Source organism: Lissotriton helveticus, chromosome 6, assembly GCF_964261635.1.
Source record: "Lissotriton helveticus chromosome 6, aLisHel1.1, whole genome shotgun sequence".
NCBI lineage: Eukaryota > Metazoa > Chordata > Amphibia > Caudata > Salamandridae > Lissotriton > Lissotriton helveticus.
The window spans coordinates 1,329,929,830-1,330,001,918 of record NC_136067.1 but is presented as its reverse complement, the minus strand read 5'-3'; positions in this window follow the sequence as shown (position 1 = coordinate 1,330,001,918).

Below are 72,089 nucleotides of genomic sequence, written 5' to 3'. Positions count from 1 at the left end.
GCGTTCGGTGAAAATGAAATTCAGAGTATACTGTCGGAAAATCCGAGTATGCTAGACTTGATACCTACCACTCAAGCCAATAGTGATGAAGGGTGGGCTAAGATACTAGTGCTTAAGAAGAACCAAGCGAGAGTTTGTGTGCATGAAATGGTCATGGCAGAATACCTACGAGGCAATTGTGCCCCTAGTGGCCTCATTGTAGGCAATTTTCCATGTTTATTTCTAGATGATAAGGATTTCCTAAGCGATTGGTCGCTTATAGCGTGGAAGTGTACACGCGATTGGTTGGTGCTTATTATTAAAACCGCCAAGAAAACAGCAGACAGAATATTAGTGGAAATCCAAGTACTGGAAGGCCAGATCAGAACCACCATCTCGTCCAGCAAGGTATTCTAAAAACATCAAGAGGATGGAAATAAATCTAGTAAAGAATTCAGAGATTCGATTTTGTTCACAAAACTCAAAAATTTTAAAAAAGATCTGGCTAAATTCGCAATGGACAAGGTCTACCCATACACCAGTGATGATTTTACACCCACAGTGTACACCAAGAACGGGCAGAAAGGAGGTTCCAATTATGGGACCTCTAGCTCAGATGGCAGTTCAAGTGACTCAGATGCCTCCAATACAACCAATTCATTGTACAAACAGAGAGGAAGAGGAAACAACAAAAGGGGCTGGAGAGGATTTAATCAAGGTTTTGCCCAACCCCAATGCCCGCCCTGGTGGCAACCTACCCCATGGGGGCCCCCTCCCTATCCACCAATGATGAACCCATATGGCGCACCACAATTCTATGGAGACTACAACCAGCAGTCTTTTTTAGGATCGGGCAGGAGAGGCCGGGGTCGTCAACGGACACCCCGCCAAGGACAGGTCCGTTGGAATTTACCTCCACAGACCATGGACTTGAGGAGTGGGAAGAAGATTGTCCAAGACCAAGTGGGGACATCAGCAGGACTAGTTTAGTTATAAACCTGAGTTCCCACCCACTCACTGACACCCAGGAACAAGTTTTAAATAAAGGGCTAGGCTTCGTCTCTACAAACACGACAGACCCTTTCCTAGCCCAAATTGAAATGGGCAAATTCTATCGGAAGATTAGACTCCACTATCTGTTTGCTGACAAGAACAAAGGAACAGAGATTAACAACGGTAATGAGAACACAGGCTTAAAAAGGCCCTCTACCTTTAATCCCACTGTGATAGGTCTACCACCAAAAGTACTCACTTTTGAGGAGGCGGTAGACCATGACTTAAAAGATCTGTTTAGAAATAAACAAAGAACTTTCAACAACCTGTCAAAACGAGAACAAGAAGCAATGAAAGAACTGGCTAATAATCCACTTGTTGTGGTTAAACCCGCAGACAAGGGGGGTGCAGTGGTACTCCTAGATGTGGATACTTACCGAGCTGAGTGTCTACGACAACTTAATGACACAAGAGCGTATCGCAAACTTGCATTGGACCCGACTGAAAGACTAACTACTGAAATTGGGCATATTGTTGAGGAGGCACTCACAGAAGGGTGGATTACCATCAAGGAAGGACAATATCTCCGTACACCTAATCCTAAGACACCCTATTTTTATCAACTACCTTAAGTCCATAAAACTCAGCGCCCTCCCCCCGGACGTCCCATAATATCTGGGATAGGGTCTCTCCTAGAGCCCCTGTCGACGTTTGTCGATTATTTTCTAAAGCCTATGGTAAAGGAAATGCCAACTTTCTTAATGGACACCAAAGATGTTCTTAGGCTATTGCCTGATATTGAATTTAATAAACAAACTGACATCTTGGTATCATTCGATGTTGAAAGTTTATATACATCGATACCACAAACGGAGACCCTTGAGGTCGTTGAGGGACTATTAGCAACTAGAGAGTTGAACTCAATAACACCAGTCAGACTGATTATGACACTTGCTGCTCTGGCGATGACGAAGAATTTCTTCCGCTTCGAGGATTCTCTGTATTTGCAGATTAGCGGGACTAGCATGGGCAGCGTTTTTGCCCCTAGTCTCCCTAACCTGTACGTGCACAACTTCGAGCAGGAGCACGTGTTCGCAGACACCAACCCCCATCTTGGGTGTCTGCGAACATGGAAACGCTACATAGACGATATCTTCGTCGTGTGGCGGGGCACAGAGAATCAGTTGAAAGAGTTTCACGAATGGCTCAATCAGAGGAATGAATTCCTCAAGTTCACCATGGAATACAATGTCCATAGATTGGCATTCCTGGACTTGCTAATCTCGAGTACATCAACTGGTCTTGCCTCGGAACTATATCGCAAGCCAAAGGCGCGGAATTCCTTGCTCAATTACAATAGCTGTCACCCCAAGTCATTGCGTGACAACTTGCCCTATGGGCAATTTTTACGTATACAAAGAAATTGCTCGACAAAAACAACTTTTGAAATTCATGCAAAAAGTTTGGCACAAGATCTGGTTGCTAAAGAATACCCTAAAAGGCTGATTCAGCAATCAAAGAAGAGAGCCGCTAACAATAATAGAGCCAGTCTATTAGAAGTCTTGCCTTCGAAACCTAAAACAAATCGCATTACCTGTGTCAGTACCTTCAGTATGCAGTCCAATCAAATCAAAAAGATTGTAAAGAGACACTGGGGTATTTTGAACACAGGCAAGGACACTTTGCCCTTCCCACTTTTTGCCTTCAAGAGGGGACAAAATTTAAAGGACAAGTTGGTCCACACAAGACCAAAGAGTGAGATTCCGCGAGCTGTAGGCACCCTTTGGGATATGCCCGCAGTTACGGGTCATCACCCATGTGGCCACTGTGCTGCTTGCCCCCAAACATCAAGGTCTGTGACCATCGACATCGGCACAGACCAACCATGGCAGCAGCGCAGGTTCACAAACTGTAATAGCATGAATCTGATCTATCTGATCAGTTGTCCATGTAACAAAAAATACGTGGGGATGACGACTCGAAAAATCAAGCTACGGATATCGGAACATAAGAGCTCGATACGTTGCTGTAGGCAAGCTACCAGACTCACCAACCATTTCATCCAAGCACACCATCTACCAACAGATTTACACTAGACTGTATTGGAACAGCCAATGATTTCACCCCACATCCAAGACATCAGTACATTTCTTTTCAAACGAGAACAGAGATGGGTTTATAAATTACAGACGGACAAGACGGGATTAAACGATGACATCCCGTGGATGTCGCTATGACATCCAATTATGCTACCACGTAGACAATGTGATGTCATAGAAAAAACTGTATTCCACCGTCATTTTTTGGGGTTCTAAAAATGATAACATTATGTCACTCGTAAAATTATTACTCGAAAACCATAATTGTCATATTACCTTGAAAGAGACAGAGGCCATACATTGGCCTATCAACATCTATAATCACTGATGGATGGAGTAACAAACGTCCATATAGAAGGGAACTATCTACTCTTCTCACTTAATCAGACGTCCATCTAAATGTGACCATGTAAACAAAACTATGTTATTTGCCCACACTACATTAGATTGCAATGGGAGTAGTGTGTTCCGCTTTTTCCATTACTTGCGTTTTTTCCATTACTTGCATTTTTATTTTCAGTTACTCCAACTGAAATTATTAACTTTTGTAGCAGTTATGTTCCATCATAGTATACACGTACGCATGATTAGAGCTCCCAGTGTGGTGACCGGCATAGAAATATCACGAACTCGCGGCTCTAGCGAGCATTGGGACTACAAACTACAACTCCCAGATACATCTGACGTTTTTACGCATGATCACGTGCCATGGGATCCACGCGATGGTAGATACTAATGGCGGCTTCCTGTCCAGTCAGGTACCTCCCTACAAGACAGCCTAGACAGATGTCCGGAGTACCGACGGACAGGTAAGCGCCGATTTTGCATCTTGCTACTTCAGGCGGGAACCGAGTACCTTACTTCATAAGACGCAGCCCTAGTTAAAAATACCCGGCTCACAGTCCTTGTGGCTTGTTACTTTGTTCCGCGAAACAACACGCGGAAATTGCCCGATTATCTCTTCGCGCTTAGCTCGTTAACATTTGGACGTTAAGCTCTTTAAGCGAAGAACATGAGACGGACCCACGTTTTTTGCAGGACGCTGTTTACACCTAAGTGTTTTGTTTGTACGCTCGGCCCTCTGACGTTTATGCCTAATGCACTTTAAAAGAGCAACAAGAAACAGCGGAATTAAGAGCAAAGGGCGATCCGTGGTTCACCTGGTGTGTAATCATACACACCAAATGGATACGAGAGGAGCCATAAAAAAGACATATTACACCATAATACAAACCGAGTACTTATAAAATATAACATGACTCTGACCAATTGATTCTCAGTTAATGTACACTATGCAGCTTTTAGTCCTTCCCTTATTTTACTTTCTTTTTCTTCCCTTCAATAGAGCGGTGCTCCGTTTTACCTGAGCTGTAGCCAGGTGAGGTGGGGCGTGCATTCCCTAAGAATTAGGTGAGTGGAAACCACAAACAAAATTTCTCTTGCCTAAACAGTAATATAGCATTTAGTAGGTTACTTTAATAGAATCTTTGACCAGAAAAATGAGTTGGCAAATGTAATATAATACATATGTTGTAGATGTATTGTTACTACCTAAATTCTCTGTGTATTTTTTTCATATATTCGTCTATTGACATCGGGTGACCTTTGGACCATCACAACAGGCGAATCTCAGGTGATATTGTTTATTTCTTCTCACCATTATTCACTTCAAGCAGTAGCAGAATCTAAGGTCCTGAGGAAGCAGTAGGAGACCAACAGGCTCCATATCCACTGCAGAAACATGTCGACCATAAACCAATTCTAGTAGTTATTTGTTTACACTACTATGCACTGTTTCTAGTTTTGAGAGTGGATAGGACTTTAATAAAATTGTTTTGCCATTTCCACTACCCAATTTTAAACATTTTTTGCACCTAGCACATATTACTTTCATCACATCTTGCACTGCTAGTCAGTTTACCCCCTGATGCCATAGCATACCACGCTCACATTTGAGACATCGTATTAGACTAGGCTACGACCTGCCTAATCTACTGTGGGTAAAACCACTTTCCTTCAGGGTGAAGGATCCCAAATGATGTAGGGCGGTACAGGTTGGTAATCTGATGGGAATAATTATTTCACCACGATATACTCTCAGTGGATTTCGCGGTTGTACCCTTTAGATACACAGATAGTTTTTAGATAGTTTTGCTTTTGACCCATTGTTATCCCAGTTGTTGGTATTCATAGTGGTAAGGGATGATAACAATGCAAGGTCTGTAAATATTCCCTTAGACCCCCCTTGTATTCTTTTTATAGATCTATCACATATACTCAACATACTAATATGCTGCTCAAAATGTTATTATTCTGTTTGGAAAACAATTTATTTTTGTTTAATGGCAAAATGTACCAGCAGACTCAGGGTGTTGCTATGGGGGCCAGCTTCTCCCCCAGTTATGCCTGTTTATTTGTGGTTTGGTGGGAGGAGCTGGTCCTCATGAAACAATATGAGCAGATATACAGGACAAATGTTGTAACTTGGTTGCGTTACATTGATGATTTATTCATAGAGTGGGACGGTGATGTGGAAAGTGCTACTGCTTTTATACATTCATTGATTAACAGCACAGTTAATTTACATTTTACATCTGACATTAGCAAAGACATGGTCTCGTTTTTAGATGTTAGGGTTCAAGTAGTCAACAATAAACTGTCTACTACTCTCTTCAGGAAACTGACAGATGGAAATACTCTCCTGCATACTTCAAGCTCTCATGCTCCCATCTCACTAAAAGCATTCCCTATGGGGAGATGTTGCGCATTAGGTGAATATGCAGTGACGAAGACGACTGTTACATCAAACAGAGGGAAAGTCACAATAGGTTTATAGCTAGAGGGTATATGACTGAGATAATTGATGCAGCTATTGCTAAGTCCAAAACATTAGCACAAGCTGATTTATTGAAGTACAGAGAGAGAAATAGCAATATAAATGTTACTGAGTAGCCCACTAGACTGGTTTTATCTTTCTCACGACAAGAAAAACAGATTAGGGCCATTGTAAGACACAATTGGCCTATCGTGAAGGACGATCCTGTGGTTGGCAAGCTATTTCCTTGTAATCCAGCTGTAACTTTTAGAAAGGCTAACAGCATGGGTATGTCACTCACAAGGAGTAATCTAGAAGATCAGGGCAAATGCACTTGGTTCTCTGCGAGAAAACGATTCTACAAGTGTTCTGTTTGCAAGGCCTGCCAAAATGACGTTAACACTACTACGTATACAACTGCATTTAATGACAGAGTTTACAATATAGGGCAACATCTCACTTGCAAATCAGAATACCGTGTATATGTTTTAACGTGTAGCTGCAATCGTAAATATATTGGTGGTATCACATTAGCAGCACACAAGAGAATCCTTCAACACATATATTTTATCAAAAATAATGATGAAAGTTATCCTGTGGCGAGGCATTTTAAGATCAGCCATAATAGCGATTCCAAACATCTTAAATATTTTTTCATAGAGGCCATAGCTCTGCAAAAAAGAGGAGGGGATAGAGAATCGAAATTAAGGCGGTTTGAAACAACTTACATTCTACAATTCGATTCCAAATACTCTAGGGCCTCATGTAGTGTAGTTCCTATATTCCCAATAGGCTCTGTGCATTGGAATAACATAAACGATAGTTTAGACGTAGGGCTGAGGTCGACTAGGTCTCTATTGAATATGTTAAACTTAATTGTGAATGCCAGCTAGCTCAGAGGTCACTAGAAACTTTCTCGAGTAAACAAGAAGGTGTTAACTTTCCTGAATAGACAAGAAGGGATTAGTTTCTGACAACCGCATAAACATGACAACTTTGCTCCCTCCAGAATAAGGAGTATATCTCCAGAGTCGCGGAAACAATAGATAACTATTTTACTCAGTCAATCGTGCATGCTTAGTTTTACCAGAAGCGCAGAGAAATAGAGAGACGGGCGTTTTCAATAAAAGTGGTTATTTATTGAACAGTCTTCTTTCTCATGCAAGAGAAGTGAGTTGCCACAATTGCAATACTTGTCATAAGTAAAGTGCGTATAGTAAAAGGAGTATTATGAAATAATACTGTAAAAGCATGGTATGGTTTCTAAGCCAAACAGTGTTTAAAATAGATAAAACATATACATATATAAAATCATGACTAAACGTACTCAACTGGTGCTTCTAAGATACGCCTACCCCGGTGTACCTAACCTAAGCCTAGTACGTGGGAAGGAGTAAATGAGCTGCAGTTTAAGTTAAGATAGTTTTTGCCAAGAATCTGAATCAAGAATTCTCTAAGGATCTAATCAGCTCCGTACCTTGGCTATAGAATGAAGGAGGTCTTGTATCTCTTTCTCAGGACTCGATCTCCCAGCAACCTGCAAGGGTGACTGGAAACACTGGAGCTGGATTTCTCGGCAGGAGAAAAGACAGCGTCTCTCTCAGTGCGTCAATGGGAGGGTCGGCTTCCTTCGGCATGTGCCACAGCAGGGCGTCGGGCAAGTAGATAGCTGATCTGCTCTAAACCACTGTGTGTTTTGCTAGGGTAGCTGTTGGTATATTTATACCTGGAAGGTGCCGAGTTTGACTTAAGGTTGGACATAAGACGTCACTAAGAACTCACAGTTCTTTTTAGGACTCCAGGAGTTCTAGGACAAATCAATACAGAAGCAGGGTAAATTCCCGGGCTGCAGGAGGCTTTGTTTGTTTAAGAACGCGTTGTGCTTTCTAGGAGTCTATGGGAGTAGCCTTGCTGTATTTGGACTGCATTGGCTATGACTAAATATGGATATGATTCTTATGCCTTTATAAGGATATGATTTGATATAACCGCATAAGGGCATAAATCGGGAATATTTAAATAGGGTCCTATATACGTTCACAACACCCACTCCACGTATAATGTCCATCATTACTAAATACTAAGCAGCATTAAACATATAACTATGCATGTGTTTTCCGGCCCACCCCAAAATACATAAAATGCATTTGAAATGGTATGTACATGAAAAATGAGTATTATACTGTACGTTTTCAAGCAGTGGTATCATTCAGATAATGAATATATAGTACGTTGAAATATTGGCTGAATGAATCACTAAAATTACATTTATGAAATGGCTCTTAATACAGAAGAGAAGGTTGAGACCATTTCATCACATATTTATACAAGATTGTACATGTGCTAGAGGCTAAGTCAAAATATTGTCTCTAGAGTTTCAAAAATAGAAATCTTGTTCTCTAAGAATAGTTCTACTTTAAGCAGAGTATCATGTGCCAGAAAAAAGGGTAAATATTTTGGGAACGGGGAAGAATAGTTTCGCTTTCAGGAAAAAAAAGTTCCACATTTTTGTAGAAGTTTTTGTTTTTCAAAATTAAAGGCCGAATTCAGAGTTCAGGGAATGCTGCGTGCTCATGTTTTGTTTTAAAAGTTATTCTCGAAGATGGCGACCGGGACGGACGTTGCTGAGTGAGGCTCCCGGCCTGAGTCCCCTGCCCTGACCGTCTAATAGCCTTTACCCCCTACAAGCATCCCACAAAACGTGAGCGCTTGATGCCTGGGACACCGACAGCCGAACCCCGCTGTTTCTTGGGTCGGCGTTGTCCCGCTGCCGCCCTGAGCGAGCCTTCCTTCGCGGCGAGGTCTGGCCCGCCATTTTGCTGGACGAACAGAGCAGTGGTCGCTGGAGGCGGCTGTGGGTCCTGTGAGCGGGGTGAGCAGGCCCCGGTGTGGCGGCTGATCGGAAGGCAACAGCGGGGCTGTGAGGAAAGGTCCAGCCTCTAGCGACTCTCCAGCCGCCGAGGAGGCGACCGCGAGTGAGACGCATCAACGCCGGCTCGCCCAACAAATCGAGCCCCCGGCTGTTGGGCCTAGACCCGGGACCCCGCTGTTTCTTGGGTCGGAGTGGTCCCGCAGCCGCCCTGAGCGAGCCTTTCTTAGCGGCGAGGTCCGGCCCGTCATTTTGCTGGACGAGCAGAACAGTGATCGCTGGAGGCGGCTGTGAGTCTTGTGTGCGGGGGTGAGCAGGCCCTGGTGTGACGGCTGGTCAGAGAGCGGCAACGGGGCTGTGAGGGAGGGTCCTACCTCCCGCGACTCTCCGGCCGCCGAGGGAGGTGACCACGAGTGGGACACATCAACGCCGGCTCACCGAGCAAATCAAACCCCCGGCTTTTGGGCCTATTCCCGGGTCCAGCTCCGAAGCGGCGACATCCCCTGAAGCGGGGGTACCCTGTCTACCTGTGTGGCACGGTGGCCCGAGCAGCGACGCAGAGTGAACAGCAGCGCCCGGTGAGTGAGAGCTGGTCTGGGCCGTGGGCCGCGCCGAGCTACCGCTGCGCGCCACCCGAGCCCCCGGCTTGCAGGCCCGGTGTTGCGGCCGCGGGGGGGCACGACAAAGACTCCACACACTCTGCTGTTGAGAATACAGCACTGGTGGCGCGATACTCCGGTGCCCCCTCCTAACAGCGACTGTTACCTGGAGATAGCACCCGGGAGCAAGCTTGGAGGAGCTACACTGCGACACGTGGCCCGGTGCGGACACTTGGTACCGGCGACACTCGAGGTGCTGCCCCGGGGAGAGGTGCTTGGGGGCACGAGGACTTGGGAGGAACCGGCTGAGCGTCCGGTGGGGCAGGTGTGGGGCACCACTTACCACTGCGCTGTGGACATTTGCACTGGGCACCAGTGCGGAGTGACGAGTAAAGCGGCCTACATCGACTCCAACATCTAGATCCGCGGGTTGGCCCGCCCCGGCGCTGCGGTGCGACATCTCGGTTCTGCTCCCCCAGCGGCGGGGAGGGATTTGTGACCCCCTGCGGACAACCTCCCTGGGCATCATGGCTACGGGGCAGCGCAGAGCGGGGCGCACGATTCCGGACATGTTAGGGAAGAGCGCCCTCAAGGGAGACAAAAGCCCATTGCCCTCGGTGCCACCGAAGATCACCACGGGACCGGACGACGAGGGCGCCCCAATCACCAGGTCCTTCCTGGAGACTCTCTTCAACACCCTGAGGGAAGACTTCCAGATGCTGAAGCAGAATATGGCTGGGGAATTCAGGGAGCTGCGCAGAGACGTGGATGGCCTAGGGGAGCGAGTGGCCGCGGTGGAGGAGGCCGACCTGTCCAGAGCTGAGGAGATAGAGCAACTGCAGCAGGAAGGGGTGCGCCTCAAGGAGCAGCAGGTAGATCTCCAGGCTCACGCGGAAGACCTGGAAAATCGGTCTCGAAGAAATAACATACAGGTCCGGGGTGTGCCACTCAAAACAGAAGGGACAGATGTCACTCTCTTCCTGCAGGGCCTCTCAGGGACATTTTGGACAAGGGAGAGGACTTTGACATGCGCATTGACAGGGCGCACAGAGTGGGCCTGGCGCGACGCGCGTCTGCCCCCCCCCACCGGACATCCTAGCATTCCTCCCAGACTTCCCGCTGAAGGAACGCATCTTGCTGGCGGCCCGTAAGAAACAACCCCTCCAGTACCGGGGCCACTCGGTAACGCTGTTTCAGGATCTTTCGGCCATAACTCTGCAGAAGAGGAAGACTTTCAAACCAGTCACCGCCTTCCTGCGGGACAAAGGGGTTCCGTACTCGTGGGGCCACCCATTTCGGATAATCTTTAAATGGAATGGGGCCTTACAGCAGCTCTGATCCCTACAGGACACATGTGCAATTTTGGGGATCACCCTTGACGACAACTCTAAGAGGGAGGGCGCCGGGAAGTGGTCCTCACCCAGGTCTCCATCACGAACTTCGGACGATGGCTGGCAGCGAGTAAAGAACCGAAGAGGGCCCAAGTGGTCCCTGAAACCGAATCCCCAACTGATGGCACAGGAGCAGGCGGCGGCCATCCAGGAAGTATCCAAGGACACAGCGACGGCGGAAAGATCCAGTAGGACACGAAAGGTGCCCCGGAGCACCGGTCTTAGCTACAACTGTATATGGGGGTTCATTTGCTTCAGGATGAGCAGGTCAGGGAGTGATGGGGGGGCTATGGGGTCGCCATCGCCACACACTCCGCACGGAGAAGACTCTGTGGGCCTGAACTACGTTTGGATAGGCCCAGGACTATGGTAAAGTTGGGGTTCCAGTTGATGTTGGGAATGGGGGAGGGGGAGGAGGGGGGTAATGGGGAAGGGGCCACAGTTGGGGCGAGGGGTTGGTCCTTGGGGCGGGGGTGAGGGTCGGGGGACACGGGGAGGTTTGTGAGGGGGCTGTTGGGGTGGGGGATGGGGGTGGGACAGGGGGAGGGACTCAGTGTGCCGGGGGGTTCTGTGGGACCGCAACGCTCCTTGATTCGATGTCAGCTCCAGGGGAATGTGCTTCTACTGCTTAGGGCAGGTTTGACTTTCTGGGATGGAGTCTAGCTTAAAGGTACTAACCTTTAATGTGAAGGGATTGAACATCCCGATTAAACGACGGGCTGTGATATCCTACCTGGAGAACTCAGGGGCGGACATATGTCTGTTGCAAGAAACCCATCTCTTACCTAAAGACTGGCATAGGATGCGCTCCCGCGCCTTCCCTCAGCAGTTTTTTTCCTCACTTCCAACGAAAAAGGCGGGGGTGGCTATTTTGGTCTCCAAGCGTTTCCGTGGCAGCGTAGGCGACAAGATGGGGGAGATTAAGGGTAGGCTGCTGGCACACGCCTTCCTAGTGGGGGGCCAACGCTTCACGATTGTCTCTCTTTACGCCCCGAACTCAGGGCAGGAAACCTTTTTAAACAACGCCATTTCCGAGTCACTTCAATCCCCTACCCTTCCTCATTGGGGGAGACCTCAGTTTAGTAATGGACACAAATGTAGACAGGTCGGGTCATAGATACGGGGACACGGGCGCCATGACTGCTGCCGGTAAAGATTGGTTACATGAGAGGGGCCTAGTGGATCTGTGGAGGGCCATTCATCCCAACACGTCACACTTCACATTTTATTCCCACGTCCACCGCACATATGCCAGGTTGGACATTACTTGGGCTCTTCTGAGTTGCTCGCCACTCTCGGAGATGTCAACATTGTCCCGGCGGCATTGTCCGATCATGACGCAGTGGAGTTGACAGTCCAGGTTCCCAAATCCACCCGCCCCCCGGGGTGTGGAGGCTGCGGGAGACCCTCTTACAGAGGCCAGAGGTCACCAAGCAACTCCACGCATGCCTCACTGACTATCTGGCTATTAATGATGTCCCCGGGACCTCGATGTCCGTCCTTTGGGGAGCCTTGAAAGCGGTGGCCCGCGGCAAACTTATCGCCATTGCGGTGGCTGAGGCCAAGGACCGCAAAGCGAAGAGGGATGACCTTACTGCTCGGGTCTCTGAACTAGAAAGGGTCCATAGCCGCACCGGAGCCCCACGGGTCTGGAGACAACTGAAAGCCGCCAGAGCCCAATTATCCAGCTCAGACACGGACCGCGCAGAGTTTGCTGCACTGCGCCTTCGTCACTCTTATTACACGGGGGGGGGGAATAAAACGGGCCGCTTACTCGCTAGCGCCCTGAAGGCGAAGACCCAACGCTCCAAAATAGCTGGCATTACAGACGACTATGGTTTGGAGGTCACCGGTGACGCCCAGGTCGCAGAGGCATTTAAGACATTCTATGCCACTTTATACAAGGCCGACTCGGTTCCCCCAGAGGATGTTCGTACTTATTTGGACTCGGCGGGGGTCACGGAGTTGTCTCGGGACAGTGCAGACGCCCAAGACGCCCCTATCCGCTTGGATGAAGTACTCGCCACTATCTCTCGCCTTCGTCCTCTTAAATCCCCGGGACCCGATGGCTTTTCAGCCGGGTTCTACAAAATTTTCAGCCAGCTGCTAGCTCCGGTTCTCACCCGGCTTTTCAATTCCTTTGAGGGTCCGAGTTCCATCCCCTCGGATATGTTAGCTGCTGAGATAGTAGTGCTACCCAAGCTGGGCAAAAAACCCACATGTTGTTCAGCGTTCGGCCTATCTCCCTACTTAACCTGGATTTTAAAATCTTCACGGGGGTCCTGGCGGCGCGCCTTGGTCCATGCTTGCCCAGAATTTTGGAACCCGACAAGTCGGGCTTCGTTCCGAATCGCCAATGCAGCGATAACACTAAACGACTGCTTCATCTGATTGACAAAGCCCACTTCCAAAACTCGGACCCTGTGCTACTAGCGGTCGACGCGGAGAAGGCGTTCGATCGGGTTGGCTGGACTTACCTTCAGCAGGTCCTACAGCGCTTCCGGATAAGGGGATCGCTTTCAGGCCTGGGTCGCGAGCTGCTACCATCGCCCCCACGCTCGGGTCCGCTTGGGCATTCTCCGCTCGGATCCTTTTGAGATTCAGCAAAGAACAAGGCAGGGATGCCCACTCTCGCCCCTCCTGTTTTCTCTATATATAGAACCTCTTGCGCAAAGAATCCGTGACAACCCCGCCATCCAAGGCATGACCTTCGGCGGGGAACCTCATGTGATTGGCCTATATGCCGACGACATCATAGCTGCCCTGGACCATCCAAACAGCTTGGTCCCCGCCTTCCTGACAGAGTTGGACTCATTTGGCGCTGTCTCCGGGTTCAAAATAAACAGAGGGAAATCCCTCATCCTGCCACTGGGCAGCAATGCCCAGACACGAGCATCTCCACCTGTTTACGGGGGAGGATTATCATCGACCTCACGCCTTCCATACTTGGGTGTTACACTTACCGCGTCCACGGAGTCTACATTGACTCTCAATTACGCGACCCTTTCCTCCCAGATCCGGTCCGATCTCGCACGCTGGTCCAAGCAACCCCTCTCCCTGCTCGGACGTGTCGCGGCGGTGAAAATGTCTGCCCTGCCTAAAATACTGTACATCTTCCAGACCCTTCCGGTGCTCCCGCCGGCTGGCACCATCGCGACACTACAGGCTGCTTTCCACCATTTCATCTGGGAGGGCAAACAAGCCCGCCTACACAAACGACTAGCTTATAGGAGCGCGGACGAAGGGGGCTATGGGGTCCCCAACCTCTTCCAATATTTTCAGGCTGCACAGCTTCGATATCTGGTGGAGTGGTTCAGGCCAGAGTCCGAGAAACGCTGGTTGTTCCAAGACAGGGCAATGGGCCGAACATCTCTCTGGAAAATTCCATACCTGCCCCGACAGCACAGGCCACGTTACCTCCTGCGGTCTCCCATTACTCGCACTGTTCTGCAAGTCTGGAACGCGGTGGCAGTCAAAAAAGGGCTCACCACCTTCCCCTCTCCGCTTACTCCTGTCCTGGACAATCCAGACTTCCCGCCGGGAAACGCCCCTCATGCATTCCCGCAATGGCGCGGCATCAGCCGCCTCTCCGCCGGCTACTTCTTTGACCTGCAGGGTTTCCTTACCCTACCGGATATCGTCCAGGGTTAAGACGTTGTCTCCCCCCACTTATTCCAGTACTTCCAGCTTAGACACTGGCTCACACATCCAGACGTTGTCACCCTGGTTGGCAGACCCATGACGACCTTTGAGAAGTGGCTTGTGACGAAGGAAACAGACAGACGTCTTATCACTGAGATTTACAAAATGCTTACGCCCCCCCACCCCTTCGGGCAAGACGGCCGGTCAAAAGCAATGAGAGACAGAACTAGGGAGGGCCCTATCACCCAAGGAATGGAGCTTAGTGTACTACAGAGCCTCGCACACCCCTCTCGAAACACCGCAGGTAGGGAGGCGGCGACGAAGTTAGCTATATACTGGCACCTTACCCCAGTCCGGCTCAATAAAAGTAATTCCACGCGTAGCGTGCTATGCTGGAGGGGCTGCGGAGAAAGAGGCACCTTAACTCACCTCCTCTGGGAGTGCCGAGGAGTCCAGGACTACTGGAAGGCAGTTTTAGATGATATTGATCTTACGTTTGATACTGAAATTCCTAGATTCCCAGCTTATACCATTTTAGGCTTACCTAACGCACTCACCTTCCCCCTAAAATCTCCCAGAGGCCGCCAGATCGCCATGCAAGCCGCAACACAACACATCCTGTCCCTCTGGGGTTCCAACACCAGGCCCACTCATACGGGTTGGTTGCATAAAATATGGTTCACCTTAGGCATGGAACATATCCACGCCATGCTCACGCACTCCACGGCTGCCTACCAGAAGGTTTGGCTCCCACTGCTTTCTCTTCTATCCAAAGAATTCAACGAGATCACATGCCCTAAATACCTTCGCATATTACGACTCACGGCAACCACACATGACCCCTAGAGCCCATTTGGGTAATTGCACTATCTGCTATATGAATGTAGCTGTGTTTGTCTCACTGGTATGGCACACTGAGTGGGGTGGGAGATGGGGGGGGGACTGGGTGGGAGTTTTTGTTCTGGTTTTCACTTATACAATTTCATCGCCTCGCTATAAGGGACATTTGTGACTCAGGCACCAAATCTTAGCCATGTCAAATACAATCGGCCATCTATTTGCTTTACGGACTCTGTGTACCTATCTGCTTTAGTGGCCTCTCTTGCCTGATGTGCCTCTTTCATGCTGTAATGTTTATCGCTACTTTTGAAAACAATAAAACAAATTTAAATATAAAAGTTATTCTCGTTGTTAGCGGAGAACATCAACTCAGATAGGCTGGCAAAGAATTTGTCTACAACAGTAGGTGAAAGTTGGACCAAGTCCGAAAAAGTAGAAATAGTGCATATATGAGAAGCATTGCCATCATCGGTGTCTAGATCAGCAATGGTCACAGAAGGTTGTACCTGTGTGCCGCTTACATCTCGTATCTCACCGCCACCTAATCGTAATGGTGAGGTCTCAACAAATGCCGTCATCAGAATAGGTAGCCGCTGGGGACAACACGTTGCATGAGCCGTTACCAAACCAAGCAAAGTATCGATATCCACTGCTGATGGTAGTTTGAGACAGACGTCCAACACGCATTCTTCTCCGCATAGCAGGCATCATAGAACAGGTAGGATGCAATCTTGCCAGATTGGTCTGAATGAAAGAAACCAAGTAGTATTCAGATCTCTTAGCCGAGCTAAGCAGAGTACCTTAGTTATTCTTTCTCGGTATCTCATCGCTAGGATCGTTTCTTCCATGGTTGCCTGAGTTTTGTTTGTGGCTGGATTTGCCATATTGGAGCAGAAGGAACAAAAATAAAATTCCTGCTACGAGTCCCAAGATGAGAGGCAGGCCGCCAAACACAAAGTGCACGAAATTCGGGAAGATGCTCAGGACTGCTTCAAAGGGTGCTAACAGTCCCGAAAAAATTGTCTTAAATACATGTGCGATGCCACTGGTAACAGACATGTTTAAGATTTGACTTAACATTTCTACGAAATGCACGGGGCAATTTGTTGATAATAATGCATGTATCTCTGCTGACGTCCTTGCGACTTGCAGATCATACGTTTCTTTAGTCGAGGTTAAAGGCACAGTTGTTTGTAAAAGAATAGACTTCATTCTTCTTAAAGTATCAATTCGAATAGAAGAGATATTCAGAGAAGGCCATATTGTTGCCTCCTAGTCTGGTTTGCTGTTTGGATACAATACTTGCATACAGCAAGTGACCCTGGATGTAACACTGACGAGAAAGGCCGTTCCTGGCACCATGCCACAACAGCTGCGGTCACTTAACATAACGTAACTGCCGTTGGAAAGTTGTCTGAAAAAAGGCTCTATTTGTGTAGCAGGGGTGCCGTGCAGGTGACATGAATGGTTATTTGATGAACCTTTGCAGGCTCCATGCAAGTTAATTCCTTGACACAGAAGTGTACCGCTCAGTGAATTTTTACAGTTGTTACCACTAAGAAATACTTCTTTTTTCTCCCCACTCCAACATCTATGTTTGTAAGGTAAATTCCAGGTTGACTTGATGTACCCTTTACCCAACTTTTCATACAGGCCCGCTGGTATGTGCTTTTGGAAATATTGAAACTGAAATCGAAATTGTAATGGTGCCATGTATTATCCATTCAATGACAGGTCTTTCGGAGATTGTCAATGGTAATCTTTTTAGTTTTTCAATGCTCAGCACCGTATAGTCTGCTCCTCTTTGTGCCAAAGAGATTTGTTTATCTGTAAGGTTAAAGACAGAAAACAATGACGTTGTGTTGATTAGACGCCATGGCACGTAGCCTGAATGCAGATTTTGTAACGTCCAGCCTAACTGTACTATAGAACATAATTGGGACTGGCCATGTTGTAACATTAGCATATCCTGTTCTATTATATCAATAGCAGATGATACAATGCTGTCCAGTGAATAAATTCTGGAGGACAGAGTCGTTAACCCATTGTCCACTACAGACAGTGATTTTTCCAAATGAATACGATAAATTTCTCGTATTTTTTCAGCAGTTTCAATTTGCATTACTTTCCACGCTTCGTTGTAAGCAGCGTATATACCGGCGTATATGAAACGTTTTTGACGCTGTTTGCGAGGTCCCAATATGAAATCTCGCAGGTCAGCACCTTCTTTAAGTAAAGTCAAGTTTCTGTAGCCATTCGAGGCATAGTTTCCCTACACTGTATGTTGTAATTATCCTTGGATGTTGTCTCTGGGAATAACTTGGGTCTGGCCTGTTCTGTTTGAACCCCTGTATTTTATTCAGGAATCTATCTTGACAGGTATTAGTGTCTGTGGGCGAGAACAACCATTTTCTCCAATCAGGATTAGTTCTGTTTTGTTTAAAAATATGGGATACGTCTATTTCCGCATCTGTAGAGCTAATACTATCAGGTATAGGCTTTGGAATAGACGGTTTATTTAAGTCTTTTATCTTGGCTAGGCCAAGACAGGTTGTTTGTTGAATGGTGTCATTCAGGAATATTATCTGTTCTGGGATCATGCAGGCTCTAAATAATGATTCTAGACCTTGTACCTGCCAATCTTTTGTACCCCAGACGGTTTTTGTCTCAATGTTGTTTTTCCAAAATTCAAAACCAAATGTAGTCATTTTTTCATAACATTTTGTAGAATATATCAATTTAGTATTTGTCAACATGTTTTTCATTCCTGTCCTATTTACAACTTTAAAATAAAACGTTTCTGGATTAGTGATGTTAAACCCTGAGAAGTATGGGAATTTCTCATAAAATGCTTTCGAGCTGCCTTTTGGCGGTGTTGTACAATGTTCCCATTGATTATAGGTAAAAACATTTCTAGGATTAGCAGATTTATGTAAATAGTGATGCCCATAATGGTTAAAGCAATACATTCCTTCATAGATTGATGAGCCTTCTAAATAATTATGTTCTGTACATTTTGCCGACATTTCTAAATCTGACATCATATTATTATTATTTTCAAAGTCCCAATCATCAGAGAAAGTACTAGGTGATAAAAAGTCACTTAATGAAACCTTGAACTGATGTGGATATCTCAAAAGTTCAACCGGGCCATAGATGTGATAATCAGTAGTGTCCCATGCTACACCACCAGGTATAGGAATGGCTGTGATGTTTACGGATGATAGTTCTCTTTTTTCTATGTGAGAAGATCTGTGAGGCTTTAGGGCCAAGTTGATGTTCTAACTTGCTGTGTCCATTGTACTATATTTTCCATCAATGAATTGTCCCAAGCTTAAAACCAAAATGAGCCAGAGTAGGAGGAAAAGTACACCCAACTCAGTCCAAAATTCAATCCATGGTGAAATCAGATATGTTTCTTTGAGTTGATGAAAGAGTTCAGTCATTTTTTCTTTGAAAGTTTTAGTTGCTGGCGTTTCTTCATGTTCACTTGGATCATCAGAAAAGTCATCGAAATTGATGAAGTAGCCAGATGCAGTTCTGTCATGTGTTGGAATTGCTTACGGATTTTCATTAATCTTTGCACTTGTGTAGTCAGTGGCTACATCATTGTAGATTGGTGTTTCTTGACGAACTGTTGCAATTTGGGTTTCAAGAGGCACAAGTTCCATGGCTTTGTTTCATAGTCCTTTTTTATTCATTGCAGGTTTATCAAATGTGATTAGTCTCTCAGTTTGAACCTCTTGAATTGTAGCAAGGTTTGGTCTTCTGCTACTTCTTGGGAGTCCACTGGGCCTACTACTTATTATTGGCCACATGATTGTGGTTTTACCAGGTCGATTGATATGACTCTGTTCTCCTTTTTACCAGCACGGGGCGGTAGTACTACTGATCTTGTTCCGCTGACAGCTAAGACAGGTACTGCTTTTCTGTAAGAAGGCCCAAATTCCTTCTTCACCGCGATATTTTCTCTGACCAGATCCCCAATCTTTGGAATCCAGACAGGTCTTGCTGGGACAGGTGGTTTTTCTTCAGTGGCCGTTGGCTTTAGCTTTATGTTACTTAGACTTCTTCTTGTTTCATTTAAGTCCTGTAAAACAGCCAAACGATCTTTGATATCAAAGGTTTTTTGTTCCACCACTGAAGTCTGACAATCGAGGTCTTCGATTATCATTCTAGTACCAAACAAAAGTTCATACGGAGTGATTCCCCCCAGAGAATTTCTTGGCAGATTATTAAGACTATGTTGGACACTTGTTAGATGTTTGACTCACTTGTCACCCGAACCTAATACCCTCGCTGTTATAGATTGCTTTATGTCATGGTTTTTTCTCTCCACTACCGCATTTCCCTCAGGATGGAATGGACTAGAGTACCGCAATGCAATGCCCAAGGTGGCCATGGCCTCTTTGTAAGCTCGAGAGCTAAACGCAGGACCCTGGTCAGAATGTAGCATGCCAATTGCGTATGTGCCGATAAAGACTCGCAAATCTTTTATAACAGTTCTGGCGTCAGCCAAGCGCTGGGGCCACATCTAAATGAATCTCGTCTTAATATTTATGGGATCGCATTTTTCCGTATGGATGTCTGCGTATAGATAGCCTAATGCTGTCTAATAGAGGTGTCTGGGCTGGTATCTGGTCCGGTTCACAACTTCGATCTCTGTTGCAGTCCTGACAATCCATTGCAAAGTTATAAATTTGCACGCTCATCCCTGGCCACCAGTATTGTGATTGCAATTCTATTAGAGATTTCAGGATCTCTTGGTGCCTCAGACCCATTCCTATGTGTGCTTCTTGAAACAAGTAAGCCCTCCGGTTCGTGTTTGGAATTACTGTGTCCCCCACTCCAGAGATTCGAGCAAACGGAACGGAGTTCGCATCAATTATGTATGTATTTCCGAGTGCATAATTTAGAGGTAACGCCGCATAGTTGCCTTCCATTGAGGCTTTTACTGCTAGTAGCGTTTTTACATCTATTTGTTTTGTAGAATGCTTTTTTGTAGCTACGGAAGCCGGTTTGACAGCTGCCGTTGTGGCTCTGTTAGCCAATGAATTCCCTGCAACGTGAACGCCATCACGTTGAAGTCTCTGCGTATGTATCACGTGAGTCTTTCGTAGTTCTTTTTGTAAAAGAACTTCTTGTTCCCAAAGTTTTTTATGCTTTATTGTGGCACCTGTCTCATCTTTGTAACCGTTCTTAATCCAGGTCTGCATGTAATTATTGTAAGACTGGACGCAGTAATGCAAATCGCACACTATTAGTGTGGGGAATTCGCGATCGGCATTTTCAAGCGCCATCTTTAAAGATCTTATTTCAGCTCGCTGAGCTGTACAGTTTCTGAGTGATTCAGTTTTAGTGACCATCAGTCTGAATTTACCTATGCGCCAGCGACCTTTAACAATCACGCATGCTGCATTGTAAACTTGTTTTTCCACAACATAGTGTTGTGCAAATCTGTCCGTGTATATTACACAGGTGTACTGTTCGAGAGGCAGAATTTCGATTGACAGAGGACATTCATATTCGTATTCCAGATCTTCTAGTTTTTTCATTTTTTGACGAAATGTGTGTTTCACGTCTGTTACAGCAAGAGAATTTTCCCATTGTATCCATTTTGGATCTAAAGCTTTAGCATTCGGAATGCTTGGTCTTGTTACTGCCTCAAGGGCTGATACTGCTGTTAAAACAGATATACTCCTCCCTTGGGCTAGGGATCACTCTTTTGCTACAGCAGTTTGAACCGCAGTCAGAATTTTTTCCGTAGAACTGAATTTTATTTCAGCTTGTGTGTACAATGTGATTTATAAGCTATTGGTACCGTTTCTCCCTCATTAGAGGTCAGGTACGTAAATCCGCACCTTCCTGGGATGACTCGGATACAAGGTTGCGTTCATTTGCGCGTGTTTGCAGTTTTGTTTTAGTTAACATATCTATTTGTATTGATCTTAAAATTTTTGTGTGTTTCTGAGTCCAATTGATTGGTTTGAAATCAGGTTTTATTAATTCGTAGAGGGGTTTAACCCTCTCTGCATAATTTAGAATGTAAGTTCTTCAGAAATTCAGGAAACCTAGAATTGATTGTAAGTTTTTCAGCGTCTTTGGAGCTTGTAGTACTGCACACTTCTCTAAGAAGTTGTCTGCTAGGCTTTTGCCTTCACTTGATAACTCATATCCCAAAAATAGGACAGTGAGGTGGGCAATTCGTGACTTCTTAAAGTTGGATTTGTACCCTTCAGCTGCGAACCCAAGTATAATGGTGTTCACTCTTTTCAAGTGTGTCTCCAGGTCATCGTCTGTAAGATAGATATCATCGACATAAGATAATGCCTCATCATCATACATTTGTAGTAATTCTGTTACCCTGGCTGAAAATAATCCTGGGCTGTTCTTGAATCCCTGAGGGAGACGACAAAATTGCTTTTGGGCCCCCATACAGGAGAAAGCGGTCAAATACCTGCTTTCTGGTGCAATGTTTTGACAGAAGAAACCATTCGAAATATCTAATGTCGTTTTATATTTTTTGCCCACGATGTTATTCATTAGTGCTGCACTGTGTGAGTTTTGTACTGCAAATGTTTTGCAGCAGGAGTTTAGGTGTCTGTAGTCCAAAACTAGACGATATGAATCACCTGGCTTGGAGACAGGAAACAAAGGATTGTTCATTTGTAAGGTGCATGTTTCAATCACCCCCTGATATTCAAGTTGATCTAAGATCTCCCTGACTTGTTTTTTTAGTTTCTTGCTTAACAGGATTCTGCCTCTGTGCAGTAGGATGATTTCTTAACTGAATTTTATGGTGAGGAGAATCTTCATCCCATCCTACATGATTTTTATATAATGCAGGGGCTTGGGCCACTGCCCATTTTCTAGCATATGTGTATTTTTTATGAATTGGAATGTGATTTGAGAAGGCAGGCATAATCATTTCTTCGCCATGTGGGCACTCCCTGACAAACTCTGGTGGCCAGTCTTTTTCTGCTAGCAGGATATCATAGCCTTTAGATAGGTTCTCCCAAAAGAGACCTCTCATTTTCCTAGTTTTGTCCCCCTCTATACGTAATGTTATTTCATATAATTTATGGGGCACACTAACTCTTGTGTCTGCAGTTTCTACCTGAATGTATTCATTCATGTCCACTGTCTCCAGAAGATTCATCAGGATCTTGTGAGCTATGGTCACTTCTGCTGCGCTGTCTAGCATTGTCTGGGCCCAATCCCCCGTTCCTCAGTTGTGTCCTCAGAATCCTCTGCATGTTTTATTTTAATACTGGCTACCTTGTTTTTTGGAAATTATAATTTTTTACTTTGATGAGCAGGTTCCTTGTCTTTGGACTTGATGTGCTCTTCTTTATGTTCTGACCGTTCTCTTCTTTCCGATTTCTGTGAGGAAGTCTGAAAAGATCGAGAGGGACGTGTATCATTATCTTGATATCAGTCAGGTTTTCTTAATTTATCCCTTTCTCTAAGGTTGTATCGTTTTTCAGAGGGCTCCCGTTGTGGAGACTTGCCCCCCCCGTTCTGGAGATCTATTTCTCCATTGGGGAGACCTTCCTCTGGACTGGAACTGTTTTTCTCGGGGAGTGGTTTGTTTATTACCCTCCCACTTCTTTTTTTGGTGTAATGAGATTATTTTTAATAAAGCTCTTTTCAGGATTTTCAGTTAGTTGTGGTTTTAGTGGTTTCCCACCCAAACTATCTCTACCTAATTCTTCATGGGATTTTTCAATTATTCTGGCAAGTTCAAAAGGTTGTTCTGCTATATCTGTTTCTTTCAATTTTTGGCGGCAGGTTGTACCGTCAAGTGTCAATTGAACTAATTGTCTATATGCTTTTGTTAATTCTTTTAGTTTAACTAAGAGTTCTCCGCTTGACATTTTTTCAATGTCAGGATGTGATGTGTAGCCGGCTAGAACTGGCCATGTGGCTCCTGGTCTACCTAGTGGACCGAGCTTGGTGAAGTGATTTTGATGTTTTAGGGCGCCATTAAACGAGAGTTGGTGTTCTTGGTATGTTAGTGGAATTTCAACTTCCTCGAAAGGAACGTATTCCATTGGAGATTCCCCTACTTTGTAGTAGTGGAAATCGTGTGTCACAGCATGTGCTGCTGGAAAATGTATCCAAGAATAGAATACCTCTGTCTGCCGATATTAATGGGCCTCTACCACAAATATGACTGGACCACCTCTTGGTGATACTCCATTTTTTATAAGTTTGTAAGTTACACTCTTCCTTACATTGAGTGGGATGATTATAGCCTCCGGGTCATCTTGCCGCAGACTTGTGTCTTCCGCTAATAGTTGAGCTGCTAAAGCATCTCTTTCTTTATCCTCTTCACCTTCTGACATTTTGCTGACAGAAAGTTTGCAGAGCGAGTTTCCAGGAAACAAAGATTAGGTGCACAATATTTTGGAACACTGTATCCTTCAACGTTGACTAAACCGAAAACTAATACATAGGAATCTCTTCCTACTCAGTTTTGGCGGATATTAACCTTTCACCCACTCCAGACGTCTATTGGAGTTTTTACAGGAAAAAGGGGTCTGTGTGAAAAGCACGACTGAGTTACTCTAGTATCTAGCGTTAAATTATTGCCTTACCAAACGTTGGGTGCCAAGTAGTGTAGTTCCTATGTTCCCAATAGGCTCTGCGCATTGGAATAACATAAACGATAGTTTAGAAGTAGGACTGAGGTCGACTAGGTCTCTATTGAATATGTTAAACTTAATTGTGAATGCCAGCTAGCTCAGAGGTCACTAGAAACTTTCTCGAGTAAACAAGAAGGTGTTAACTTTCCTGAATAAACAAGAAGGGATTAGTTTCTGACAACCGCATAAACATGACAACTTTGCTCCCTCCAGAATAAGGAGTATATCTCCAGAGTCGCGTAAACAATAGATAACTATTTTACTCAGTCAATCGTGCATGCTTAGTTTCACCAGAAGGGCAGAGAAATAGAGAGATGGGCGTTTTCAATAAAAGTGGTTATTTATTGAACAGTCTTCTTTCTCATGCAAGAGAAGTGAGTTGCCACAATTGCATTACTTGTCATGAAGTAAAGTGCGTACAGTAAAAGGAGTATTATGAAATAATACTGTAAAAGCATGGTATGGTTTCTAAGCCATACAGTGTTTAAAATAGATAAAACATATACATATATAAAATCATGACTAAACGTACTCAACTGGTGCTTCTAAGATACGCCTACCCCGGTGTACCTAACCTAAGCCTAGTACGTGGGAAGGAGTAAATGAGCTTCAGTTTAAGTTAAGATAGTTTTTGCCAAGAATCTGAATCAAGAATTCTCTAAGGATCTAATCAGCTCTGTACCTTGGTTATAGAATGAAGGAGGTCTTGTATCTCTTTCTCAGGACTCGATCTCCCAGCAACCCGCAAGGGTGACTGGAAACACAGGAGTTGGATTTCTCGGCAGGAGAAAAGACAGCGTCTCTCTCAGTGCGTTAATGGGAGGGTCGGCTCCCTTCGGCACTTGCCACAGCAGGGCGTCGGGCAAGTAGATAGCTGATCTGCTCCAAACCACTGTGTGTTTTGCTAGGGCAGCTGTTGGTATATTCATACCTGGAAGGTGTCGAGTTTGACGTAAGGTTGGACATAAGACGTCACTAAGAACTCGCAGTTCTTTTTAGGACTCCAGGAGTTCTAGGACAAATCAATACAGAAGCAGGGGGAATTCCCGGGCTGCTGGAGGCTTGGTTTGTTTAAGAACGCGTTGTGCTTTCTAGGAGTCTATGGGAGTAGCTTTGCCGTATTTGGACTGCATTGGCTATGACTAAATATGGATATGATTCTTATGCCTTTATAAGGATATGATTTGTTATAACCACATAAGGGCATGAATTGGGAATATTTAAATAGGGTCCTAGATACGTTCACAACACCCACTCCACGTATTAATGTCCATCATTACTAACTACTAAGCAATACTAAACATATAACGATGCATGTGTTTTCCAACCCACCCCAAAATACATAACGAGCATTTGAAATGTTATCTGGTGTATACACGAAAAATGAGTATTTGTACTGTATGTTTTTCAAGCAGTGGTATCATTCAGATAATGCATACATAAATATTGGCTGAATGAATTGTGAAAATTACATTTATGAAATGGCTCTTAATACAGAAGAGAAGGTCGAGACCATTTCATCACATATTTATACAAGACTGTACATGTGCTAGAGGCTGAATCAAAATATTGTCTCTAGAGTTTCAAAAATAGAAATCTTGTTCTCTAAGAATAGTTCTACTTTAAGCAGAGTACCATGTGCCAAAAAAAAAAGGTACATATTTTGGAAATGGAAAAATAATTTCGCTTTCAGGGGAAAAAATAGTTCAAATTGTTTTCAGTAGTGTTGTTTTAAAAGTTATTCTCGTTGTTAGGAGAGAACATCAAATCAGACAGGCAGGCGAAAAATTGATCTACAACAGTAGGTGAAAGTTCGATTAAGTTTGAAAAAGCTGAAATAGTGCATATGTGAGAATGATTGCCATCATCGGTGTCTGGATCAGCAATGCTCACAGAAGGTTGTACCTGTGTGGTGCTGCTTTCATCTCGTACTTCACCGCCACCTAATCGTAATGGTGAAGTCTCAACGAATTCCGTCATCAGAATAGGTAGCCGCTGGGGACAGCACGTTGCATGAGCCGTTACCGAACCAAGCAAAGTATCGATATCCATAGGTACTGCTGATGGTAGTGTAAGACAAACGTCCAACACGCATTCTTCTCCGCACAGCAGGCATTGAAGCACAGGTAAGATGCAATCTTGCCAGATTGGTCTGAATGAAAGAAACCAGATAGTATTCAGATCTCTTAGCCGAGCCAATCCGAGGACCTTAGTAATCCGTTCTCGGTATCGTATTGCTAGAATCGTTTCTTCCATTGTTGCCTGGGTTTTGTCTGTGACTTGACCTGCCATATCGCAGCAGAAGGAACAAAAATAAAATTCCTGCTACGAGTTCCAAAAGAAGAGGCAGGCCGCCGAACACAGAGTGCACGAAATTCGGGAAGATGTTCAGGACTGCTTCAAAGGGTGCTAATAGTCCCGAAAAAATTGTCTTAAATACATGTGCGATGCCACTGGTATCAGACATGTTTAAGATTTGACCTAACATTTCTACGAAATGCACGGGGCAATTTGTCGACAGTAGTGTATGTATCTCTGCCGCTGTCCTTGCAACTTCCAGATCATACGTCTCTTTGGACGAGGTTAAAGGCACAGTTGTCTGTAAAAGAATAGACTTCATTCTGCTTAAAGTATCAATTCGAATAAAAGAGATATTCAGAGAAGGCCATATTGCTGCCTCCATGTCTGGTTTGCTGTTTGGATACAATACTTGCATACAGCAAATGACCCTGGAAGTAACGCTCACGAGATAGGCTATTCCTGGCACCATGCCACAACAGCTGTGGTCACTTATTAGAACGTAGCTGCCGTTGGAAAGCTGTCTGAAAAAAGGCTCTATCTGTGTTGCAGGGGTGCCGTGCAGATGACATGAAAGGTTGTTTGATGAACCTTCGCAGGCTCCATGCAAGTTAATACCTTGACACAGAAGCGTACCGCTTAGTGAATTTTTACAGTTGTTACAACTTAGAAATACCTCTTTTTTTCCCTTCACTATAACATCTATGTGTGTAAGGTAATTTCCAGGTTGACTTGATGTATCCTTTACCCAACCTTTCATGCAGGCCTGCTGGTATATACTTTTGGCAATATTGAAACTGAAAAGTCGTTATCGGAATTGTGATTGTACCATGTATTATCCATTCAATGACAGGTCGTTCCGACATTGTCAATGGTGACTTTTCAAGTTTTTCAATGCTCAGTATCGTATAGTCTGCTCCTTTTTGTGCTAAAGAGATTTGTTTATCTGTAAGGTTAAAGATAGAAAATAATGACGTTTTGTTGATTAGACGCAATGGCACGTAGCCTGAACGCAGATTTTGTAACGTCCAGCCTAGCTGTACAATAGAACGTAATTGGGACTGGTCATGTTGTAACATTAGCATATCCTGTTCTATTATCTCAATAGCAGATGATATAATGCTGTCCAGTGAATAAATTCTGGAGGACAGAGTCGTTAACCCATTGTCCACTACAGACAGTGATTTTTCCAAATGAATACGATCAATTTCTCGTATTTTTTCAGCAGTTTCAATTTGCATTACTTTCCAAGCCTCGTTGTAAGCTGCGTATATACCAGCGTATATGAAAAGTTTTTGTTTGCGAGGTCCCAATATGAAATCTCGCAAGTCAGCACCTTCTTTAAGTAAAGTCAAGTGTTGCTTAATTTCCTACAGTGTGGATCTCTGTAGCCATTCGAGGCATAGCTTTCCTACACTGTATGTTGTAACTATCCCTGGATGTTGTCTCTGGGAATATCTTGGGTCTTGCCTGGTCTGTTTGAACCCCTGTGTTTTGTTCAGGAATCTATCTTGACAGTTATTAGTGTCTGTGGGCCAGGTCAACCATTTCTTCCAATCAGGATTTGTTCTGTTTTGGTGTAAAATATGGGATACCTTGTACCTGCCAGTCTTTTGTACCCCAGAGGGTTTTTGTCTCAATGTTGTTTTTCCAAAATTCAAAACCAAATGTAGACATTTTTTCATAATATTTTTCAGAATAAATCAATTAAGTATTTGTCAACATGTTTTTCATTCCTGTCTTGTTTAACATTTTGTAATAAAACATTTCTGGATCAGTGTTGTTAAACACTGAGAAGTATAGGAATTTCTCATAAAAAGTTTTTGAGCTGCCTTTTGGCGGTGTTGGGCAATGTTCCCATTGATTATAAGTAAAAACATTTCTAGGATTCGCAGATTTATGCAAATAGTGATGACCATAATGATTATAACAATACATTTCTTCATAATTTGATGAGCCTTCTAAATAATCATGCTCTGTGAATTTTGCTGACATTTCTAAATCTGACATCATATTATTAATATTTTCAAAGTCCCAATCATCAGAGAAAGTACTTGGTGTCACAAAGTCACTTAATGAAACCTTGAACTGATGTGGATATTTCAAGAGTTCAACGGGGCCATAGATTTCGTAATCAGTAGCGTCCCATGCTACACCACCAGGTATAGGAATGGCTGTGATGTTCACTGATGATAGTTCTCTTTTTTTCAATGTGAGAAGATCTGTGAGGCTTTAGGACCAAGTTGATGTTCTGACTTGCTGTGTCCATTGTACTATGTTTTCCATCAATACATTTACCTAAACTTAAAATCAAGATGGGCCACAGAAGGAGGAAAAGTACACCTAACACAATCCATAATTCAATCCATGGTGAAATCAGATATGTTTCTTTGAGTTGATGAAAGAGTTCAGTCATTTTTTGTTTAAAAGTTTTTGTTGCTGGCGTTTCTTCATGTATACTTGGATCATCAGAAAAGTCATAGAAATTGATGAAGTAGCCAGATGCAGTTCTGTCAATTGTTGGAATTGCTTCCGGATTTTCATTAATCTTTGGATATGTATGTTCAGAGGCTACATCATTGTAGACTGGTGTTTCTTGACGAACTGTTGCAATTTGGGTTTCAAGAGGTACAAGTTCCATGGCTTTGTTGCATAGTCCTTTTTAATTCATTGCAGGTTTATCAAATGTGATTAGTCTCTCAGTTTGAACTTCTTGAATTGTAGCAAGGTTTGGTCTTCGCTACTTCTTGGGAGTCCACTGGGCCTACTACTTATTATTGGCCACATGATTGTGGTTTTACCAGGTCGATTGATACAACTCTGTTCTCCTTTTTACCAGCAAGGGACGGTAGTACTACTGATCTTGTTCCGCTGACAGCTAAGACAGGTACTGCTTTTCTGTAAGAAGGCCCAAATTCCTTCTTCACCGCAATCTTTTCTCTGACCAGATCCCTAATCTTTGGAATCCAGACAGGTCTTACTGGGACAGGTGGTTTTTCTTCAGTGGCCGTTGGCTTTAGCTTTATGTTACTTAGACTTCTTCTTGTTTCATTTAAGTCCTGTAAAACAGCCAAACGATCTTTGATATCAAAGGTTTTTTGTTTCACCACTGAAGTCTGACGATCAAGGTCATGAATGATCATTCTGGTACCAAACAAAAGTTCGTATGGAGTGATACCTCCTAGAGAATTTCTTGGCAGATTATTAAGACTACGTTGGACACTTGTTAGATGTTTGACCCACCCGTCACCCGAACCTAATACCCTCGCTGTAATAGATTGCTTTATGTCACATTTTTTTCTCTCCACTACCGCATTTCCCTCGGGATGGAATGGACTAGAGTACCGCAATGCAATGCCCATGCTGGTCAAGGCCTCCTTGTAAGCGATTCCTTTCCGATTTCTGTGAGGAAGTCTGAAAAGATCGAGAGGGACATGTATCATTATCTTGATATCTGTCAGGTTTTCTTATTTCATCCCTATCTCTAAGGTTGTATCTTTTCTCAGAGGGCTCCCTGTGGGGAGACTTACCTCCTCGTTCCGGAGATCTATCTCTCCGTTGAGGAGACCTTCCTCTGGACTGAAACTGTTTTTCTCTGGGAGTAGTTTGTTCGTTACCCTCCCACTTTTTTTTGTAGTATTGAGATTATTCTTGATAAATGTTTTTTCAGGATTTTCAGTTAGTTGGGGCTTTAGTGGTTTCCCACCCAAACTATCTCTACCTGATTCTTCATAGGATTTTTCTATGATTCTGGCAAGTTCAAAAGGTTGTTCTGCTATATCTGTTTCTTTCAATTTCTGGCGGATCACCACAGATACTGCATCTCCTTTTATGTTGGCTAGTAATATAGCTGAGACCTGCTTAAAGTGTTTTAGTAATTTCATACCTAGAGTTAAAGCAGGTTCTGGACCGTATTCATTTTGAATCTGTCTTAGTACGTCTGGTATAACCACCATGGACGGAACACCATGTGTTTTTGTGTAAATCGAAGCAAAGACTGTGCCCCAAGTGTCACAGTCCTCCACATGTGGTGCAATCCCCATTGGGAGACAGATAGTCAGAATTCTGTGTTTCTCATTAGGAGTAGTATCAGGAAATACTGCCTCTATTTGAGTGATTTTTTGAGCTAACCAGAATGGATTTTGTTTCCGTTTTGCGGGTATTTTGCCAATGACTGATTGTATAGTCTGTGGTGTGATTTTATTTGTATTCCCCTGGTGAGGGGTGTGTTGTGGAATTCTAATTGCTGGTTGGACTGTTGAAGTCCGCATGACATATTGGACCAATTGTCTATGTATTTTTATTAGGAGTTTTAGCTGAACTAAAAGTTCTCGATCTGACATTTTTTCAATGTCGGGATGTGGTGTGTAGCTGGCTAGAACCGGCCATGTGGCTCCTGGTCTACCTAGTGGACCGAGCCTGGTAATGAGATTTTGATGTTTTAGGGCGCCATTAAACCAGAGCAGGTGCTCTTGGTATGTTAGTGGAATTTCAACGTCCTCAAAAGGGGCGTATTCCGTTGGAGGTTCCTCTATTTTGTAATAGTGGAAATCTTGTGTCACAGCATGTGCTGCCGGAAAATGTATCCATGAATAGAATACCTCTGTCTGCCGATATTCATGGGCCTCTACCACAAAAATGACTGTACCACCTCTTGATGATAGTCCATTTTCTATAAGTTTGAGAGTTATAGTTCTTTTTAGGTTTACCGGAATGATTATAACATTTGGGTCTTCATTTTGGAGACTTGTGTCATCCGCTAAAAGTTGAGCTGCCATTCTAGCTCTCTCCCTTTCATAGTCACTTTCCACCATTTTACTGACAGAAAGTTTTTGTTGCAGAGCAAGTTTCAAGGAAACAAAGATTAGGTGCACAATATTTTGGAACACTGTATCCTTCAACGTTGACTAAACCAAAAACTAATACATAGAATCTCTTCCTACTAAGTTCTGGCGGATATTAACTTTTACCCACTCCAGACGTCTATTGGAATTTTTATGGGAAAAAGGGGTCTGTGTGAAAAGCACGACTGAGTTACTCTAGTATCTAGCATTAGATTATCGCCTTACCAAACATTGGGCGCCATGTTGTGTAGTTCCTATATTCCCAATAGGCTCTGCGCATTGGAATAACATAAACGATAGTTTAGACGTAGGACTGAGGTCGACTGGGTCTCTATTGAATATGTTAGACTTAATTAGGTATGCCAGCTAGCTCAGAGGTCACTAGAAACTTTCTTGAGTGAACAGGAAGGAGTTAAGGTTCCTGAATAGACAAGAAGGGATTAGTTTCTGACAACCGCATAAACATGACAACTTTGCTCCCCCAGAATAAGGAGTATATCTCCAGAGTCGTGGAAAACAATAGACAGCTATTTCACTCAGTCAATTGTGCATGCTTAGTTTCACCAGGAGTGCAGAGAAATAGAGAGGCGGGCGTTTTCAATAAAAGTTGTTATTTATTGAGCAGTCCTCTTTCTCGTGCAAGAGAAGTGAATTGCCACAATTGCAATACTTGTCATAAAGTAAAGTGCGTACAGTAAAAGGAGTATTATGAAATAATACTGTAAAAGCATGGTACAGTTTCTAATCCATACCGTGTTTAAAATAGATAAAATATATACATACATAAAATCATTGACTAAACGTACTCAACTGGTGCTTCAAAGATACGCCTACCCCGGTGTACCTAACCTAAGCCTAGTACGTGGGAAGGACTAAGTGAGCTGCAGTTTAAGTTAAGTTAGTTTTTGCCAAGAATCTGAATCAAGAATTCTCTGAGGATCTAATCAGCTCCGTACCTTGGTTATAGAATGAAGGAGGTCTTGTATCTCGTTCTCAGGACTCGATCTCCCAGTAACCCGCAAGGGTGACTGGAAACACTGGGGCTGGATATCTCGGCAGGAGAAAAGACAGTGTCTCTCTCAGTGCGTCAATGGGAGGGTCGGCTTCCTTCGGCTCTCGTTACAGCTGGGCTTCGGGTAAGTAGATAGCCGATCTGCTCCAAACCACCGTGTGTTTGCTTAAGGCAAACTATGGTATATTTATACCTGGAAGGTGCCGAGTTTGACGTAAGGTTGGACATAAGACGTCACTAAGAACTTACAGTTCTTTCAGGACTTCAGGAGTTCTTGGACACATCAAAACAAAAGCAGGGGGGATTTCCCGGGCTGCTGGAGGCTTGGTTTGTTTAAAGAACGCGTTGTACTTTCTAGGAGTCTATGGGAGTAGCCTTGCCGTATTTGGACTGCATTGGCTATGACTAAATATGGATCTGATTCTTATGCCTTTATAAGGATATGATTTGTTATAACCACATAAGGGCATGAATCGGGAATATTTAAATAGGGTCCTAGATACGTTCACAACAGAATAAATGGGTAAATATGTGTCTAAATGTTTTTTTTGTAAAATTGGTTGTATAACTGACTTATTAAGTTTATCTTAGTGAATACATGTATTAGCGAGCAATGTTTAAATATGTAAACATCTGTATCAGTGTCTCAATTTGTGTATAAGTGGTGGCATGGGTTAGTGAGTAGCCACATGAGTGTCTATATGGGTTATTAGTTGGATTTTTGAGTATCAGAATGAGTGTCTGTATGGTTTGATGGGGTATTACTTAGCGCATAGATGCATGAATGACTGACTCACTGTTTGTATGTGTTTTGAAGACAGCATGTGTGCAGAACTGTATGGGTGGAAGAGTGTGTGTATGGGTGTGTTAGTGAGTGAATGACTGCCTCAATAGTGTCTTTATGAGTAAGTACATATGTTTTAAACTAGTATATGTGAGTATTGATGTATATAAGTAAGGATATATGACAGTGACAGATTGGAATAGTTCCTGTATAAATAAGTATCTGTTTCTATAACTAATTGTTTAAGAGAGTAAGTATGTGTACGTTTCTGTAGAAATAAGTGTAGTGGTGTGTGTAGAGCTGTATATGCAAGTAAATGGATGTTTGATAGTTTATTTGCATGTGTGAGTATATGAGTTTATAACTCCATGTATAAGTGTAGGTGTGTGACAGGATGTATAGGTGTATGAGTACATATGATGAGTGAGTACATGTATGAGTGACTATATAGAACTATTTGTGAATGAGTAGATGTGTATGTAGATTTTGGAATTACTGAATAGGTTGTTCTAACTGTTTTTGGTATCTCCAGTTTTTTGAAAATTTTAGGTTCTATTTTTGAATGTGTGTATCAAAGGTTATATTAGGGTGAGAGGAGGTCTGCCACTCTTTCACAAGGATGATGTCATCAGTGATGTCATCAGTGATGTCATTTGGGATGTCATGAGTGATGTCATGAGTGATGTCACTGACCATGTCATGAGTGATGTAATATGTGACGTCATCAGCAGTGCATTGCGGGAGTGCGAGTTATAGTTAGCTGAACTAACTACAATGGGGGAATTTCAATGGTTTTGTATGAGTGAAATGCCCAGCTAACTATAACATGTGTGAAACCTATGGTTTTTTCAGTGAATTTCTAAGGTTTTTTAAATGCTAATTCCTAACTATAACGTGGCTGAAACCTATGTTTTTTTCAGTGAATTTTAAAGGTTTTTTAAATGCGAATTCCTAACTATAACGTGGCTGAAACCTGTGGTTTTTTCAGTGAATTTCAAAAACAGTTTTTTAAAATATTGAAATTGTAATCTTTTTTTGTTTTATTTAATATTTTTTTAATGTATATATATTTTATATAGCAGGCAATGATATCCTATGGAAGGAAATTCAAGTTACTGGTAAGTACAGTTAAATTTATTTTTCAGGAATAGTAGTGAGCTGAAAGATGCAGCACTGAGGTATCTCCTGATAACAGGTGAGTAAATTGGAATTCGTAGTTCAACTGATTTTTGAGGAATTTTTTTAAGTTCCAAAACTCCACACTTAGAAGAATTTCCAAGTGAAACCAGTCAATGTTAGACTATGAAAGGAAATTCAAGTTACTGTAACTATGATTAGAATTACTTTTCATGATCAGTAGTGGGCAGAAAGATGCAGCACTGAGGTCTCTCCTGAAAACAGGTGAGTAAAACGGAATTTGTAGTTCCGCTGATTTTTGAGGACATTTTTAAATTTCCAAAACTCCACACTTAGAAGAATGTCCAAGTGAAACCAGTCAATGTTAGCCTATGGAAGGAAATTCAAGTTACTGTAAGTATGGTTAGAATTACTTTTCAGGATCAGTAGTGGGCTGAAAGATGCAGCACTGAGGTCTCTCCTGATAACAGGTGAGTAAATCGTAATTTGTAGTTCGGCTGATTTTTGAGGAATTTTTTAAAGTTCCAAAACTGCACACTTTGAAAAATTTCAAAGTGAAATCAGTCAATGTAAGCCTATGGAAGGAAATTCAAGATACTGTAACTACGATTAGAATTACTTTTCAGGATCAGTAGTGAGCTGAAAGATGCAACACTGATGTCTCTCCTGATAACAGGTGAGTAAATTGGAATTCGCAGTTTGGCTGATTTTTGAGGAATTTTTTAAAGTTCCAAAACTCCACACTTAGAAGAATTTCCAAGTGAAACCAGTCAATGTTAGCCTATAGAAGGAAATTCAAGTAACTGTAAGTATGGTTAGAATTACTTTTCAGGATCAGTAGTGGGCAGAAAGATGCAGCACTGAGGTCTCTCCTGATAACAGGTGCACACATCGGAATTCGTAGTTCGGCTAATTTTAGAGGAATTTTTTTAAGTTCCAAAACTCCACACTTAGAAGACTTTCCAAGTGAAACCAGTCAATGTTAGCATATGGAAGGAAATTCAAGTTACTGTAACTACGATTAAAATTACTTTTCAGGATCAGTAGTGGGCTGAAAGATGCAGCACTGAGGTCTCTCCTGATAACAGGTGAGTAAATCGGAATTCGTAGTTCGGCTGATTTTAGAGGAATATTTGTACGTTTCAAAAATAGACACTTAGAAACTTTTCTGGTGAAAACCACACAATAGATTTCTATGGAAGGAAATACAAGTTACTGGTAAGTACGCTTAGATTTACTTTTCAGGGTCCATACTGGGCTCAAAGATGCAGCTCTGACGTCTCTCGTGATAACAGGTGAGTAAATCGGAATTCGTAGTTCTGCTGATTTTTGAGGAATATTGTGCTCAATAGTGAAGGAAGGGGGCGGGGCCTGAGGTGACATGTGTGCAAACGCGCCCTGTGACGCGTTTTAGATTGGGGAATTAATTCCTCTTCAATCCTGAGGTCCCCTGTGAGCCAACTAGCCTACCAGGTACCTACAGTATGCGCCAGGGAGCTGTGTTGCAGAGAGGTGTTCAGAGGGCACACCCCCTTTTTACAACACGCTGCAATGCAGCTCCGTGGCGCTTAATGGAGGCACCTGTTGGACTAGTTGGCCCCTAGGGAACCTCTGGATTGAAGAGGAATTAATTCCCCAACTTAAAACGCGCCACAGGGCATGTTTGCACACATATCACCTCAAGCCCCGCCCCCTACCTTCACCACTGTGCAAACGCGTCCCATAGCGCGTTCTAAGTTGGGGGGTTAAGTTCCCTTGCATACTGGGGGTCCCTGGAGGCCAACTAGCCCACCAGGAACCTCCAGTATGCGCCAGGGGCTGCGTTCCAGAGAGGTGTAAAAAGGGGTGTGGCCTCATTACACCTCTCTGCAACCCAGCCCCCTAGCGCGTTTGCAGAGGGAGAACTAATTCCCCTTGCATACTGGGGGTCCCTGGGGGGCAACTAGCCCACCAGGGGGCTCCAGTATGCGCCAGGGGGCTGCGTTGCACAGAGGTGTAATGAGGCCCGCCCCTTTTTACACCTCTCTGCAATGCAACCCCCTGGCACGTTTACAGAGGGGGAACTAATTCTCCTAGCATATTGAGGGTCCCTGGGGGCCAACTAGCCCACCAGGAACCTCCAGTATGCACCAGGGAGCTGCATTGCAGAGAGGTGTAATGAGGCCATGCCCCTTTTTACAACACTCTGCAAAGCAGCTCTGTGGCGCTTACTGGAGGTACCTGGGGAGCTAGTTGGCCCCCAGGGACCCCCAGTATTCAAGGGAAATTACTTCCCCCTCTGCAAACACGCCAGGGGGCGTGTTTGCAGAGTCGTGCAGGGCTTGAGGTGACGGATTGCACCACTCTGCAAACGCGCCCCCTGGTGTGTTTGCAGAGGGGGAACTAATTCTCCTTGAATACTGGGGGTCCCTGGAGGCGAAATAGCCCACCAGGAACCTCCAGTATGCGCCAAGGGGCTGCGTTGCAGAGAGGTGTAAAAAGGGGGGTGGCCTCTTTACACGTCTCTGCAAGGCATCCCCCTAGCGCATACTGGAGGTTCCTGGTGGGCTACTTGGCCCCCAGGGACCCCCAGTATTCAAGGGGAATTATTTCCCCCTCTGCAAACGCGCCAGGGGGCGCATTTGCAGAGTGGTGCCTTAATTTTTTTGGGGGATGGGCAGGGTACTTGTACCTGCATGTATCCCAGGATTTCTTTTAAAACTTTTTAAAACCGGGGAGCGCTCTGGGCGTGCCACGCGACTTGCGCACGGAAAGCTGATTGGCTCTCGGGTGTCTGTAAACATTCGAAACAGTCCGCAGCGGCCGCCACCTCGTGTCTCGGTAGGATCGAGACTCAAGAGGTGGCAAAAAACAAAGGGGGAAATGACCAAAAGGGGGCAGGGTACACCCCCCTGACCCCCTAGGTTTGATGTGGGGGCCATAAAAGGGTCCCGCGGGACAAAACATTTTTTTATTTTTTTTCGATTTTCGCGGGGGGAGTGCCCGGTATGCGCACCCGGGAGCGTACCATGGGGAAAATAGTAAAAAAAATTATATAATCATAATAATAAATAATAAAATAATCATTTTGAGTGATCAGTGGTAGGGTAGCACTGAAAAGAGCTTTTGGGTTCTGTGGCTCTTTTAGGTACCTACAAGTACGTCCCACACACACCCACACGCACACAACCCCACCCCCCCACACCCACACACTCCCCACACACACCTCACACACGCACACCTCCACCCACACCCAAACACCCCACACCCCCACACTGACACCTTACACATCCACACCCACACCCACACATCCCACACACACACACTCACACACACACCTCACCCCCCCAAAACACATACACGCACACACAGATACCTCACAGACACACCTCACACATCCCACACACACACACCTCCCCTCCACACACACACACACGCACACCTCACAGACACACCCACACATCCCACACATACACACACATCCTACACACATACCCCCCTCACCCACACACACCCCACACACACCTCACACACCCACACCCCCACCTACACCCAAACACCCCACACACCCACACACACACCTTACACACCCACATCCCCACCCACACCCACATACCCCACACACCTACACACACCTATACACCTCATCCCCCCTCACACACACACACACACACACACCTCACAGACACACCCCACACATCCCCCACACACACCTCCCGCCCCACACATGGGGAGAACTCAGTGAAACACTAAAATAATAATTTAAAGTGCTTAGAGGTAGGGTAGCTCTGAATAGAGTTGTTGTGTTGTTTGGGTGTTTTAAGTACCAACATGTAGGTACCAATGCTGAGTCTTAAATTTAATGTACACCGTTTCCTCTGTAGATAATTTGCATGTTGTTACAGAAGTTATTGTGGTATATGGAATCCATATCATAGTCTGTCAGGAAAGCAGAAACAACATGGAGGCAGGAGATGGAAAAGAGATGTCAAATACACATTGGAGATAATATATTGGGAGAAAGGAAGTATCTATGAGCAAAATTACTATGTAACATAAAAAAGTTGCACAGTATACTATAAGTCTGACTTTACATTATAATCAATTTGGTACTAGTTTAAGAATTACATATAAAAATGAATAATGTCTCAAACAATTTTAGAATTAGTAAATATAAATTTATTTTTCAGATTCTTTTTCAAAATTTGATAGAACTTCTAATATTTGACTGTCAGAAATGTCCTCATTTTGAATCAGCAAATCTACTGATTCTACACATTGAAGTAGTTCATAGTCCCGTGATTCATCCATGAATTCCAAGTTATCATTGGGTACAATAATTTCTTCATTGTTGCTCTCCAGAACAATTTCAAAGGAAATGTTTTGCTCTCCTTCCATTTTCGTGCTGTAATTTGCATAAAAAATATAAATATATCAGTAGGGATAGGGCACTGTTGGGTTTAAGTTCAGACAGGTAGTTTGGATTTTTTAACAGTGAATTTATCTTTGGGCAGTGTATGGTATCAGACTGGAAGTAGAAATATAAAAAAGTGTATGTGATGAAGCCTAAGTAAATTCATAATTATACAAGACAAGCCTAACTCCATCCATAACTATAATAGAGAAGTCTATCTCAATCTATAACTATTACAGAGGGATAGTATATAACTATCAGAAAAAGTTTTCCAAATTAACTTAAAGTGCACAACATACTTCAGTTTTCAAAATAATAACTTACCTTTGAGAAAGCAGTTGAAGTTGTCAGTGAAAATGCTCTTGAAATGTACTTCAGGAAGTAGTAGTCAAAATGGCTGTGTTTCCCTCTCTTTCTTTATATATATTCAGGTACATAACCAATCAAATGTCATGAAATAATAGTAGAAAATAAAAGTAACATTTTAATTGGTTGTCAATTCTAACACTTCAGATGTGTTTTTGTGAAGTAATTTACCTCAGGATATTTAGAGAGGTCTACAGGCTAAATGGCTCAATGGAATTCCACCAAATTTGGGAAAATGGTAGGGATTGGTATGTAGTATGAGCTATTCTATATTTGGTTAAAGTGTCTCCAGTGGTTTTTATGTAAATTAACTTTTCACATTTTTTGGGAGCGCTTCCCGGTGCGGGCCCCGGTACGCGTACTGGTAAGCGCAACGGGAGTCCTCCATTTTGTGTTTCGGTAGATTTGAGACAGAAAATGGAGGACAAACAACGTTGGGAATGGGTATAAGGGGGCACGGTAGGCACTCCCTGACCCACTAGGTTTTCTGAGGGGGTGTTAGGAGGCCCATATAGACCAAAAAAATATATATATATTTTTAAATTTTCGCGGGGGGAGCGCTCGGTACGCGCACCGGGAAGCATACCGGGGAGCGTACTTTGGTGAAAAATAGTGAAAAAAGTTAGAAAAAGATAATGATTTGGAGTGATCAGAGGTAGGGTAGCTCTGAAAAGAGCTTTTGGGTTCTGTGGCTGATTTAGGTACCTACAAGTAGGTACCAATGCACAGTCTTAAATTCAGGAGGAATAATCTATTTCCCTCATCTGAAAAGTGCACACCATCTCCTCTGTAGATATCTTGCATGTTGTAACGCAAGTTGTTGTTGTATATTGAACCCATTCCATAGTCTCTCATGTAAGCAGAAACAGATTTATTCACATGTTTTCGTGCTTTCTCAAATTGTGGACAAAATTGGTTGGACCAGTTCCATTTCTGCCTTTGGCATATATTGGAAAATACCAAGGCAGTTTGAGGAAAAAGTGCCATCAATTGTTTAAAGGTGTCCTTTAAAAGCATTTCCAGACCTACCCCAGTCAAAGTGCCTAAGTCATTTCCACCACAGTGCAGAATTATGAGGTTAGGGTGTGGCAAATGCAAAAAGGTTTTCACCAATGGTATCAATTGGTGACATCTCAATCCTCTCTGGCCAATCCATTTAATGTTCACATTTGGTAAATCAAGGTTGTGAAAATTTCTGGTAGCTGCATACCTTTGAGCCCAGGGGATTATAGCTATGTCCAATAATCCAGACAGAATACATGGTAGAGGAGGTTCTGGTGCAGTCAGATGAAGTGTAGGAATAAAATGGCAGTTGGAACAGTAGGAGTTTGCAAAAAAAAAACCTGTGGAGTTTCAGTGCTCTTGAATCACAAGCAATGATTGGTAGATTGAGATAGTTGAAAACTGAAAGTTAGGGTGCATGGTTGTGTTCTGTGTAAGAAGTAATTTGAATGGTTAAAAAAAGTCATTTAAAGAAACATTGCACCAGATAAGCTGGTGTATTCGCAGGTCAAACATCCTTGCTGAGGTGATTTGCAACATTGTAGAATAAACTTTTAAACCTGAGAGCTCAGTGAGGAGGAAGTTGCTATGGTAACAGGTAGAAAGGGCTGAGGGGGGGAAGGGTGTTGGTTTGAAAATACTGAGGGAAGAGTTTTGATTGGTTATCATGAGCAATATGTGTGTAGAAACAGAGGTTTTCTGTGCCATTAATGGTTGCAGTGCCTGGAGAACATACCTTTTGCTCTGCTAAAGAAATATTGGTGTGTGTATCTGACACTGTTCTGAATCTCCTAGAGCATTTGTAAAGGTGAGTTATGATTCATTTAATATACATAGAGACTTGTATACTCTATGGAGAAGATTTGGAAGCAAATTGTGGTTTTTTAATGTTGCTTTGTGTCATGCTTTTTGATAATGCTTGTTAAAAAGTTTTTACTGCATAGAGGAATTGTATTTTGTAAAATTGTGAAGTTTTAGTAGTGACATGGAATGCTTGTACATAGGACCTGTGCTGTGTTTCTTAAATGTGATATCAAAAACGATTTTGGGAAAAATTAATGGCTTTTCCATTTTTTAGAAGGAATAAAGAATGTGTGCATGTTTAAAGAAATACATTTGACTCTTTACAATGATGTTACCTGTGTTAACTCAGTGTAGGAAGCATATTGAGTTTGTTTGCATAGAGGAATTGTATTTTGTAAAATAGTGAGGTTTCAGTAATGAGATGGAATGCTTGTACAAAGGACCTGTGCTGTGTTTCCTAAATGTGATGTCAAAAACGATTTTGGGGAAAATGAATGGCTTTTACATTTTTGAGTATAATGTGGCGCAGAGGTTTAAAAAGTGACGCATCTACCTACATGCGTCACTTTTTAAATATGGCGCAAAAAGGTACATGTTTGGGCTTTCCTGGGGAGCGTAGGTGGTGAGGCTTGTGTCTAAGAGTGCAGTGGACTAGGCTTCATGAAGCCTATCCCCGACTGCACTCTTAGACACAGGCGTCAATTTGACTCTTTACAATGATGTTACCTGTGTTAACTCAGTGTAGGAAGCATATTGAGTTTGTTTGCATAGAGGAATTGTATTTTGTAAAATAGTGAGGGTTCAGTAATGACATGGAATGCTTGTACATAGGACATGTGCTGTGTTTCCTAAATGTGATGTCAAAAACGATTTTGGGGAAAATGAATGGCTTTTACATTTTTGAGTATATTGTGGCGCAGAGGTTTAAAAAGTGACGCATCTACCCATATGCGTCACTTTTTAAATATGGCGCAAAAGGTACATGTTTTATGCCGCCGATGGGTCACAAAAAGTGACGCATCAGCAGTGCAAAACTGACGCAGGGCCTCATATTACGAGGCTTTTTGCGGAGAAATGACCCCTCTGTGTACATTACACTTGACAGAGGAATAATGTGGTGCAGAGGTTTAAAAAATGAATCATCTACCTACATGCGTCACTTTTTAAATATGGTGCAACAAGGCACATGTTTTATGCCGCCAATGCGTCACAAAAAGTGATGCATCAGTAGCACATAACTGACGCAGGGCCTCATAAATGAGATTCTTTTTTTTTTCTTGCACACTACTCCAGTTTAGTCCTGTCCACTGCACTCTTGGACACAAGCCTCACGTTTTGTGCTTCCCTGGACAGGCTTCATCACATGAGTATTCCTGCTTAGGCCTTATAATTTTTTTTTAGAATAACATTTGAAAAACAACGAAAAGGTCATATGTATAAGCTTTTCATTACACTACTAAAATATTTTTGCTGCAAATTAATGAGTTTTACATTTTTGAGAAAGTTTAAATAGTTGGACCTGCACTGTGTTTCTAAAATGTTATTGAAAAATCGATTTTGGGACTAATCAATGAATTCTACATTTTTGATGAAGAATAAATAGTGTGTGCATGATTACATAAAAAAATTTGACCTTTTCACAATTATGTCACCTGTGTTACCTGAGATTAGGAAGTAGATTGTGCAGATGAGGTGAGACATGTGCAGAGGGACAGAGGAGGTGAGGTTTATGATCAAGACTGTAGTGGGAGAGAGGCCTTTCCCGGGAAGCATAGGTGGTGAAGCCTGTGTATAAGAGTGCAGTGGACTAGATTTTATGAAGTCTATCCCCTACTGGACTCTTAGACACAGGTCTCATCTTCTTTGTACCCGTGGACAGAGCTGTCTTCCACTATACTCTTCAATACAGGCCTCACCTTTTGTGCACCCCTGGAGAATCCTCACCTGATCTGTAACCCTGAATAGATCGTTTGCATTTTGTCATTGCTTTGTTGTTTGGTAATAGTGGTCTATAATGTGCTATTTTTTTTTAACACAGATTGAAATCAAGATTTCAAGAGTAAGCAAAAATGCCCTCAAGGGAAAGGAGAAGAAAACAACATAACCGCCAAAAAACAAAAACAGCAACGGAATTACAGCACTCTTCCACAACAAATACTTCAAAAAACAGGAACCAAGCTCCTGGTAAGAGAACTAAGTCTTTTATACGGAACATATGTACTTCAAAAAATATTGTTGGACAGCATGTAGAAAAAGAGAATGAGAGAGTAAATTTGAAAAGGAAGGAGAGAACCTCAAAGAATCCTACAACTGGAGCAGGAGAGAATAATATGTATAGGAATAGAAGGCAGAATCAGTTTAGAGACATTCGTAAACGAATGTTTCGCAATAGGGTGGTTTTAAATTTGCTAAAAAATATTAGGAAAGGTAAACAGAGAGCTGCTTTTTATAAGAAAAAGAAAAGTGTGGAGAAGATTGTTGATCAGGCTTTTGAAGTTAAGAAAAAATTATTTATTTTAATAATCAATAGAATTAGGACACTTAACAAGACAATTGATGTTTTCAAATCAAACAGTAGATGGAAAAGAGTAATTAATCGGACTAATTTTTGTAAAGTTTTTCCAGGAGAACGGATGCACAGTTCAAGTTCTGAGCCATTTTTTAATGAGGAGAGTTACTTCCAGGAGAATGATTTAGTGCATGCAGTTGACACCAGTGGTCGAGCGTATGAAGTGAAAGACGGTTGTCCGATTGAAAAAGAGAAACTTGTGCCTAGAGAACCAGAAGAGGTGTTAACTGATGAAGTTTTAGGGAGACGTACTAAGGGTCCAGTGTACACTTGGAAGTGTAGTCGTATTTGTAGTGTGCGACAGGAATCAATTGATTTGTTTTATAATTTCTTACGTACATATAGTAAGAAAAGTCTAAAGCAGAAAGTGAAGTTGTTGCAAGACTTAGATCCTTGCAGAGTGAGAGAAAACACAGGTTTGCAAGGGCATTCACTGGCTTGTCTTTCTAGAAAAGTCTGTCAGAGTGTTTTTCATCATTTTAGGATGTTAGCAGTGCATCATGCCAAAATGAGGAAATTAGTGAGAATGTTGTATTATGCAAAAAGTCCAGCACTTAAGCGTAAACAATTAAACAGCGCTCTTTTGCATGGAACTGAATTAGATGTGAAAAAGATTTGTGAAGAAATTGAGATTTGGTATTTTGGTGAAAAAGAGGATAGTGTAGAAATTGACACAGCAATTCAAGGTAATGTGGAAGAGAATGTACAGATTTCAAGTACAGAAAAGTTTGAGCAGGAAATTACCAGGTTTAAGGTGAAATCAAGTGAAAGGCCGAATTTTACTTGTGTGTGTTGTCGACGAAGTCATTATAAGCATCAAACTAGATTAGTTGATTTATACGTAAAAAGTGAAAAGATGAATAATTATGAGTGGAAGGATTTTGCAACTTATTTGTGGGTGGAGAATTGTTTTGATTTGAGTTCTGATCAGCGTATTTGTAAATATTGTTATGATAAATTAAATCAAAACAGAATGCCTGCTAGAGGTGTTCATAATAATCTGGAGTTGGTAGACATTCCCCGTGAATTGATGGATTTAAATAAAATATGAGTCTATTTTGATTCAATGTGTCCATCCTTTTCAGGCAATTGTTCGCATGGAGCCTAAGATAGGGAAATTGCCTCCTACAGATTTGCAGAGAGGATTAAAGGGAAGAGTTATTTATTTGCCTCTTGATTTGAAAAAAAATATTGATACAATTGGTATAGAAAAAGTAGAAGAGGAACCTTTAGTTATTCTAGTTAATGGGATTCCGACAAAGAGTAAGAAAATCTGGCAGGATTTAGTGGATGTTAGGAAAGTCAAAAAGGCAACGTTGTATTTAGTCAAAAACAATGAGTATTACAAAGATGTATGTGTTGCAGCAGAGGAAACAGCTGCAGATGAAGACAGTGATTGTTCAGGCGGCCAAATTGAAAAAGTTGATGTGTCTAGAAGTGAAGAAATATATGAACATTATACTGTTCATCCTTTGCATTCCAAAGAAGTAATGGGGAATGCAATTGAATTGTTTCAAATGAAAGCAGCAAAAGGAAGTCCCATTAGTGTATGGGAAGAAAGTTTGGAAGCTCGTTGTTTTCCACAGCTATTTCCAACAGGTCGAGGTGGACGATATGATGATCGTCCACTTCAAATTCCTGCATCTGAATATCGAACTGTAAGACTATATGCTGAAGATCCAAGGTTTCGTCAATGCATTCCCTATTTGTTTCATCTACTGTATGAAAGTGACTTGTCTGGGTTTTCTTATGCAGTAAACCATATACTGAAAAGTGGAGCACATCTGCAAAATGTTTCGGCGAGGGACTTTATGGAGAAAGTGAATCTGCAAGATAATATTTTGGAATCTCATCTAATCAATCTCATGGCATGTCAGCGTGGTACAAATGAGTATTGGTACCGTCGTCATGGGGAATTGAAATGTATGCTAAGAAACTTAGGAACTCCGACATGGTTCCTCACTCTTAGCTGTGCCGAGTATGCATGGGACGACTTACTTCAATTTCTACGAGAGGCAAATGCAAATATACAAAATATAGAATTCAAAACACCTGGAGAGCTGTGTTCTTTGAATCCAGTGAATGTATGCAGATATTTCAATCATAGATTTGAAGCTATGATGTCTTTTATTACCAACAAAAAAAATCCTCCCCTTGGAGAGGTTTTGGATTTCTTTTGGAGAAAGGAGTATCAAGCGAGAGGTGCTCCTCACATACATATGTTGTTGTGGATTAAAGATGCACCCAAATTTGGAACAGATTCGGATGAAACAGTGATGAGTTTCATTGAAGAGTATTCAACATGTGCTGTTCCGAAAACTACAGAGGAAAACAGTTTAAGGCAACAAGTTTTACGCATTCAATCCCATCGTTGTGGAAAGTACTGTCGTCGAAAATTCAGAAACAAGGACAAGTTCTACACAAAATGTCGTTTCGCATTTCCACGACCAGTGATTTCTAAAGGAAGAGTAAATAATTTGATGTCTTCTCTGTGACATACTGTGACGAGGAAATCACCAAAAAATATATACAATTTAAAAAGAAATGAAGAGTCCAAGTACATCAACGACTACAACCCAGTGATTTTGTCCATGTGGAATGCTAACATGGATATTCAGTTCGTTGCTGACAACTCTATTGCTGTGGCTCGATATGTGACGTCTTACATCCCAAAAAAAGAAAAGACAGAACTGAAGGAAATGTGGGAGGACATTTCACATGAAAAGAGTCTAAACAAGAAATTATACAGTTACAGTCTGAAGATGTTGTCGCATCGAGAAATTGGAGCATATGAATGTTCTGATCGATTGTCGTCAGCAAGTCTCTATTCCAAATCTAGAACCATCATTTGGGTGAGTCTAGGTCTTGCTGCAACACGAAACCGAGTTTTGAAATCTGTACAAGAAATAGAGTATTTGGAGGAAAAAGAACCAGAAAGTCCAGATATTTTGAAGACAAACATGTTGGATACATACTATCCAAATAGAAGTAGTCATCTTGAGAACAGTTGTTTGTATGAAGTTCTGCAAAACTATATTTATAAGAGAACCATCAGAGAAGATATCAAAAATGGAATATATGCTATCATTGGGTGTGAAGGATGTCTAGTGAGACAGAAAAAAGGCCATTTGATTAATCATCGAAAATTGAGTTGCGAAAATCCAGAGAAAAGGGAATTTTACTATTTAGCTCTTTTGCAACTCTTTAAGCCATGGCGTACAGAAGAGGAACTACTTGGAGATTTTCTGTGTTACGAAGATTCTTTTAATGCAATCAAGGATACCATAGAATGCTCTGTTTTTCCAAATTATCTGCAAATGTTGAACGAAGAAATAGAGCAAGAAGCCACAATTGCTGCAGAGATTGCTAGAGACAGTTCTCAAGACAGTCAGAGTTCTGCTTCATTGAGTCAGGATCCACTTGGAGGACCAATTATACAAAATGAAGCTGCCACTGCCATGGATGAGGTGGAAAGAGCTATGGAACAAGCTCAAGATGATGTAGTTAACTTAGAAGATTTGGTGAAACAACTAAACCTTGAGCAAAAACAGATATATGACGAAGTCACAGAACAGATTGAACATGGATTCAGTCATGAGAAGAAAGAGTGCTCATGTACATCATTTAAGCCTGTCCAACTGTACGTGAGTGGAGAAGCGGGAACTGGAAAAAGTTTTCTGATTAAAGCAATTGCAACTTATCTGCAGAAAAGGACTGAATCACCACTGTCTTGTGTTGTTACCGCTCCAACTGGGCTGGCTGCACATAACATTAAAGGGATTACTTTACATCGTTTACTGATGCTGCCAGTGGAGCATGATAACAAATTGGAGTACCACAAGCTATCTGGAGATGCGTGTTCCGAAGTTTCGAGAGTCCTGAAGAAAATGAAACTTCTTATCATTGATGAAGTAAGCATCGTGTCAAATATAATGCTTGCTTTTGTGCATTTGAGAATGCAAGAAATTCTTAGAACAGACTATGATGTCTTATTTGGAGGAAAACACATTATTGTTTTTGGAGATCTACTGCAGTTGACTCCAGTGAAAGAACAACCTGTGTTCAAAATGCTCACGCATGAAGATACCAGGAAGTGCTTAGGAAGTATTGGAAACGTTAATATATGGTTAAACTTCAAATATGCAGAACTGCTTCAAAATATGCGGCAGGCAAAGGATGAAGATTATAAAAATATTTTACAAGATGTAAGAATCGGAAAACTAAGTCAGCAAGGGAAACAAGCTTTACATGGATGATTAATTTCAAATTTGTACCCAAATGAAAACATTCTTCCAGAGAATATTTGTAAGAAAATTAACGAGAAGAAATCTGGCATATGTTTGATGCCAACTCTGAAAGAATGTTCCATGTTCAACAACAAAATGTTACAGTTAGAAAATGAAGAGATAGTGAAACTGGAAGCTACAGATAAAATAGAGCATATGGGAGCAACAATTATTTTGTCTGAAAATTTGAAATCAAAATTGGATTCATTAGAGAAGACTATATCTAAAACTGCAGGTTTTGAAAAGACTCTGAATGTGTGTTTAAATTGTCGTATCATTTTGAGAAGGAATTTAAATGTTGAAAGAGGTCTGGTAAATGGAGCAATGGGTCATGTTGTTGGTTTTGTGAATTACAAAAATAGAGATGCAATTGAAATTTTAAAAATTAAATTTGATGGCATTGATGAAATAGAACAAATTTGTCGTTGTTCAGCTAGATTTTTGCTCGTGAAAGACTTATATGTTCGGCGAAAACAGTTTCCCATTTGTTTGGCATATGCGATGACAATTCATAAGTCTCAAGGTTTAAGTGTAGATAGCGCTTTGGTGAACATTGGAAGTTCTGTGTTTAAAGAGGGTATGGTATATGTGGCATTATCACGAGTCAGAACTTTATCAGGATTGTACTTGATTGAGTGTGATGAAACAAAGATTTGTGCAGATCTACATTGTGTTAAAGAATACAATAGGTTAAGAAGAGAGTATGCTCCACATTTGCCTCAAGATCCTCTGATTGAAAAACGTGTGGTAGGCCGAAAAAGAAGAAATGAGAGTAATTGCAGTGAGGTAGTAGCAAAAAGACAAAAAGTAGACGAAACTGTAATTGTAAGCAGAAGGAAAAAAGATTCTGTTGAAGATGTTGTTGGATTTCATATTGAAAACAGTTCTGGTGTCAACTGCTATGCTAAGGTAGTGGTTAATGTTGTTTTTTTTCTTCAAAATATACAAGAACAGATTGTTGAAAATCGGGATCAAAGATTCTGTTGTTTGTTGAATTCCGTGTTTGAGAAATGTACCAGTGATAGAGCAAAAATAGAAAGTGTTTCAGAAATTCGAAATCTTCTAGACATATCTACTGGTCAAAATCAATTTTCACAGAATATTCAGCAGGATTGTCAGGAATTTTTAATGTATATGTTTGATGTATTGGAAGATGAAGGTGTAAATATTAAAAATCTTTTTAGCCTTTCTTATCAGTGGCAGCATGACTGCGACAACTGTACTTTATCAAGTACTACTAGAATAGACAATGAAAGATTTATATATTTGACTTTACCAGACTGCAAATCAGTGCCTTTTAATAATCTAGTTAAAGCAGCGGATCACAATATGGTGTGTCCCCAATGTAAATCTACAATGCTGTCCACATTATTTCTACAAAATTATGGTCAGTATGTCATTTTAATGTTCCAACGATGTAGACCTGATGGAACTAAATTGGCAACTTCTATTAAAAATTTCGTGGCTTCACAGTTATCGATATCAGGAAGAACCTTTGCAACTGCAGCTATTATTTTTCATGATGGTCCTTCTACAACATCAGGGCATTACACATGCTATTTAAAAAGTTGTAAAGGTTGGACCCAATGTAACGACACTCATTTGACTTTCAAACAACGTTTGCCTTTTGGCTTTAAAAATTCATACCTAGTGTTTTTACAACCAAAATTTAGGTAAAGGTAATTGGCCTATGAAGACGGGAGCAGTTAATAAAGGTTATTTTGCTGTTTAAAAATATATTCTGAGTAAAAGTGATCCAGGTAATATAAAAAATTGACTTGTCATATAGGTACTGTAAGTGGATCTCATAGTAAGTGATATTAGTATTATACAAAATAATGAACATGAGTGAGTCAGAGATGCTTTTACAAATACTTAAATATTGTGAAAATGTTGTAGAGCCTTTCTTTCAGAACATCGGAAAAAAGGTCATTTCAGAGTTTCTTTGAATTAATTTGAAAATATACTCATACATCTGACACTATTTGGCCAAAAGGAAAGGTACAGGAATGAGTAAAGAGTCATGACTGAAACAAAGGAGTATATGAAAATAATGAAAATATTTCAGATGTTCTTGGAGCTTTTCTTGTAGAAAGTCGATGAAATGGATTTTTTACTGAACAGCAAAGTACTTTGCAACGAGAAAAGGACCTCCATGATATACTATTTGGCCTCAAGGAAAAGTAAGTCAATCGAAGATTAGTGTACATTTGTCATTTGTCAGTATCTAAGGTTTTTTTTAAAACACAATCTTTTAGATTGTGTTTTTTCCTGCTGTCATATGATGAGTAATTTGAACTCACTGTTTTAAGTGAAATTCAATATATTCTGAGAACAGCAAAAATAAACTATGTAACATGTTGTACAAGTTATTTTATACTTTGGATTGTGTAAATTAAATTGTATTCCCATTCTCTGACACTCACTTTCCTTTTTCCATCCTCTTTCAGCTCTTTTTACTCACTTATAATGTCTTTCACTCATTCTCTGTAACCCCCGTTCCTTTACTCCACTTCTTTGACAACCCCTCATTCTCATTTCAACTGTGTGCATCCCCTCTCTCCCTTGCATAACTTTTTGGCTTTCAGTCTCTCTGCTTTACTTCCCTTTTCCGTATTTTCCTCCTTTGCTCTTTTAGTAATTCCTGTTTACTCACTCAGCAGTATTATTGCACTCTATCACTATAAATCACCCACTCTCCCTCGCTTATCTTTGTTTGCTCCTTACTTTTGACCTCTTCTCTCTATTTTTCGTTCACTACTTCTATGTCCTCAGTGCCTCACTCTCCTTGTGTTATGTTCAGTTGTGTTTATCTACCTTCTATCACTTCTTTTACAATAACTTCACTGCTCCTCTCTTATCGTTTTTCATCCCATTTCTTTTACTCTGGTTCCATTACTATCCCTCATTTCCTTTCTTTCAATGTCATTCTCTTTACTTTCATCGCCAAATTATTTTCTTTCAGTACCACTGTTTTAGTCGTCTTCTCCTCTCTTTCCTTTTTTTGCTCTCTTACTCATTTCCTTTTCTCACTCATTGTACTCCACCTCACTCAGTTTTTCTCTAGTGTGTCTGCCTACTAACTTCCTCAGTCCATTTCCCTCAATTGTTGTATATTATCCTCTCTCCCTTCATCCTTTCACTCTATGACTGTTCTTCACTTACTCTCAGTTATCTTCTATTCCTCATTCTTCTAAATGCATCCTTAATTAGACTGTTTTCTGTCTCAGTCATTATCTTTTTACTTACTTTTGTTTCCTGATTTAGTTTTGCTAACTCACATTGTTTTAGTATCTTTCTTACCTTCAGTTCATTTCTCTGTTCTTCTCTCTCTCTTTGTCAGTGAATCTATATGCCTTACACTTTGTAATTCGCTCTCCTTCTATTTCTTTTTCTCTCTTTTTGTCCTTCTATCTTACTTTATTTCCCTTTCTGTGTCCTTCACTCTTACTTTATTTCTAAATAGAGTGTTATGATGTTTAACCTCTTCATTTGTATCTTTAATTTAAAATACATATTTCATTAATTATAACTTATTTTTTCTTCTCTCTTTCACAGATACAAACTGTAGTAAAAAAAATAATTAAACTTACATTTATTATATGGTAAGTATGACTAAACAAATGTAGTTTGTCATCACCCTTTGCTTTAAGCTCACTAACATTTTCTCAATCAACCTCACTCCTGTGTCTTTACTCTGCTTCCCTTACTTAGTCTTATTCTACATGTTTACTCCCCTTTCCCTATTTTCCCTCTCATATTCAACTTCTTTCAATCCCTATTCTTTACTTCACTTACCCTCTGTTCCCTTCCTTTGCTTCTTCACTCATTCTCTTTTTCTTACTTATTTACCTTACTCCTACACATACACCTCATCCCCCTCCCAACACATACACACACCTCTAACATACACCCCACACACACCACACACACACCTCATACACACAAAAAATCCTCCCACACCCACACCTCAAACACACACACACATTTCATACACACACATACATTGAACACATATACACCCCACACTCATACACTCCTCACACATATTTCACACACCCTCACCTCCACCCACACCGAAACACCCCACACAGCCGCACCCACAGACACACCTTACACACCCACACCCGACCTACACCCACTGACTCCCTATAAGTCACACACACTGCATTACTTATCTTTATTTGCTGTTTCACTCAAGCCCATTCAGGTACTGTTTCCTTTACTCTCTTTGTCCTTTCTCTTTCTCACTCCCCATGTCTTATCCTAATTCAATTTTTCCCCCTCTTTCACCCCTCTTTACTTATACTACCTGGTCTTTTCTCACTTTCCCTCATCGTTCTTCATTTATCCCGGTTCCGCCACTACCCTTCACTCCCCATTTTTTACTGTCCTTTCTTTTTCTTTTAACAGCCAGTCACATTCTCCCACTATCTCTACTTTAGTGTTCTTCCTCTCTCTTCCTTTCTTTTGCTCCTTTAGTCATTTTACTTTTCTCACTTTCATCCAATTACACCTTCTCTATTTTTTACTATGTAATAAACAATCCCTCTGTGTTCATCCTGTAGCTCTTTTTCTCTTAACATAACTCTCTTTCTGTTCTTCTCTCATGCTAACTGCTTCATTAAATTTTTTTTCTTCTTTTTTTGGGGGGGCGCGCCCCGGTACGCGTACCCTAAGGACAAAAAATTGACTGAGATCCTTTAAAAATATAGGTTTAATTTTATATATGAAAGGTAGTTCTAAAAAGAACTGGTTTTTTTCTTCTTTTTGTTGTTTTATATTTTTTTATTGTTTTTTGAACATTTTGTACTTTTTTTGGCTTTTCAAAACAGTTTTATATTTTTTTTGTATTTTTTATGGGAAGAAACAAAGAGAAAGGGAATTGAAAATGGCTCAACTGGAGCAAAAAACAAAAAACGGAAAAAATTACTTCTTTTTTTTGGGGCAATTGTGATTGTCACCAGCAATGACGATGATCTTTACACTCTTTTCCCCATAGGCCATAAGCTTGCCACATCCAGTACAAGTGACTTTAAAATCACCAACTCGTTCCTGGATACAAGGCATCCCCTCTGATGTTTCTGGTCCCGATTGAGTGGGTTGCTTTCTTTTGGAGCTGGTCCTTGAACACTGGGGGAGGTGACTGGCCAGTTCCCTGATCTCTGCACGAGAATAGTTAGCAGGATGCTTCCGGGTCATATGCCGAATCATGGTATTATTACCAAATGAATATTTTTTATCTGGATTGCCCCTTGAGAGTTCTGCACCACAGATTCGACATGTTACCTTGGCCGCATTAACTTTTTTCTTGCCCTCTGGAAGTGAAAAAAACTCCCATACAATGTGTTCTTTTGGCTTGTATGGGGTATTTTGTTCAGGCAGCCATCTGCTCCCCTCCTCCTCTTCCTCTTGCTCCTCCTCCTCTTCTTCACCACCAATGTATTGTTGTGGTGGTCCTCTTGGTGGTTGTGGTAGTGGTGGTGGTGCAGATGCTCCAGCTGTTGCTGCTACAGTAGCCATTTCAAAGTACAAAATAATTGTCTCTGTAGATGAAACAGGTCTTCCTCAGTCAAAGGACAAAGTCAGACTAAGGAAGAAAGGTGGGGTTTTTTATCATTTGGAAAAAAAACTGTGCTGAACCAATCAGAAGTGTTATTTTCAGGTCACAAGACCAAGGCTTTACTCATTTGGAAACCAAAACTGTTCTGCACCAATAGAAAGTGTTATTTTCAGGTCACAAGACCCAGGCTGGTCACAAGACCCAGGCATTACTCATTTAGAAACCAAAACTGTTCTGCACCAATAGAAAGTGTTATTTTCAAGTCACATGACCCGACGCGCTTACGCTATGCGCCCCGGGCGCGCCCGTAGTCGCGCTCCGGGGCGCGCCCGCGGGCGCGTAGCGTAAGCGCGTCAGGACGTTTCGCGATCGTATGCGATCGCGTGCTTTCGGTTGCGATTACGCTGGGCGTCATATGACGCATCACGCGTGTACGCGATACGTCACGATGTTGTTTTCGTTCGCGGCAATATCGCTCCCGGGACGCTCCCCGGTCCCACCCCAGGGCGCGCCGTAATATTGCGCTTACCCGTGCGTTCACCGGTACGCGCCCGGGTGCGCCCCCGGGTTAAAAAAAATAAATAAATAAAAAATTACATATTTATACAATATAAAATTCGTTTTAACATTTTTCACTTTCTATACCTATAAAGATTTGCTATTAAAAAACCATTGAAATTCACTAAAAAAACCATAGGTTTCACACCAGTTATAGTTAGGAATTAGCATTTAAAAAACCTATTAAATTCACTGAAAAAACCATAGGTTTTACACCAGTTATAGTTAGCTGGAAATTTTACTTGCATAAAACGATTGAAATTCCCACGTTATAGTTAGTTGGACTCACTATAGCTTGCGCGTGCAATGCACTGCTGATGACGACACATATTACATCACTCATGACATGGTCAGTGACATCACTCATGACATCACTGAGTATATATATATATATATATATATATATATATATATATATATATATATATATATATATATATATATAAAGAGGACTGAGCCAAGAGGGCAGCTACGGCATTTCTTTCATGGCACCAAGGTATTGGTACGCCCCTGATCCCACCGTATCCTTGTTTGCTGCAAGCGCCGCTGCTCACCGCAGTCTGTGACTTCACGGAGGATTCTTGGGACACTGTATCCTTGATATCCAGGCCGCCAGCAGCGGGGACTCATGCGGTTGAAGGCGTTGGGGACACGAGAAGGGAAATTCATTTCGCCAACATCGGGCTGCCCCAGACAACAGCAGCGCTCTATAAAACATCCGGTACCCCAGATGGGACACAAGTGGCTGAGCAAAGGAACTTACCTAACTTTCAGTGTGAACTGCATGTTGGGACTTGTAGTCAGCCAACACGCCTACAGGTCCGTTTGTATTCTTTGACCCAGTCCACCTGGATGGCTACCAATGGCGGAACGACTGTGACTACATCTAGAATCTGGTGAGAGTACCTATGTTGAAGCTGGTATTTGAAGAAGGAAACTGCTCCGAAACGCGTCATGCCTGTAGCTTTTTTGCATAATTAAATTCCCTTCACGTATTCCCCGCTGTGTCCCTCCCCGTTCTTTGTGAAATTGAATGTTTGTGGCATATATAGATGCGAAAGAATACGGAGGTATTCGAAACGCGTCTGACCTTTTGAGAAAATAAAAAAGACCTGCATTTTCCACGACATTTGGAGTCTGTCATTCATCCTTTGGTGGTGTTCCGGCTGGGCACCGCAGAGAGGAGTGGAGGTATCGATATATATATATATATATTCACTGAAAAAACCATAGGTTATAGACCATATATAGTTAGGAATTAGCATTTACAAAACCTTGAAAATTCACTGAAAAAACCATAGGTTATAGACCATATATAGTTAGGAATTAGCATTTAAAAAACCTTATTTTACTCACACAAAACCATTGAAATTCCATATATAGTTAGTTGCACTAACTATATATCGCGCACCCGCAATCCACTGCTGATCATGTCACATATTACATCATTCATGACATGGTCAGTGACATCACTGATGACATCACTGATGACATCTCAAATGACATCACTGATGACATCACTGATGACATCTCATTTGACATCATTCTTGTGCTAATACGATAAACCTCTTCAGACTCTAATATAACCTTAGATACACTCAGTGTATACAGACACTCACACACTGCCACTCATCCATGGAGTTACTCACACACCCAGTCAGTCATGCAAAGAAACAATTTCACCTCCATTTCTTCAACTATACAGTTAAACTCACCTTACTTATTGAAACATATACTAACACATATTTACTCTCTTATACAATCCCTGATACAAGTTCCCAATGATCGATACAACCACTCACTCATTCAGTGGCTCTCATGCACAGTTATTTATATATGCCAACTCTCACATGTACTGTGTTTTACATATGTACTTACTATGACATGTAGCATTGAGATATCCATTCACTCATCAATACACTCATGCACACAGTCAACTGCCCATGTAGCTGTTTCCACATGCACTCTTGAACTCATACACCTAGTGAATAAACTGCTCACACATCTATGCATAGAGTCACACACCTTCCAGCCACCCCCACACAAACTCAATCTCCCATAGAAATACTTGGGCAACCAATTAATAACACATATAGCCTCTCGTATAGCTAATGATCAACACATGCAGCAGTTTACAGAACAACAGACATAATGATGCACAAATTAAGACAGTTTAGTCACTAACCCATGCATTCAGTGAGACACATTTAATCACTCACTCATACAGTCAGTCACGCACCTACTAAATCCTTCATCCAGACACTTATACATCCACTCATTCTTCAATATGTAAGACATATTTTAACTTTACAGAAACATACAGTCACTGGATGTTGTCATCAGTGATGTCATCAGTGATGTCATTTGAGATGTCATCAGTGATGTCATCAGTGATGTCACTGACCATGTCATGAATGATGTAATATGTGACATGATCAGCAGTGGATTGCGGGTGCGCGATATATAGTTAGTGCAACTAACTATATATGGAATTTCAATGGTTTTGTGTGAGTAAAATAAGGTTTTTTAAATGCTAATTCCTAACTATATATGGTCTATAACCTATGGTTTTTTCAGTGAATTTTCAAGGTTTTGTAAATGCTAATTCCTAACTATATATGGTCTATAACCTATGGTTTTTTCAGTGAATTTCAATGGTTTTTTAATAGCAAATATCATAAGCTGTCGAATGTCAAGTACGTGGTAAGAATTTTTTTTTTCGTGTTTATGCACACTGATCTGCTTTGATTGCTGCCCCCCACCCCTCATTTCTATTAGGAGTACTCTCTCTTTGCAGATAGTGAAGGGTAGTTAACGCAGCCCTTTCCCCCTTTGTAATCCGTCGTGCCTGCTTCTCTCTCCATTTGATTGATTGTTCTCTTTGGTTCATTCTCTATTTACAAACAAGCACAGAGTCGCAATACTCTGTTTAGTCTTTGCAGATAGCGAAAAATCGTGTAAAAAAACAAAAGGAATCGAGCAAAATCAGTAGGCCACTAATGGGATCTCTTTTGACCTCGCTAAAATAGAAACATTAGGAACAACCTGTTGAAAATAGCAATGCGTATGTATATAAGCGGCGTTCATTTGTGTTCACAGTACCCCTTGTTGATTGTTTCAATCGAGCATTGAATTGTTCGAAGTTAATTCTCTTAACGATCTTCTCTACCTGCAAACGAGGAAGAATAGGAATATTCTATCTCCCTTTGCAGATAGTGAAGGGTAGGTAACGCAAGCCTTTAACACGTCGTACCTATTTCATTCCTCATTGATTGATTGATTGTCCGAACATTGACTGTTTGGGAATTAGTTCTTTTTGGAGGTATTCCCTGTTTGCAAATAAACGTAGGAAAATCTTTGCAAGTAGTGAAAGGGTACGTAATGCGGACCGTTCTCCCCCGTTGTAATCTGTCATGCCTATCTACTCCCCACTGATTGATGCACCTTTTTCACCCGGACCATTTACTAGAGATACGTCATCTGGCCCGACCAGAGAGCACCCCTAGTGAAAAGGACATATGCAATAATAACGAAGTGATCACTGTATCCTGTTAACAGAAACTTTACCATGAAACAACCTGGAAAGAAAAAAATAGGAAAACGAAAATCAGTAGGCCACTGATGAACATGAACTTTTATTAAACAACGAACAAAGAAACGATAACATAACGTAATGATAAAACCTATTAATGTCCTAGAAACAAGAAAACGTTAAAATATGCCAGTGGTGAGAGACCAGAAAAACAGTAAGAGAAACCAAATCACCCCTCGCTGTCCCACCGCCTGCCACGCCAAAAAAATCGATAGACTAGGGAAAATGCAAGTCAGTAGAACATCCACCCCCACTCTGGAAACTTCCAAGGTGGGGCAGGGTTCCGGCTACGCCCAGCCGGGAGCAGCCCATATAAGGCAGGTCCTGCTGCCACGCCTCGGCCAGGAGATCCTAACGTAGGGTGTAGCCGGAGGAGAGGCCGAGACCAGCGGGACCCGGCCAGGGGATTGCCTTTACAACGCTGAACAGTTGCAGGGGGGGGGAATGTCTCCTCGACCCTCCCCTCTCTCTCCCAGTCCGGCCGCGGTGGCCCTTGAGAGTTGCAGGTAGTCCCGCCACATGCTCTTCCGGTCCGACCACCAACGGTCGGGGGGCCGAGGCCGACGGGATCCGGCTGCAGCCGATAAACCAAGAAACCCGTTCATGGGGCCAGAGCCAGGGGCGTCCGGCCGACATCCACCGGAAGCCCGGCCCGAAGACGGACGGGACACTTCTTTCTTTTATAATGGCTGCGACAACACTGGAGGGGGATGTCTTGCACATGCCTCCGACCCCCCCCTCGTCCTCATCGCCTGGTCCGGCCATAACAAATCTCAAGCGAGACGCCGTGGGGTGCACTGGGAGGGAGAGACGGTGCGAACAGGCCTCTCCCGCCTCCCCAGGTGGAGGCTTCCCAGCTGCACCCTCAGCGCTCCAGGCGGTGGCATCCTAACAACTACAGTGCTGCACAGTTTCGGAACGACCTAGATAACGGTTCTTCCACTGTGGCCATGCTGCAACGTCTCGCCCGGCAGGGTGGAGCCCGTCCGCTCATGTGACCCCGCGATCGCCGGTAGCTGCCGAACTCTCAAAATGGCGGTCGACCTGGCAAGAGCGGGCCCAACATAAAGAAATGGCCCGGTCACTGGTTGACTCCACCACCGTAGTCCTCCACGACCTTGAAGATTCTAGAGGAGCCGCGGGAGTCTCCGACCCCCGATGGGGAATGACTGCCATGATCGCCCGTGGAGTGACGAAACTGTATCCGCGGGACGTCGGCGCTCCCATGCTGGCGCCAGCCTCACTTTGAATTACTACAATCCTGCAGACCTTACTTCCGGTGAAAGCACAGTGTGACCCGGTAGGAAAAATTATTGCACCCCCTCCCCTTTTTGACTGATAGTTCAAACCACCGATCCTTTCCTTTGCCCTTTTAACGGAACTTTGGACTGCCTCCCCCTCTTTTACATTTTCTAGAGAAAACAAAACATTAACCACTACATTAGCATAGCAGTTGACACCAGAACTGTTTTCAAATTGAAAACCAACAACATCTTCAACAGAATCCTTTTTGTTTCTGCTGTGACCCTGCTACAGCACAGGCATTGTCCCCAGCAGTAATTCTGCAATGCCGGTAAGAATAGCTGTGGTGCCTACTGGACTCACTCACCCCCGCGGCGCCCCACGCCGTTTTTTGCTGGGCGGCAACTTACTAGACATCACTTTCGTGCAATCTAGATTTCAGCGCGTTCTGCTGCCTTGGAACTATTCGCACAACAGACCGCTACTGACAAGAATATTTCATTATTGGTGCTGTCAATTTCAATAAATCTATTGGATAATTAAAAAGAAATTGCCACGGTCTCTTCGTTGTTTAAATGTTTTTACTGTTTTTGTTTTGTTGTATATATTTATATGTTATTAAAGTTTTATATTCCTACTACTTTGTTGGAGTGCTATATATTTTTAATGTGACACATAATTGTAAAAACTTTGATGTACAAAGAGTCATTCCTGGAATCTTCCGCTTCAGGCTCGGTCCCCTCCCCAATCACAATACAGGATGGTTTTCAGATAGTAGGAACGCGTGTGCTGTGACGGATCACATCGGGTGTGGGCCTTGATCTACTATAACTCCTTTGAAGAGGGGTGATTCTTTACAGCTGGGGCCATAAACTACATCTGCAGGGCTAGCTGATAGCCTAGGACCGGCCTGGACATTCGGACACAGAGGAAGAGGAGTGTCAGAGGGTGCGGTAGTGAATAGGGCGAAAGGGAGGTGTCGGGCGGGCACAGAGTGTGATTCTCAGGGAAGAGCAGCGCAGATGGGGGAAGGTTTATTGCCCATGCATAAGACAGAGAGCGGTGGTGACCAGTGCCTGGGGGAGATGCTTACGAGGGTGAGGAGCCATGCTACGAATCGACAGCGTGCAGAGAGTGGGTCTGGTCAAGACATCTAAAATGGCTGCCGTGCACGACAAAAGTGTGGCATTTCAAAAAAGGCAAGATGGCGCAGACAATGTTTTTCAACACTTCCTCATTTCCTTCGAATCGAACGTTAACAGACGTTGGGGCATATTACCAAAGTTAAGCGATATTTATCGCTAACGATGCTTACCAACCAATTTTTTACCACTAAGCATCGTCAGAAATTATCGAAGATAAACCTTACTATTATCAAGGTTTATCGCAAATGCGATAATAAACGGCCGCAATGCATGAATATCGCTAAAAACTCAGCGATATTCATGCATTACCGAGCTAATACTCTTAGCCATGTTATCCACCTCCCATTGGATAACATGGCTAAGAACTGCTCAGGGCAGGTGTTACTTTTTGGAGATATTCGCGCTTAGCGCGAATATCTCCAAAAGTTGGTAATAGGAGATAGATATCTTGCATGTTGTAATGCAAGTTATTGTGGTATATGGAACTCATACCATAATCTCTCAGGAAAGCAGAAACTGATCCTTTTGGGACCGCCTAAAAAGGCCTAGGGGGTGAGGAGTACTCTACTTTGCCCCCTTTTCACGTTCCGAACTATTTTATTTTACTCTCTTCTGTAATTACACAAAATACCAGCGATAAGATGCATCGGAGACACACAGTGAGAGAAAGGAGGCCGGAGATGAAGAAGACATGTCAAATACACATTGGAGATAATATAGTGGCAGAAGGGAAGTAAATATGAGTAAACTTACCATGTAACATAAAAATGTTGCACTCTATACTATAAGTCTCATTTTATACTACAATCACTTCGCTACAACCTCATAAATTAAAAATAAAAATAAATAATGTCTCAAACAATTTTTGATTTCTAAATATAAATTTATTCTTCAGAATTTTCTAAATTTGAAACAACTAGTAACATGTCCTCATCAGTAATTTCCTCTTCAATCATCTCATCTGGAATCTCCTCATTAAAAGTCTGCAATGATGATTCTTGTAACTCTATGGTCTCCAAACACTCGATAAATTCGCCATCAAGAGATTGATCAAAAAAATCATTCAAGTCATCTCCTCCTTCTGACAATATTTCATTATTGGTGCTGTCCATTTCAATCAATGTAGTGGAATCATTCAAGTCATCTCCTCGTGACAATATTTCATTATTGGTGCTCTCAATTTCAATCAATGTAGTGGAATCATTCAAGTCATCTCCTCCTTGTGACAATATTTCATTCTTGGTGCTGTCCATTTCAATCAATCTAATGGAATCATACAAGCCATCTCCTCCTTGTGACAATATTTCATTATTGGTGCTCTCAATTTCAATCAATGTAGTGGAATCATTCAAGTCATCTCCTTGTGACAATATTTCATTCTTGGTGCTGTCCATTTCAATCAATCTAATGGAATCATACAAGTCATGTCCTCCTTGTGACAATATTTCATTATTGGTGCTCTCAATTTCAATCAATGTAGTGGACAATTCAAAAGAAATTGCCACGGTCTCTTCATTGTGAGCCATTTTATTTTGAAATTGCTTGCTGTAAATTGCAGAAAAAAATAATCACTTTCATTTATCGTTTTTAGTAATACATAATATAAAACTAACTTCATCAAGTATTTAGTATAACAGAAGGACTGCAAATAAATAACAGAAAACATTGTTCAAATTATCTTCAAGTGTACAACATAGTTCCCCTTACAAATTAACAACTCACCTTTTTAAAAGTAGCAGAAGTGTTAGTACTGTGTAAATCAAACACCAGAAATTCACCACCAAAAATTCCTCACAAATGTACCTCAGACAGTAGTATCACAAAATGGCTGTGGTTTCCTCTCATTTGACATATATACATAACCAATTAACTTTCATCACACACAAATACAAAACCAAAGTAACATTTTAATTGGTTCTAAATTTCAACACTTTCAAATGTGTTTTCCCCATGCAATTTTCCATAGGACATTTACATACGTCTACAGCCTGAATGGCTGAACGGAATTACACCAAACTTGGCAAAATGGTACATCAAACCTAAGAGGTCAGGAAGGATCTACTATGCCCCCTTATGGTCATTTCCCCCTTCGCTTTGGCCTCCTCTTGTCTCTCAATCCTACCGAGGGACAAGATGGCGGCCGCTACGGACTGTTTGGAATGTTGACAGACGCCGGAGAACCAATCAGCTTCGCAAAGCTCCGTAACGCGAAAAGTACGTGAAGCGGAGCGCTGTTACAGATATATATCTTTTTTTCAACGTTAATTTCTCAAAATCCACTGGAGCACATATATTGAGACCTAGCAAAGGCACATCGGGCTACCAGTCCCTAATATTTTGCCAAGTTTCGTGCAAATCCATTCAGCCGTTCGATTATTATTATTTTGTTTTTTTTTTGCCCCGCGGGGCCCTTTTAAAACCTCCACATCAAACCTAGGGGGTCAGCGAGGATCTACTATGCCCCCTTATAGTTATTTCCCCCTTTGTTTTGACCTCCTCTTGTCTCTCGATCCTACCGAGAGACAAGATGGCGGCCGCTACGGACTGTTTGGAATGTTGACAGACGCCGGAGAACCAATCAGCTTCGCTTCACAAAGCTCCGTTGCGCGAAAAGTCCGCGAACCAGAGCGCTAACCGGTCCGCTGTTACAGATATATATCTTTTTTTAAACGTTAATTTCTCAAAATCCACTGGAGCACATATATTGAGACCTACAAAAGGCACATCGGGCTACCAGTCCCTACAATTTTGCCAAGTTTCGTGCAAATCCATTCAGCCGTTCGGGCTAAAAGTGAGGCCAACCGCCCTATGGAAAACTCAATGTTAAAAACACGTTTTGGGACCCCCCTTTTTTCTCGGCCCCCACTGGACGAACCCCCCCCAAATTTTCAAGGGCTGCTCAGAAACAAAATGTGCCATTTTCCTGAAAATTTCAGCCGATTCCGTCCACAAACGCCAAAGTTATTAGACATAGAATTTTCAAAAAACCCATAGAGAAAAAATCCTAACTATATATACCTACTGGCGACCGCCAGTAGGTAATATATATATATATATATATATATTTTTTTTTTTTTATAGAGCTCCTTGAATATACAGAGTAGTGTGACCCGTCACCACGAATGCAATTTGTATCATTCATTGTTATGGTAATCTTTTTTGATGACATACTGAACAATAATTATCTATATGTTCATAAGCAGATCGTTATGCCCATTCAGGGCTAGATCGTCAATAATTCAATTGTGTCATTTTTCTTGGTGACCCAAAATTCTGTGAACTTAATGTGATTTTCACCAAGAGTTGGGTATGAAAATCACATACATAGGTACTTGCGGCATAGATGCCAACTATGCATGTAGAAATAAGCATAGGGGACAAATATTGAATGAAATGTGTTTTCATGTTTGAATTATGTTAAATCATGAATTGGTTCTCCTATTTTGCTTATAAATGTATATATTAGAATCAGTAGACTATCCATTGAAAGATGGCCACCGCAAAAGTAATGAATTAATTATTTCAAGTACCGTTTTCTATGTTTATGTATATTTTGGTTGAGAACACGTGACTGATGACAATCACGGCTTCTGTTTTAAATGGATTTTGAAAACAGTGTCAGTTTACACTGACGAAGGCGGTAACGCCGAAACGCGTTTGTAGACTGATTGCTGAGGAGGTCTTTGATTAATAAAAGACTTGGCGAACCTACGCCGTATTGGCTTGGAGTGCTCTCATTTGTAAACCCGTGATCTGGGGGTTTCAGCGTTGTGCAATATATATATATATATATATATATATATATATATATATATATATTACCTACTGGCGGTCGCCAGTAGGTATATATAGTTAGGATTTTTTCTCTATGGGATTTTTGAAAATTCTATGTCTAATAACTTTGGCGTTTGTGGACGGAATTGGCAGAAATGTTCAGGAAAATGGAACATTTTGTTTTTGAGCAGCCCCTGGAAATTTGGGGGGGGTTCGTCAAGGGGGGGCCGAGAAAAAAGGGGGGTCCCAAAACGCGTTTTTCCAATGTTAATTTCCATAGGGCGGTTGGCCTCACTTTTAGCCCGAACGGCTGAATGGATTTGCACGAAACTTGGCAAAATTGTAGGGACTGGTAGCCCGATGTGCCTTTGCTAGGTCTCAATATATGTGCTCCAGTGGATTTTGAGAAATCAACGTTCAAAAAAAGATATATATCTGTAACAGCGGACCGGGCAGCGCTCCGGTTCGCGTACTTTTCGCGTTACGGAGCTTTGTGAAGCGAAGCTGATTGGTTCTCCGGCGTCTGTAAACATTCCAAACAGTCCGTAGCGGCCGCCATCTTGTCTCTCGGTAGGATCGAGAGACAAGAGGAGGCCAAAGCGAAGGGGCAAATGACCATAAGGGGGCATAGTAGATCCTCCCTGACCCCCTAGGTTTGATGTGGAGGTTTTAAAAGGGCCCCGCGGGCCTGGGGAGCGTACTACAAGGAAACAAGAATGATTGACTTTTAACTTATTGTATGTTTATAGACTTTTTTTTTCTTTTTTTTCTGCTGAGTGACGTCTCGGCCTATCTCCACGGGATGCAGTCCCTACCATCTCGGCGTTTAAGCCCAGGGGGACCGGTAGTGTGGTAGAGATAACGTCTGTTAACGTTCGATTCGAAGGAAATCAGGAAGTGTTGATAAACATTGTCTGCGCCATTTTGCCTTTTTTCAAATGCCACACTTTTGTCGTGCACGGCAGCCATTTTAGATGCCTCGACCAGACCCACTCTCTGCATGCTGTCGATCCTTAGCATGGCTCCCCACCCTCGCAAGCATCTCCCCCAGGCACTGGTCACCCCCGCTCTCTGTCTTACGCATGGGCAATAAACCTCCCCCCATCTGCGCTGCTCTTCCCTGAGAATCACAATCTGTGCCTGTCCGACACCTCCCTTTCGCCCTATTCACTACCGCACCCTCTGACACTCCTCTTCCTCTGTGTCCGATTGTCCAGGCCGGTCCCAGGCTATCAGCTAGCCCTGCAGATGTAGTTTATGGCCCCAGCTGTAAAGAATCACCCCTCTTCAAAGGAGTTATAGTAGATCAAGGCCCACACCCGATGAGATCCGTCACACCACACGCGTTCCTACTATCTGAAAACCATTCTGTATTGTGATTGGGGAGGGGACCGAGCCTGAAGCGGAAGATTCCAGGGATGCCTCTTTGTACATCAAAGTTTTTACAATTATGTGTCACGTTAAAAATATATAGCACTCCAACAAAGTAGTAGGATTATAAAACTTTAATAACTTATAAATATATACAACAAAACAAAAACAGTAAAACATTTAAACATTTTTAGGGAAAAAGAAGGAAGTAGCGGTCGGTTGTGCGAATAGTCCCAACGCAGCACAACGTCCAGATTTCTGGACGGCACCCAGGTGATGTTGCCTGGGTGCCGCACTGATTTCGGTATCCGGCGTGGGGCGTCGCGGGGGGTGGATCATCAGTAGCGGTCTGTTGTGCGAATAGTTCCAAGGCAGCAGAACGATGGCACCAAGGTGATGTCCAGTAAGTTGCCGCCCTCCGAATAACAGCGTGGGGCGCCCCGGGGGGTGGGGGGGTGAGGCGGCGTGAACAGGCCTCCCCAGGTGGAGGCTCGTCTGCTGTAGTGGGGCGCCCCTTTACCGTTTCAGTTGCCATTCCGTCCGCTTTTGGTCCACTGTGTCAAAATTCGCCATTCAGCTGAGTTGCGCCCACTCTTGCGGTGCAGCGATAGGCGGCTGTCACAGGACTCTCAAAATGGCGGCCGGCTCTTCAGATTTGGGCGTGGTCCACTGAAATGGCCCTGGGACACCTTGGAAATCGGACGCTAGTCTGCTAGGTCTTGGACCCCATTCTCGAAAGCGTTCCCTCAGCCTTGAGGATTGTACAAAAGTCTTGGGGGCCCCCGACTCCTGCAGGCTTCCGGTGGGGAGCGGCTGCCATGATTGCTCGCGGAATGACCACGACGGAGCCACGAGATGGTGGTGCTTTCATGCTGACGCCAGCTTCAGTCTGAAACATCCAGAAACAAGGTGGGGCTTTCATCGTTTGGGAAAAAAAAAAGTTTTCATCCAATGAAAAGTGTTATTTTTAGGTCATATGATCAAGCCTTCCATCATTAGGAAACCAAAAGTAAAATGAACCAATGAAAAGTTTTATAAACAAGTCACATGACCTGTTATGCGGCATAGGGTATAAAAAGCGTACAAAATCCGTTGGCACGTGAGGCAGCGTCAGTAGCGGACCGATGTGCGAATAGGCCGAAGGCAGCACAACGCGCCAAGATCCGGATGGCACCGAGGTTGTGTTTAGCAAGTTGCCGCACTGGTGTGGCCATCGTACAATGCTGAAAGTGGGCGTGGGGCGCCCCGTTGGCCTGTGAGGTGGCGTCAGTAGCGGACCGATGTGCGAATGGGGCCAAAGGCAGCGCAACGCGCCAAGATCCGGATGGCACCGAGGTGGTGTCATAGTTGAGAGTTCTGAGCAGCGGTTGTAACACTGTCTGAAGCTTATTTGCAGCTGCTGCAGCTTCACTACGCGCCAAGATTCGGATGGCACCGAGGTGGTGTCTAGCAAGTTGCCGTACTGGTGTGGCCATCCAATAATGCTGAAAGTCGGCGTGGGGCGCCTCGTTGGCCTGTGAGTTCGCGTCAGTAGCGGACTGATGTGCGAATAGGCCGAAGGCAGCACAACGCGCCAAGATCTGGATGGCACCGAGGTGGTGTCTAGCAAGTTGCCGTACTGGTGTGGCCATCCTACAATGCTGAAAGTCGGCGTGGGGCGCCCCGTTGGCCTGTGAGGTGGCGTCAGTAGCGGACCGATGTGCGAATGGGGCCAAAGGCAGCGCAACGCGCCAAGATCCGGATGGCACCGAGGTGGTGTCTAGCAAGCTATGCAGCTGAGTTGCGTGCGCACTTGCGGCGAATAGGTCGAAGGCAGCACAACAATGTTTTCTGAATAGAAGACACCACAAGGCGCTGAGATTCGGTTGGCACCGAGGTGGTGTCTAGTAAGTTGCCGCATTGGTGTGGCCATCCTACAATCCTGCTCCGAATAACGGCGTGGGGTGCCCGAAGGGGGGGGGGGAGGCGGCGTGAACGGGCCTTGCCAGGTGGAGGCTCGTCTGCTGTAGTGGGGCGCCCCTTTACCGTTTCAGTTGCCATTCAGCTGAGTTTCGGCCGCTCTTGATGCTACAGCGACAGGCGGCTGCAACAGGACTCTCGAAATGGCGGCCTGTCCTTTGGATTTGGGCCTGGTCCACTAAAATGGCCCTGGGACACCTTAGAACTCGGACGCTCGAATTTTTTTTCCTTTCCTCTACATGCAAAAAAGGTAAATTCCCGGTACGTTACACGCTTCATCTGCCACGATGTACTCTCCAGAGGAACCGAAAAAAAATATAGTTATGGTAACTATACCATGCATCGTCATATGGAGAGGTGGCACCGATTAATTATAGTGCTGCATAAAAGAGAGATTTGGAGGAGAACCCCCGACCTGCCAGTACATTCATCAAAGAACTGGCACTGACAGCATCAGAGGCAAGGGAAACGGTCCCAAATATTTAGAAGAACTTTGGAAAGATTAAAATGACATGTTTAGATTGTGGCAAATTAATTTCATGTGGACAGATGAGTGTTACTCTAATAAATACAGCATATGAACATCATCATAGTCGATGGTTGGTAGAGACATTTTGACTATATCCTGGACCTGCCCGTCCTCGCCCAAAATGGCGCCGGAATAAATGGGACTCGTAACTCGTTGTTGTGTACTGGTTGCAGAACCTTGAAATCACGAGATACGTATGCAGTTTTGAAGCACATGGCGGGCAGGGACGAGAATTGATTGAATATTTCGACATCCCTATTGATATTAAGTTCTGATGTGTTATTGATTACTGTACTATTGAAAGTTCGAATTAACGTCAACCATGGTACTTGCCCGCAAATGTATATCTAGATAATTTTATTGTAACTGGCCCTGTCGTATTTTAATTATAAAATGTACGTCCACCGATTTCGCAACTGTTAGACACCTTAGTTCTTGCAACCTAATGGCCCGCCCGTTACGTTCCTCTACAGTGTAAATGTCTACTCATCATATACGATTACAGTTTGCTCCGTGGCCGGCCCACGTGGTTATAGGCCCGTATTTGTATACTGACATTTTCACAATAAAGGTTTTTAAAAGAAAACATGGTAGTAGTATTTACATTGGTAAAGTTTTTAATAATAGTCACTGTTTTAGAATCAGTAAAAGGCAAGTGAAATAAAGCATTCGAATTACATGAAGGGTAAAAGGTATAATACGCAGGAACGCAGTAAAGATAAATGGTCAAGGGTTGTTGTGTTTTCTACTCCTGCAACATAGAGTGATCGATAAGAATCTGATATTCTGGCGTATCGGCGACTAAGACAGCAGGCCGACCCTCTTTTGCTCAACGGCTCCGTCATGGGACGAAGAAACGCCCTTTTTCTCGAAAAAGGAATATATTTTACTTGCAGGACAGTTGTAAATTTTCCGGGAAAGTACATTAGCCTGGAACATTATAACATATGTTTAAGAAAAAATAATGTTCGAAAGTAATAAAAAGCGTAATTTTTAGGTCATATGACCAAGCCTTTCATCATTAGAATAAGAAAAGTAAAATGAACCAATGAAAAGTTTTATTAACAAGTTACATAATCTGTTATGCTTACGTTACGCGCTGCGCGCCGGATCACTTCCGGATGCGCTAACGCGGCGCGTCATATGACGCATTACGCGACAACGCAGGTCCAGAATATAGTCAAAATGTCTCCACCAACCAGCGGTCGGAACACAACCCCTTTCAGCAGGCTAAATAGTTCTGTTAAATGACAACAGAAGGGACAGGCAACAAGAACCATCAGTCAAAGAGGGGAGGGCAAGTTCTTCTCTACCGGGTCACGTTGGGGCGCTACCGGAACTGATCGAATTGGTAGTCTACAGAGTTTCTGGATGTTTCAGACTGAAGCTGGCGTTAGCATGAGAGCACCACCATTTCGTAGCTCCGTCGTGGCCATTCCACGAGCAATCATTCTAGCCGCTCCCCACCAGAAGCCTGCGGGAGTCGGGGGCCCCCAAGACTTTTGTAGAATCTTCAAGGCTGAGGGGACGCTTTCGAGAATGGAGCCCAAGCTCTAGCAGACAAGCGTCCGAGTTCCAAGGTGTCGCAGGGCCATTTTAGTGGACCACGCCCAAATCTGAAGAGCCGGCCGCCATTTTGAGAGTCCTGTGGCAGCCGCCTATCGCTGCACCGCAAGAGCGGGAGCAACTCAACTACATGGTGAGCGAGACGTTGTAGTAGAAAGAGCGGCCGGTAAACAGCTGAATAGCGGAAGAGGCACAGTGTAGCAAAAGCGGGCGGAATGGCAACTGAAATGGTAAAGGGACGCCCCACTACAGCGTGTCTTTAGGTGAAACGGATTGTGGGACAAGGTCAAGAATGGAAGAGTTACCAAAAGGCAAAAAGTTCCGCTTGATCCCGGGAGCCGGCCACCTATGTCGGGGGCGATCTCAGGCCACACCAGGAGAACACGACTTGGGGAGGGGGCCGGAGCCAAGCGCCCCCTCCAAGTCCGCGCCATCACACCGTCCCTCGGGGGCCTCCGTTAAGCGGTTCAGGGTGGCACCGCATCACATTGTTTACAAATGCAGTAACGTACTCAAACAGCCCCCACTTACTTTTAGAATAGTGAAGATGAAGCAAGTGCAAATAGGCTTCAGACAGTGTTACAAGCACTCTTCAAAACTTTGAATCATCAGAGTGCATGAGTTTCATGCTCGATCGATTGAGCTAGCCGGATCGGGCAACAAAAAGTTTAAAATAGTTATGTAAATAGTTGTTTAATAAAATGTTTTACCCTGTTACTTTGCTGGTGTGTTGTATATATTTGCATAGAGTTTATCGTTATTTTGGGCGGGGTGGGTGGCGGAGCCGAGCTGTCTTGCAGCCATCATGGTGTGGAGTTCAGTTCATCTCACTAGTTTCGTATTTGTCATGAGGGGTTGTTCCTAATGTTTCTATTTTAGCGAGGTCAAAAAGAGATCCCATTAGTGGCCTACTGATTTTGCTCGATTCCTTTTGTTTTTTTACACGATTTTTCGCTATCTGCAAAGACTAAACAGAGTATTGCGACTCTGTGCTTGTTTGTAAATAGAGAATGAACCAAAGAGAACCAATTCTAAAACAGTAAATGCTTGGATAACAATCAATCAAATGGAGAGAGAAGCAGGCACGACGGATTACAACGGGGGCAAAGGCCTGCGTTAACTACCCTTCACTATCTGCAAAGAGAGAGTACTCCTAATAGAAATGAGGGGGGGGGGCAGCATTCAAAGCAGATCAGTGTGCATAAACACGAAAATGTTTTTTCTTACCACGTACTTGACATTCGACAGCTTATGATATTTGCTATTAAAAAACCATTGAAATTCACTGAAAAAACCATAGGTTATAGACCATATATAGTTAGGAATTAGCATTTACAAAACCTTGAAAATTCACTGAAAAAACCATAGGTTATAGACCATATATAGTTAGGAATTAGCTTTTAAAAAACCTTTTTTTACTCACACAAAACCATTGAAATTCCATATATAGTTAGTAGTACTAACTATATATCGCGCACCCGCAATCCACTGCTGATCATGTCACATATTACATCATTCATGACATGGTCAGTGACATCACTGATGACATCACTGATGACATCTCAAATGACATCACTGATGACATCACTGATGACATCTCAAATGACATCACTGATGACATCGCTGATGACATCTCAAATGACATCACTGATGACATCACTGATGACATCTCATTTGACATTACTGATCACATCACTGATGACATCATTCATGTGATAATACGATGAACCTCTTCAGACTCTAATATAACCTTAGATACACTCAGTGTAAACAGACACTCACAGACTGTCACTCATCCATGGAGTTACTTACACACCTAGTCAGTCATGCAAAGAATCAATCACACCTCCATTTCCTCAACTATACAGTTATACACACCTTACTTATTCAAACATATACTAACACATATTTACTCTCTTTTACAATCCCTGATACAAGTTCACAATCATCCATACAGCCACTCACACATTCACTGGCTCTTATGCACAGTTATTTATATATGCCAACTTTCACATGTACTGTGTTTTACATATGTACTTACTTTGACATGTAGCACTGAGATATCCATTCACTCACCAATGCACAGAGTCATACACCTCCCAGCCACCCACACACACACTCAGCCTCCCATACAAATACTTGAGCAACCAATCAATAACCCATATACTTACTCATATAGCTACTGATGAACACATGCAGCAGTTTACAGAACAACAAACATAATGATGCACAAATTAACACTGTTCAGTCACTAACCCATGCACTCAGTGAGACACATTTAACCACTCACTCATACAGTCAGTCATGCACCTACTAAATCCTTCATCCAGACACTTCTACATCCACTCATTCTTCAATATGTAAGACATATTTTAACTTTACAGAAATACACAGTCACTGGATGTTGTCATCAGTGATGTCATCAGTGATGTCATTTGAGATGTCATCAGTGATGTCATCAGTGATGTCATTTGAGATGTCATCAGTGATGTCATCAGTGATGTCATTTGAGATGTCATCAGTGATGTCATCAGTGATGTCACTGACCATGTCATGAATGATGTAATATGTGACATGATCAGCAGTGGATTGCGGGTGCGCGATATATAGTTAGTACTACTAACTATATATGGAATTTCAATGGTTTTGTGTGAGTAAAAAAAGGTTTTTTAAATGCTAATTCCTAACTATATATGGTCTATAACCTATGGTTTTTTCAGTGAATTTTCAAGGTTTTGTAAATGCTAATTCCTAACTATATATGGTCTATAACCTATGGTTTTTTCAGTGAATATATATATATATATACAGCCAAAAACCTTCTCCAGGATAAGAAAAGAAATCCGGGCCACTTGGAATTGCAAAGCGTGTTTATTCAATGGCTTTCTCGACGCGTTTCGCAGGTGAAACCTGCTTTTTCACGAGACAGAAACCTAACACCAAGTGCTCTTTAAATACAGTCACATGTTATTCTATTCATCTACATGGAAGACAGACTCGTAGGTATATCTGCGGGCTGAGTTCGCTCTTCCCAGACCTCGATCGGTAACAGTAATAATAAAGGCTGCAAAATCCGTTATAGTAACACGCAAAATGCAGTAAATTAAACCGACTGGACTAAAATTATTCCAACTGTGAATGGATGATAAATATTAGTGAACAAAGCCTAATATGGGATGATATCGCCAGTTGGTAAATCAAAACATGGGTGATACATCATTATTATTCAAATGCATACGGATTACCGCCCCAGTGGGCTAGTTAAATCTATCATGATTCAAAGTTTATGCCGTCTACATGATCGGACACCATTCTAATTAGTGTGCAGCTTGTTCACATTGTAATAAGGCCCAAGTGGGCATAGATTACTCATAATCTCAATTCAGGTAGTCCATAAAAAAAAGTCTTATGTGATCAGGT